The 66,762-nt window shown below is 45.4% G+C and overlaps 3 protein-coding genes across 3 annotated transcripts; all 3 read left to right on the forward strand.

The window, feature by feature from the left end:
* The first annotated feature begins 6,966 nt into the window (after window positions 1-6,966).
* On the forward strand, window positions 6,967-18,698 carry LOC136647421 (sulfotransferase 6B1-like). Its single transcript, XM_066622951.1, has 7 exons — window positions 6,967-7,168; window positions 11,509-11,645; window positions 13,911-14,000; window positions 15,460-15,586; window positions 17,108-17,202; window positions 17,601-17,760; window positions 18,568-18,698. Exons 1-7 carry the CDS (start codon window positions 6,967-6,969, stop codon window positions 18,696-18,698), a joined length of 942 nt encoding a protein of 313 aa, XP_066479048.1.
* Window positions 18,699-28,546: 9,848 nt separating this feature from the next.
* Window positions 28,547-42,304, forward strand: LOC136636359 (sulfotransferase 6B1-like). Its single transcript, XM_066611377.1, has 7 exons — window positions 28,547-28,742; window positions 33,354-33,499; window positions 37,520-37,609; window positions 38,930-39,056; window positions 39,980-40,074; window positions 41,193-41,349; window positions 42,174-42,304. The coding sequence occupies exons 1-7, from the start codon at window positions 28,547-28,549 to the stop codon at window positions 42,302-42,304; spliced, it is 942 nt and encodes a 313-aa protein (XP_066467474.1).
* A 6,387-nt stretch (window positions 42,305-48,691) lies between these two features.
* LOC136647432 (sulfotransferase 6B1-like) lies at window positions 48,692-60,057 on the forward strand. Its single transcript, XM_066622962.1, has 7 exons — window positions 48,692-48,893; window positions 52,252-52,397; window positions 54,394-54,483; window positions 56,120-56,243; window positions 57,301-57,395; window positions 58,962-59,118; window positions 59,927-60,057. Exons 1-7 carry the CDS (start codon window positions 48,692-48,694, stop codon window positions 60,055-60,057), a joined length of 945 nt encoding a protein of 314 aa, XP_066479059.1.
* The last annotated feature ends 6,705 nt before the right edge of the window (window positions 60,058-66,762 follow it).

Consider the following 66,762-nt stretch of genomic DNA (forward strand, 5'->3'; position numbering starts at 1 on the left):
ATAATAATAATAATAATAATAATAATAATAATAATAATAATAAACTTTATTTGTATCCTCCCCTTCTCCCTAAAAGGGACCCAGGGCGGCTCACAACATATAAAAACAGTTTTAAAAAGCATGATTTAACAAGATAAAAACATATTAAAAACACATTAACAGAGGCCATAAAAACAGTAGTCAGAATAAAGTCAGAATAAAAAGAGCATAAAACAGCAAGTCATAAATGAATCCAGCCTGTAGAAAGAAACTAAAAGATGTATAAAAAAGTTAAGAAGGCCATGGAATCAGAAGGCTTGTTTAAAGAACAGGGTCTTCAGGCCTCGCCGAAAAAACTCAAGAGAGGGAGCCATTCTCAAGTCAAGGGGAAGGGAGTTCCACAACGTTGGTGCCACTACTGAGAAGGCCCTATTTCTTGCCACCGCCCCACGAACCTCCTTGGGCGGCGGCACTTGTAAAAAGGCCTTCTCTGATGACCTGAGAGAATGAGCCGGATTGTACGGGAGTAGGCGATCTCTAAGATAGCCTGGGCCAGAGCAGTAGAGGGCTTTAAAGGTCAAAACCAGAGCAGTAAAGGGCTTTAAAGGTCAAAACCAGCACCTTGAATTGGTCCTGGAAACGGGCAGCCAGTGTAGTCCCCGGAGAAGTGGACTGACTGAGTCAAACCGCCTAGCTCCAGTGACCACATGGGCCGCCACATTCTGCACTAATTGCAGTTTCCGAACCGTCTTCAGGGGCAGCCCCACATAGAGCGCGTTACAATAATCTAACCTCGATGTCACCGTAGCATGGATCATCGTGGCCAGGTCTGCACGATCCAAGTACGGCCGCAGCTGGCGCACCAGCCGAAGCTGAGCGAAGGCCCCCCTAGCCACAGCCGCCACCTGGGAATCCGGGAGCAGCTGCGAGTCCAGGTTGACCCCCAAGCTGCGGACCTGCTCCTTCAGAGAGAGTGCCACCCCATTCAGAGCAAGCTGATAATCCAGCACCTGCATCGAAGATTTCCAAACCAGGAGAGCCTCTGTCTTATCCGGATTTAATTTCAGCTTGTTAGCCCCCATCCAGATCCTCACTGCTTCCAGACAGCGCTCCAGGCCCTCAACCACCACCCTGGAGTCTGGGGGAAAGGAGAGATAGAGCTGGGTGTCATCAGCATATTGATGGCACCGCACTCCAAACCCCCGGATGACCTCTCCCAGCGGTTTCATGTAGATGTTAAATAGCATGGAGGACAGAATTGAGCCCTGTGGCACCCCGCACCTCAAGGGCCAGGGTGTCGAACAGGCATCCCCCAGCACCACCATCTGGGACCGACCCTCCAAGTAGGAGAGGAACCACCGCAAAACAGTGCCTCCAACTCCCAACACGGCCAATCGGCCCAGAAAGATACCATGGTCGATGGTATTGAAAGCCGCCGAGAGGTCCAGCAGGACCAACAGGGATGCACTCCCCCTGTCCAGTCCCCGGCGTAGGTCATCCACCAAGGCGACCAAGGCAGTTTCCGTCCCAAAGCCTGGCCTGAAACCAGATTGAAAAGGATCCAGATAATCCGCTTCATCCAAGACCCTCTGGAGTTGGGCCGCCACCACTCGCTCAATTACCTTGCCCAGAAACGGGATGTTGGAGACTGGCCGGTAATTATCCAACACAGTGGAATCCAGGGAGGGCTTCTTCAGGAGGGGGCGAACCACTGCCCGCTTCAAAGCGAGCGGCAATGTCCCCTCCCCCAAGGAAGAGTTGAACACCCTCCCCATCCATTCAGCCAGTCCACCCCGGGCAGCTCTTATCAGCCAAGCTAGGCAAGGGTCAAACAGGCAGGCAGACGGCCTCACACTCCAAAGGAGCCTGTCCACATCCTCAGGCTGTACAAGCTGAAAAGAATCCCACAACACTGGACAAGCAGTTGCCCAGGGGACATCATGAGACATTGTCAATGTGGCATCCAAGTCACGACGAATACGATCGATTTTATCTGCAAAATGTTGCGCAAACACGTCACAGCGGCTGACCGTGTATTCCTCCTGGTCTACCGGAGGGGCCAGATGAAGGAGGCCCCGCACCACACAGAACAGCTCTTCCGGACGGCTATCAGCAGATGCAATGGTAGCAGAGAAGAACGATCTCTTCACTGCTACCACCGCCACGGAGTAGGCTCTATAATGAACTCTACTCCGTGTCCGATCGGATTCATCGCGAGTTTTCTGCCACCGTCACTCTAGACGCCTGCCCTGCCGCTTCATCATTCGCAGCTCCTCAGTGAACCAAGGAGCCGCTCCGAGTCTGCGACGTGGCAGAGGTTGCTCCGGAGCAATCTCATCCACTGCCCTGGACATTTCCCCATTCCAGAGGTCAACCAGGGCCTCAGATGAGGCACCAGTCTTGGCAGTGGGAAAATCCCCCAGAGCCCTCAGGAAACCTTCAGGATCCATTAGCCTCCGGGGGCGAACCATAGAAAACGGTCCCCCGCCTCTGCGGAGGCAGGAAGTCGCAATAAGCCTAAAACTTACCAGGAAGTGATCTGTCCATGACAACGGAGTGATCTTGATCTCCTCTACATCCAGATCACTGGCCCCATGCCCAGCTGTGAACGCCAGGTCCAACACGTGTCCTGCAGTATGTGTCGGGACCCAGATCTTCTGGGACAGGCCCATGGTTGTCATGGAGGCCATGAAATCCTGAGCTGCACCTGCTACAGGGGCCTCGGCATGAACATTGAAGTCCCCCAGCACTAACAGGCGGGGGGCCTCCAATGCCACCCCCGAGATCACCCCAGTCAGCTCAGGCAGGGAGACTGTTGGGCAGCAGGGCGGGCGGTACACCAACAGAACCCCAATCCTGTCCGGCCCACTCAACACAACATGCATGCACTCAAACCCAGCAGACTGCTGGACAGGGCACCTGGTAAGGGAGATGGACTCACGATAGACCATTGCAACTCCCCCTCCCCGTCCCTGCAATCTTGGCTGCTACAACACCTGGAAGCCTGGTGGACAAAGTTCAGAGAGACTAACGCCTCCCTCCATGTCCAACCAGGTCTCTGTAATGCATACCAGGTCGGCTTTCTCATCCAGGATTAAATCCCGGATGATACAGGTCTTGTTATTCACCGACCTGGTGTTCAGAAGTAGCAGCTTCAGATCCAGGGACTCACCGCCAGGACCACCAGGCATCCGAGAATTGGGGGAAGGACCAGAAGGGGAGATGATCTGCCTATGATGAACTCTCCTTCTCCTGTAACGGCCTGTCCGACCGCCACCGCCATATCTCCCCTGTTCCGTCACTCTCTTGATAGTTGCACCCTTCCCTTCCCCTGAGCTCCCTCCTGAGAACACACACATGTGGCGAGGCCCACCTTCTGAGACTGGCCTGCAGGTGGATTCTCTGCTGTAAAAACAACTGTTGCTCCTCTCTCCCCTGCCTCCACAGACAGGGAGGATATCTGACCGCTGCTATTTGGTCCACTGTCCGAGAGGGCACCTGATCTTCCGGGCACGAGCCCCAGGCTAAGAGCCACGGGCCAAGAGCCCTTTGGCTCTTGCCCTTTGGCTCTTGCCAAAGGCTTGCGCCTCTGGCAAGCCCAGCAAGCTGTAAAATACCTGGGGAGAGAGGAGGAGGAGGAGAGCAATTAGGCAGGCTGGCTTGCAGATCGCTCCACTTTCATTTTTGAAGCATCGGGGAACCCTGCGGACGGTCGCACAGGGCTCCCCGCATGCCCGGCAGACTGCAGGAGGCTCTGGTAAGTGTACCCAAGCCCCTACAGCCCCCCTGAGTGGCACAATCATGGGGATAGCGCTGCTGCCTTCCCCCCACTCCCGCTGCCTCCCCCCTGCCCCTGCAAGAACTTACTGATGCTTTCAAACTCCCTGGGAGTTTGAAAACCGCAGCTATACATTGTAAAGGGTGGCAGATTTTTCTGAGGATTCCTTGGCTCCCCTGCCTGTTTTCTTTGGCTTCCCAGGGAGCCGTGGCTCACAGGTTGAAAACCACTGTGTTATATCCTTGTCTTTGAAAAAGAGCTGCTGGTTATCAAAGTGTATTGGTAGTTTATAACACTGTTTTATGAACGAAAGAGGCTTGCATCTTTTGTAGGTACCCATTGAGACTGTTTAGCTTGCAAGTGGAGTCGTGTTATTTTGGATAATTTTGGAAAGAATTTTGGATTTTTCAAACTATCTTTTCCCCTATGGCTCAGAAAAGATCATTGTTCAAATTCAGTTTGCACAAAGAGCACTGGAAAATCCAGTTCTTAAGTAAGACATTCAGTCTAGCGAAATAGCTGACAACTGATAACCCACAATTTGAATGAAAGAGATTTAGCCAATATTACAAAACATGTCAGAATCTGGGGATTAAGACTGCATACTTTTGTTGGCTTGTCTTATTTTTTAAAAAACAAGTATGAGCTAAGTTTTGAATTTTGTTTACTGCACTAGTCAGCGAAGAGTATTTCTTTAGACTTTTGCTTATTGATAGTTTTCCAGTGGGCACTGATTGCTCCTCTTGTATGTTGAACGTCTGCTCTCTTCTGGTGAACTTCTGTGGGTGATGTAGGAGACATTAATTCCTTGCCACTGAAGGTAAAAGGACCCCACCTTCTTGCACAGGTTAGTTGGGAATGCCAGATTGCCTCCCATACATAGCACTACTTGCCCGGTTCCATCTCCACCTTATCTGTTCCTATATGCACATTTTTTCTCTTTTTCTTCTTTTAATTAAAAAATGGAAACTGGGAACCATAGGAAGCTGGCTTCTTCTGTCCTGAGGTGTTCATGTGTTCCGCTGACAAATAAACTCCTGGCTGGACTGATTGTCTTTTGAATGGCAACTCTAGTTGCCCGTTATCCAAAGTTATCCATTTGTCCATGTTTGCATCCCTTTGTAAAGGAGCACTCTTAATATGACTTAAAGGAGCTAGTGGGTTGGCAGTGTTTAGAGTCCAATCCTGGGCTCAGTGTGCCAGTTCACTACTGACGTGCACTGTCTAGCACCAGACAAGTGCCAGTGGTAGCCCAGAGTTGGCCGGTTCCGGGCTACCGCCAGAAAGGCACCCAACCTCTGCTGATCGGCGATCTCGCAGACCGCAGAGCAGCGGAGAGGTAGGTGGGGGCATGGGGGGAGGCAGGGAGGAGGCGTTCTGGGGAGGTGGGGAGAGGGCGGGAGGGAGGTGTGCGGGAGGGAGGATTAAAATCTGTGGGGGCTGGTCATAGGAAAGGAAAAGAACTGCAGCTTGAGTGCCGCTATCCAAAAGGCAAACTTGGGAAATAAAAGGAGGAGGCAAAGAAAATAAGAAAAACTGTATGCAAGGGCAACAGGACCACTACATCCAGGAGGCCAACTGAATCAGTTGTCTCAGGCAGCAGATTGGTGGGGGGCACCAATCTCTGTCCACTGACTTGCCTGCATGGCTTCTCTTTTGTGCAGCCTTGGATTCGAGAGGTGCATAGGGTCATCACCTCACTGCTAGCCACCAGCAGAAGGAAACGCTACTATACTAAGGTCAAGTATTTTAGGGAGAGATGTGGGCTTGATGGCACCTGGCCCATCCCACTAGCACACTTGATGAACTTTGAAGGATTCAGGTAGGACAGGAAGAATCCTTAGAAGGATTCAGGTAGAACAGCATCCTGTTCTGGGCTCATAAGAACACATGTAACAGCAGTAGTGGCACCCAACTGGCTTTGGATTAAATTGCTTGTTTCCACTGTGTGGGGAAAAGATGGCTATTGTAGGGCTGGTTGTTGCCAATGTGTATATTGGTATATCTGGAGAAGGGTCCTCCTCCCCAAGTGCATTTTGGGAAGAATGATCTGGGGCAGAAGACATATAATTCCTTGAGCTACCAAGCCAGTGGTGATCTAGATACAATTAGAGACTGGTTGCTTACGGTGGTCTAACTTACTCCAGTGTGGGGTTTGGAGGGGGTTGAGGGATCCCAATAAGTTAGATAAGAACAAGATGTCAATCTCAGACAGTATTTGGAGAGGACACTGGAGGTGGCAGGTGGGACATATGTGTCCCACCCAGCCCTAATTCACTCACAGTCAGTATTGTTTTGGAGTTCTTCACTGCTGGGAGCAGATCTGGGAGCAGACTCGGGAGTGGGTCTACAATAAGAAATGTTTGACTTTAGAGTCAGCAGGTGGAGTGGGGGGGGGGGAAGCTTTAGCTCTGCTAGCCTTCCATGGCAGGTTTATTGTGGAAAAGGGGGTTAAAATTAGGAAAGTACTGCACACCCTGAACAAGTGAACTTGTTCAAAGCACTGCCAAGGTCACTCTTCAGAGGCTGCTCAGCTCGGAATTGCTGGTTGGGACCTTATGGAGCAATGAATACAAAGTCAGCCTCAAAGGCTTAGTTTCAGGTTAGGCAATGCATCAAAGGCTAAGCACTTCCTAGAAAACTTTTAGGCAGTCAGCAATGATATATTGGGATCTCCAAAAGACAATCCGCTCCTTAGAGACCATCTATGAAGGGTGAATTTATGACAGGAGCATTCAGTTGACTTCTCTGAGATAGGAGCCTACAGAGAAGGGAGGGTATAGTGTAAGGTGAGTTATTCCTCATTGCAGCTTCCTGATATTTGAATAAAGTTGTGGATCATTTAATTCCAAATACCCTTTTCCCTTTGCATTGCTGGTATTTGGGAAAACCTCTTCTGCATTCAGTATTTGGCAGAAAGTTTTCTGTCATTCTGAACAAAGGTACACCCAAGCAAAAGAAGTGCGCTGCAAGATGTATGGCTGTTATGAACAATGCACAAATGCAGGGATAGGAGGACCATCCAAGGGGCAGGGAAGGGGGGGCAGTCTACAGGCTGAATGGGATTGGAGGAAAATATTTGTTATAAGTCTGTAAAAGGATCTGTGTCTCTGCCTAATAGGAAATAATCAGCTGCAGGACAGTTGCACCTTTCTTCCCAGAATCACTCAACCACAGAACAGAGAAGAGCCAACAGAGAAGGTAAAAGAATGTTGTACGTTCGGCAGAAGTTTATTGATGTGCTGGAAAAGGCAATGGAAGATGGCAAAAAGATGAGTCCAGAAGAGAAGCTCTTTACTTATGATGGAGTTGTGTACCCTACTACTCTTTGTAGCCCCAAGGTCTTCAAAGCTATGGAGTCCTTTGAAGCCAGAAGTGATGATGTGCTTCTTTCAGGATACTGCAAATCTGGTGAGTATCATTTCCTGGCTATGAAAAATACAGCACCCTTTCAATCATTTGGCTGGAGTTGAAATGGTGTTATGATGATTTAAACATGGCAGGATAGAATCAATGTGCAACGATGGTGATAATAATGATGATCATGATAACAATAGCAGGGGAAAAATGCTTCTTCAGTAGATCCGAATAGTGATCACGTGTTTGCAATTAGTAACACATTCCTCCAAAGCAAGCATGTGATCAGCTTTCAGCCAAAATATTCTAATTTATTTTAATAATAATAATAATAATAATAATAATAATAATAATAATAATAATAATAATAATACAGGTATTTCTATACCACCTTTCTAGGTCCTCAGATTTCTCCTTTACTTTATTCAAGGCGGTTTACATGGGCAGGCAATTTAAATCCCCGTAGGGATTTTTACAATTTGAAAGGTTCTATCTTTCAAGAAACCACAACATTCAGATGTTACTGTCTAGATCTGGCCGCACATTCTGGCCTCCATCCTCCCACGCTCAGAGCAGATGGAATAACTCAGCTCAGCTTGTCAGCTGCTTCAAGGTCGCACGGTGCCGGTTGCCTTGAACTGGCGACCTTTGGATGTTATCTTCAGGCAAATGGAGGCTCAACCCTCTAGACCAGACCTCCTGCCCTCTGGTTCAATTTGTGTACCTCTGGTTCAATTTTTGTTTGCAGAGGCATGACACCACAGAGTCACATAGCAAGTCATTAATGAGGGTTCCCAGGAAACAAGTTGTTTTGACCAGTTACTTTTCTTTATGTCAGGGGTGTCCAAAGTTTTTGGCAGGAGGGCCACATCAGCTCTCTGACACTGTGTTGGGGGCCGGGGGGGGGTAATAATTAATTTACATTTAAAATTTGAATAAATTTACATAAGCTTACATAGATGACTATATTAAAGATGAAGTTATATGAATGAATGAAGGTCTTGCACAAAAAGCCTATAAAAGGCCTTGCACAAAGCAAGGCCAACCTTTCCTTCACTGCCACTGCTGCATCACAGATGTGTAAGAGCAAGCAGTGGAGGGAGCTCTCATCCCACAGCTCACATGAGAGGTCAAACAGTCGCCCTCACACTGAGAGAAGTTGTGTTGGACCAGTGCGGGCTTCAACAAATCTCTGGAGGGCCAGAGGCTCATTGGAGACTGGGGACTCCCTGAGGGCCGCATTGAGAGGCCTCGAGGGCCGCAAGTGGCCCCCGGGCCGGGGTTTGGGCACCCCTGCTTTATGTGATACGTTATATGAGTTGGTGAGGTATATTCTATTTGCCTAGTGAGAACGTTTTGTCCGGGCTCTCTTCTTCAGTTCAGGAATGCCTGAGGCAAAGCTCTTGGAGAGATGCAGCTAGTGTGAGGGTGCCTCTGCTTCCCCCAGGCGCCAGTCTGTTGAGGGTGTCCTAATTGATTCACAATTCTATACATGCTTACTTAGAAGCAAGCCCCACTGAGTTTAGTAGAACTTATCCCTAGGTTCATGTGTACAGGATCCCAGCCTTAGGTGGTGAAAGAGATTAGTCATAAAAACCCATTCAAATGTGTGTGGGGGTGGGTGGGACATCATTCAGAATGATTTCTGTTGATTTCTGTGGATTTCTAATTTTGCTGAAGGGTTAGCACTTTATCTCGGATGGACTTTGCCACAGTGACTGAAGTCCTACTGTCATAACAACTCTCAGTTTCTAAAAGTCCCTGTTGGAAGGGCTTCTAACAGTTTGTCCTCAGCATTTGTTTAAATTGTGGAGGAATAGTAACTGCTTGGACTAGGTTGAATTTCTGTGTCCAAATTGCTCCCATCCTTCTTTAAGAGCAGAGCAAGCTGCCTTTGACTTTTGGTCTACATGGCAGCAGCTCTCCAGGTTTGCAGAAGGGTTTTTGAAGATGAAGATGCCAGGAATTGAACCCAGAACCTTCAGTATAAAAAGCAAAGGCTCTGCTACAGGGCTATGGCTCCTCCATGCATTCTTTACACTGTTTGCCTGTAGAGTGACAATTTTGCTCTTATGACTTAATTGTGCTAGGTTGACCTTGCCCTAGTGACCCATGTCCTGTGCTTTGGGTTTATGAAGTGTTCAGTTTAATGAAAAGCAGCTGTAGAAGAATGAATCCAGATTGGGATCACAGCATGGCAGAGGGGAAGGAGATTAACCCTGTCCTCCATGCAATTTTTCTACTGAAAACACACACACACACACACACACCCTCTGCTGCTTGCAGAAAATAGCAGCTGTAGGGGAATTTTCAGAGGACAATCTGCAGGGAGAAAGGGTTAAGCCCTTCTTTCTATGCCACAGTCTAAATTGGAATCTGTCCCTTTGGCTGTCTGTGGTTAAACTCAATGTGCTGCAAACTCAAGCACTGAATTCAAGGGTATATGTCAGTGATGTATAGTTTGCCCCTTCTCAACTATTAAAACCTTTACTTTTTCAGTGTAGCCACATGCCACCACTTGTTCCTGTTGCACCCCTTACCCTTTAACTATACAAGTATGTGGAGTGTGACATTAGAGCCCTGAAGTGTTCTGGACTATTGGAAAGGGTTGAAGAAGACGAAAAGTCTGTGAATTTTAGGTTCTTAGGCATCACATTGAAACACTCACAAGGGAAAAAGTTTGGCAAAATGCTGGTTCAGCACACTGGTTTCAAAGAAGTCACATTTTAACAGAGACTTCTACAGCTCCAAAATTCAGAGGGGAGAACTTGAGGACACTGGATAACTGTTGACCTATTGCAAAGTTTACCTTTTGCAAATTATGCTCAGACTTTGATGCAAAGTCTACAATTAGAAATGAGTTTGGAAAATTGTGACGATTGACCTTTGGACAAAAATAAAAAGAAGTCTCGTGCATTTTGAACCCAACTTTCTGCTGAATCAGGCTAATAATCCATGTGTCCCAGAATGAAGATAAGAAGGCATTTAGCAGGCACCCACCAAAGGATTGAGTGGACTCCGCAGACACTGATCTGACCTTCCTAACCCAGAAGCAGATAGGCTGGTCTCTCTGCTACCTCTATCACTCCTTGCCTAGAGCAGGTTGGGGAGCCTCTGCTTTTACCCAGGACCATCAAGTGAAGTTGTTGTTCTCAGGGTAATGAAACCTTTCCAACAGGGTGAACAGAACCCTGGCTTGTATTTCAACTGCCTGGGGGGGGGGGTGAGACTTTTCATTAAGCATCAGCCTACACCTTGTTGCCAGCATGTCCTTCAGCAACTTCTTAGGTTACAGAGGTGCCTCACTTGGGGGGATGAAGAGATCCCTATGATCACACCTTCCACATGGCAGCTTACCTGACATCTATGCCTATGTGATTTTGATGCTGGGGAAACATCTATTTATATATTTTCCCAGTTCTTTTAAAACTCTGGTTCATTAATAATTAATAAAAGTGCCTCTTAGATGAGACTTTAGGAAATGGTTGTCTCTTGCTGCCTCTCCGTTTGGTTAACACCACCCTGGCTCAAACCAGCATCACATTCTGTGCTTCAGTTTTCATAGATTGCATACACTCAAGGTGTACCCAAGAGATATTGTCTTTACCACAGGTCCCCAAAGCAGTGAGCTTTATGGGCTTGTAGAGCATCCAGGTCCCAAGACCAAGAGGGGCAAACCTTAAAGGGCTGGTTTCAGTCAGCCTCCTTTTTACCATTCTGATGCCTCATGGCACACTCCTGTATTTTCTAGAATTTGTTTTCAACTATTTGCCAGGGTGGTGTAGTGGTTTGGGAGGTGGACTTAGATGTGGAAGATCCAGGTTCAAATCCCCCCTCAGCCATGAAGCTTCCTTGGGCCAGTCACTTTCTCTCAGCCTCACCTACCTCACAGGGTTGATGTGAGGGCAAAAGGGGAGGAGCAGCTGTGTGCACTGCCTTGAGCTCTTTGGAGGAAGGGCAGTATAAAAATGTGGAAAATAAATAAAAATAAATTTTAAGCTGTCTTTTGAGTTTTTGAACTTTGGGGCAGAGTATCAATGTTTTTAAATAAATACACAAGTAAAGAAATTGATTTTAAAATTTCATAACATCACAGAAGTCCAGCCTGTACAATTCCAAGTGTAGAAGGTTATATTATTGTGAAGCTGCAATGAAGATCTGAGTGATTGGTGAAAGTTAATTTTCTTCCACTTTCTTTGTTTAGCAGCCAAATGATTCTGCCCCGGGTTGGGGAGGGGGAACTATTTACGAAGAGAAAATGGGTGGAGCAGAATTTCCATAGACAATTCTTCAGATTCACTCGCTACCTTGTCATCTAGTCAGTAAGTTCTCCAAATATTCTGTGTAGGTTACCACCTGAACAATAATGTAAATCTACTTCTGTATGTTTTCAGGTACCAACTGGGTCGGCCAGGTAGTTACTGATTTAGTCGTAACATCTACAAAGAAACATGAACCGCACAAGCTGAACGAAAAGCTACTCCTGGCAGAATTTCCTTATTTTGAAATTGGAGATACGAAAAAATATGAGGTTTGCATTAAATATTATAGACCTGTTTTTTTCCAGCACGATGGTTAATGAATGATTGTCCACCCCCTTGTACTCCGCTCAGCTCTTTACTCTCTCTTCCCCCTCTCTTCATTACTTCCTTCATTTTGGAGCGCCTCACTCCAGTAGAGTGGATCTCCCAACTCTGAAGTGGACCTTGTGGGGTGAGGATCTGGAGTGGAAGTATTTGTATTTCTTGACCAATTCCATGCAGTGTTTGCTCATTGTGCTGAAGCCAGTGCTGGAAGTCAGTCAGGGAAGCCTTTCATTTATGCATGCTTTTTATTTCACAATAGTGTGCACTAGCTGATTGCTGTGCCTGTCAGCTGTCATGGGTTCAGGTTTTTGAACCAGTAATAAGTAGTGACCAGCATCTAGTGAACTCATAAAGAATTTGCATCTTAGAAATGGGAGACCAGTCATTATCACCTGCTTCTTCCAGTTGTGACTGTTGTTTCACAAGTCCTTGCGCAGCCCAATCCTCTCCCTGCTTGACAATGCAGCAGTGGCAACACAGCTATGGCTGTATCTTGCAGGGAAGTTTTGGCCTCTGGAGGCCCCCTCAGGGTGAAGTAACATTTGTTCTCTTGTCCCTTAGTAAGCCCCAGGAGCTGCCATAGGTTAACTTGGACCTGCACCAGCTTAATAGCTGGTGCACATCCATGTTGAGCTGTGCAGATGGATCAGGCCCCAAAAGGGGGCTAGGATTCGGTGGGCCCGATCTGCCCCCCTCCTCAACACTGTTATCTCCCCACTGCACCACCAACTGCCCCATTCCACCTCCACACTGTCTCACTCCTGACCCCTGCATGGGTTTGCCTTCTCCAGCCAGTGCATGCTGTCTGCCATCACACTCGTTCCGGCAGTGTAAAGGCCCTTCAGGATTGGGCCATACGGCTGCAGTTCTATGCACCCTTTCTTGGAAGTAAGTCCCATTGAATTCAGTGAACTGAGTAGACATGCATTGGATTGGGCTGTAAGTTTCTAATAGGACAGCACTGAGTGAGGGAGAAAAGGAAAAGAAATGGGACTTCTGGAAAGGAAAGGAAATGAGTTGTACTATCTACAGAAATCTAGCCCATGTCATGGCCATAGCTCTGTGCCAGATATGCTTCCTGTTTAATCTGGGGGCTGAACATAATGATTGCTGGGAGCGATGCTTAGATATTGCTTGTTTTCTAAATCCTTTAATTGTGATAATTTTTTTCCCTGCTTGATGCCACTGTTTTCAAGGTCGATTAACAACTTGGCATCATTGTTTCTTTTAGTTACAGTTTCTTTTTCCTTGTTCAATCAGGTGGGCAATTGTAGCCAATCAGGGATGACATACAACATCTGTTGTGTGGCATCACAACACTACGTAGCCAGATAGGTTTGGCCACCAGCAAGAAGAAGGTCAATTGAGAGTGAGGGCAAAATAGGACATTGGTAAAAAATTGTCAAAAGGGGGACTTGCTCTGCTATAAAATAGTGAATTGTTTTGTCTTAGCCTTAGAGCGCAATCCTAACTTGCAGTGGAAACAGGCAAGCCAGCGGGCCTATGCTGCATCCAGTGCAAGTTTGGGCCAAAAGTGGTGCAGCCCGACGCAAGGGGAAACATTTCCCCTTACCCCGTGTCACACTGCAGTGGCCCCAATGAGTCCACTTGGATCTGTGCCACCTGGCGAGGTGGCGTAAATCCAAGTAGCCTGGGACTACTGTGGGCTGGTTGGGAATGGGGTCAGGATTCAGCATAACTGCTGAATCCTGGCCCTGCCTCCTGCTCCCGCCCATCTGCCCATGGTCTCGCCTGCCACCCGCCCTCCCCCACCCCGAAATGCTTCCCTCCTGCCTCCTCCCTGCCCTCCTCATGCCCCCCCACACCCCTGCTTTGCTTGAGCTTGGCCAATGCAACTCACCCTTTCCCTGTGGCCCACGTCAGCATGGCAAGGCCGGCACCATATTTCCCCAACAAGTGGTGCTTTACAGCACTTTTGCGACACTCCTGGGCCAGCACAAGGGACTTGCGTCAGTCCAGGTGCCTTGTAGGATTGCGCCCTTAGTTCCTCATCACTGAATAGCAGAAAACAAAGGACTGTATAAAACCGAAACAGTAATTTAGCTACCCCATTTCTTGTTTCTGTAGAAGCAACCATTTTTGCCCCTGATTTAAGGAGATGGTAGCAAATGGAATGGCAAAGTTCTGCACCTTTTGTTTAATGAATTGTTTGCTTTTTGTTTTGTGCCTATTTATTTCCACTTGGAAAGAGGATGAACACCTATCCTCCCAGGAGAGTTATGTTTACTCACCTCCGCCCTGATAAGTTTCCAGAAACTTTCTTCAAGAATAAAGCAAAGGTGAGTAACCATGTCAATGACTGTCATCCTACTTTCCTTTGCCAGTATTTCTAGTTGTGCATTCACTTCTCCAAAGCCATCCCAACAGTCACCAGAAGCAAGTAAAAGAAACAAAATCAGAACTGATATAATAATCATGAAATGAAAATTGATGATTATGATTCACAGGGTGAATTGATTTTTGTACCACAATTATTTATTCTTATTTATTTCTTTATTACCACTTATTCTTTGAGACCCATGTTGAGGCTGGTTGCGCATGGTGACTTCAAGAAAGCTTGTACGCCTGATCTTTTCACTTGATGCCTCCTCATATCTAACCAACTGTGATGTAAATCCCTGGATGCCTTTAAAAGGGGATTGGACAAATTGCTGGAGGAAAAGTTCATCACAGTTACAAGCTATGATGCAACCTTCTGGTTTTAGAAGTAGGCTACCTCAGAATGACAGGTGCAAGGGAGGCACCAGGATGCAGGTTTCTTGTCTTGTGTGCTTCCTGAGGCACCTGGTGGCTCACTGTGAGATATAGGAAGCTGGACTAGATGGGCATATGGCTCTTCTTATGGGACCACATAGGCTGAGTAGTAGTCCTAGCAGGATTCATATTTCTGATTCAGAGAGAAGTCCCTACAGTTTCCAGTTTCTCTTGCCTTCTGATGCTATGCAGGTTAATCTTAAGACTCCTTGCTGCAGCTTTCCACCCTGGGAAAAGTGACAACAGCAAAAGTGCAAGTCACATACATAAGCCTTATTTGTGTTTTATGTGTACCTTGCAAAAGGGGCACATCACCAGCCTATTCAACTCTCAGTGAGATGCATGAAATCCGCATCTCACCAGAAGTACTAACCTAGAATGTGAAAATCATCTGCAATTACTCTATAAATGCTTCTTGAAAGAAGTCGTCTTAGGGTCAGTCTTTTTCTCCGTGATAGAGGCCCAAAGATTTCAGAAAAAGGGGACCCACTGGTATAAAGGGATGCTTTAGCTTTTAACCAAGGTGCTGAGACCACTCTGTCCCTCGGGAAGGTCTAGTAGCAACCCTGCATAGAATACACCTATTATCTCGCAAGGTATGGTCATGTGGGATTTAGTGGATTTGGAAATGAAGTTTCTGACAGTCCCTTGGGTAGCTGGATGATCGTACTATCCAATGTGCTTGGCACATGAAATCCTTTAAGCTGTAACAGCACATGTTTGTACTTGTAAATCAGTAGCAGAAAGGGCAGGGCAGAATCCAACTTTTCCTCTAGGCATGTGTTATGCAGCACCAAGTCTGTGCTTATTGACTTGGATGCAAGTCACAATGAATTCAATGGAATTTGCTCCCAGGGAAGTGTACAGAGGTTTGCAATGATGACATATGGTACTTGGGATAATGTTCATAGAATGTGGCACATTATATAGAAACTATGTTTCCATCCTCTCTCACATTGCATTCTGATTTTTATTCTTTTTTAGATACTGCTGCTGATTCGGAATCCAAAAGATGTAGCCACATCTTTTTTCCATTTTTCAAACACCTTCACGGCATATCCCCCTTACGATACCTTCGGCGAATTCTTCTCAGCTTTAATGATAGGAAAAAGTAGCACTTCCTTTTTCCTATCCATTATAATTGTTGTATGCACAGATATTTAATAATCAGAGTTCCCTATAATGGGCTGGGAAGCCTTTGGGACTTCCTCATTATGAACTTGAAGAAAGAAGAAAAATGCAGCCCAAAAAACGTACCACTTGATGGGCAAGGAAAGTAGCTTCTCTAGAGGGGAAGGTGGTTACCAAAACAGGATCCTCTCCATGTAGGAAAAAATCTCATGTACATAGACAGAGTGGAAGTCTCTGTTGGAGGGAGAGACTACCAAAATGGACAGCATGGATGCCTTTAATGGGGAAGAAAAATATTCTGCTTCCAAAGCAGAGGTAGTGACAGGACTTTGAATAAAGACATTCCTGGGTGAATAGTGGTATCTGGAACAAACCCTGGGTGTGCATCCAGGAGTTTCCTGAATTTCATTGTATTTCAGGAGTTTCCTGAATTTCATTGTATTTCATTGTATTCCTGTTCTTCCAGGAGGGCACAATGGCTTAATTGTACCCTCACTGGAGAGGTTTCTGAAGGGACTAAAGGAATGACAGAATGTGAGCTGCACCCATGCTTAAGTCGTTGGTGGCAGTGACCCCTGGAGAATGAGACTGAAAAGACTGTCCTGGTGGCCTGGCTACTGTGCAGTTGACCTTAATTTTTAGGAAGACTTGTGGTGCTTGCACATGAAATTATAGTGAGGTGCCCAAATTTGCAAGATCTCACACAGATGCCCCGCAGTATTACAACTTTTTGATAGATCCCTTTATTAGCATGACCTTGGTTAGAGGGAGCTGTGTCTCACCCCTTAAGGGCAACACCTTGGCTGATTTTCAGGAATGTCAGCTTAGGAATCAAGATGGAGTTAGTAGAGACTGTGCATGTTTTTGAAAGTGAGGTCATTGGCAAAAACAGATGTCATTAGTTTCATTCGGGACCATCATCTATTTTTGTAGCAAATGGATTACCTGAAGTACAGCAGAATGCTAGGGTTCCCCCCTTCTTCTTAACCATTTAAAGTGCAAAAGGAGTCACTGAGTCACTTTCAGAGGTTGCCTCCCAAGGGTCATTTCCCCCCACAATGCCTGTCTGGTACACAGTGCTGCACACTAAGCAACTCAAGGGTAGATGCATCTGTTTGTGGAGCTAAAGCTTAGGAATCACTGGTCTATTCAATCCAGTAATGTATATTCAGTATCATGTCCCCCAAGCAGTTATTTTGCTTGCCTATTAGTATGGCAGACTGGACCTATTGTTGTAGCTAAGTTGGACCACAACTCATGTGCTTTTGGTTGTATCCAAAAAAAGTCAGTCATGACCACTGAAACCAATGAGACAAGCTTCCATCAATACAAAAATTGAGATTTGAATTGAGCTGCTTATGAGCAGAAGTCCTAATGATTTTGTAAGGTTTTTTCTAAGAAGTTTGGGGGATGGTTTGATGCAAAAATATAGTGTGGAAACAAGATTTTTAAAAGGCTAACAAGTTGTTTTTCTAATGACTGCATTTCTGATTTCCACTAGTGCCCTGGGGATCCTATATTGAGTTTCTTTGCACATGGAACAAGTACATTGACAAAGAAAATGTCCTGCCAGTAACATATGAAGAGATGAAAGAGGTAATGTTAGCACTGTTTAAAGATGTGCTGCATTTTAGGGATCGTTTGCCACTGAAATAATTGCAGTGGCGTCGCTAGGGGGTGCGGGGGGTGCGGCCACACCAGGTGACGCACACAGGTGGGTGAAGTGCACTGGGGGGGGGTGACACGCTAAAATCGTGTTGGTAAGGAGTAACCCCATCATATTATATACCGTTGGATGTGGAATTTTGAGCAGAATGCAATACAAGCCCTTTTTCGGCTATACAATTGCATGTAAGCCAAAGTTTCCTTCACCTGATGCATGTGTAGATCATACATCTTGCTTCATTTATTTGATTGATATTCAAATAAATGGATAACATTTATTTCCCTCCAAATAAATGGACTGCTCAATTGCTTGTGTATTCCCTTTACAGGACACAGTTACAGGAGCCAAAAAGATAGCTGAATTCCTTGAATTGAACCTAAATGAAGAAGATATTCATGGGGTTGCAGAAAGAAGCACTTTCAAGTCCATGAAAGAGAATGCCAAAACAACCCATGGAGAAATGTTTGGCAAAATTCTTTTCCGTAAAGGTAAGTTTTTCTGGAAGTGCTATAAAGTACCAGTCTACATAGCACTAACAGTGGCAACACAGATCAGCCTCTCATGCTTATTTTAGTGCATCATTTTCGTGTAGGATTGTATTCAGATTTTTTTGCCAGCTTTGGGGCTGAACTTCACATTCATGGCAAAATTTGGCCTTGCACATTTGGTTTTTGGGTGTATAAATAAGAGCAGCCAGAATGACGAGGGAGGGAGAGGGACACACAACCAGGATTGGGACAGCAGCAGGTGAGGGGAAAGACATTTAACCCTTTCCTCTCCTACTGCAATCCTGATGAAAATTGAACCTGTGTTTGCTTTTTTTAAGATAGCTAGGGATGGACCAACTCTTCAAACTAGAACTACAGTGCCGGGGGGGGGGGGGGAGGCCCAAGAGATAAGGAAATTTCAGCTCCATCTCCAGCAGGATCCTGATTTGTACTGGAATCCCCCCCAGACCTGTGCATGCTGTTTGCTAAAAGAAAAGTGCCCTCATTAGCACTGAATGAAGTTCTCTGTATGATTGCACTTACCATCTGTAGCAGCTCCAGATGCAGCAGCTATTTAACACTAATAAAAGCAAACAAACAAAAATTAACCCTTATCTGCAGTTTGACCTTTATCCACAAGAGCAAGATCTAGAGGATTTGCAGCACCTTAACACAATTTGTGCATTCAGTTTCTGTTTTTCCACCACAGATCCAGTGATAGTACTGCAAATTTATTTGCCACAGGCCTTTATCCACAACTGCCAACACGTGGCTTTCAAACAACACATTGTTTTCTTTTCTTTTCAGGAGGTGTAAGTGATTGGAAATCACTTTTTAGTGAAGAAAACAATCAGGAAATGGACGCAATATTTCAAAAGCGCTTAGCAGGAACAAAGGTGGGAGAAAAGATAAAGTATGATGTCTACTGCAAGACATGAAGATAGAGGATGGATGGCAGCTTCATGGAGAGAATCCATAAATGATCCTATTCATCTCACAGAATCACAAGAGATTCAGCTTCCTGGAATTAATTAAAAAGCTTTGCATATAGATGAAAGATTTGTAGAAATTATGCCAGATTTTTCCTGAGGCAATTTCTAGCATTGGCCAAGCTACATACACGTCCTCATACACATACTGAGATTGTCATTATCCTTTTCTTATAAATGTCAAATTATTATTTCAGAAATATAATCTTTGTAGTCTAATATTCTTATCTGCAGGGCTGGCTCAAGAATTCTGCTACCTAAGGCACGGGGTAAGACTGCACACACACCCCACTACACCAAGCCAATATCATAAAAGCCAACTTTTTTTTTAGACACAGGAATAACTCAGAAGCTTTTATTTCCTCCCAGTTCAGAAGCACAAACACAATTGCTAATAAGTTTTTTTTTAATGACAAGTCTAAGGTTTTTATTTCATTAGAAGGAAGAGAAGCACAGGTCATTAATAGACAGAACTGAAATCAGCAATAATATTCTCAATTGTCATTTGGATGTTCTTGGTAGCCTCTTTCACAGGGTTAGCCTTAGGCTCTGTGGGGCCAATACAAAACATTTTTGCGGGAGGCCCTCTGTGAGCCCCCCTACTCACCAGAATGAGTGGCAGTGGCAAGGCACCCAGCAGCAATTTCAAGCCAATCACACCAAGGTCAAGAGGGAGGGAAGGCCGTCCAGTGGCAATGCTCTACTCACCGCACTCTCCCTACGATGCCTCGGCATGGACGATTGCATGCTGGAGCATCAGCAGAGCGATCCACCAGCTGCGGGTGCTCTGCTTGCCACCCCAGTGCAGAGCCCCTCCAGGTGTGACAGGGTGACCTTTGACCCCAGACTGTGACTTCGGGTAAAGGCCACCATAATCACAGAAGCAAAAATCATAGGTTAAAAGAGAAGCATAGAAATCAAGGCAGCTTAAGCTTAGTAAAAGACAGAAAAGCCTTGCCTTTGCAAAAAGGGGCCCCAATGTGCTTATGCCAGTGGAATGCAGTAGAGATAACGGTATCAGGCAATGGTACAAGGGTGCATTGGCGAGATGCACCTGGGATGGTGAGATGTGCCAAGAGGAGACGTGCCTTATCACTTATGTTATGCTGTTCTCTACCTGTCTTCAGAAAACTTGTATTTTTCCAGGTTTTAAGGGCAAACTCCACGTTAGATGCAATGTGTAACCTATCAAACCTCTGCGGCAAATTGTAACCAATCAAATATACAAATCTCTAGACAAAGAGACTCAAAAAGTATAAAAGTTGCATACCCCAAGGGTGGGTGCGCCCATTTGCTTTGAACATGAGTCCCGTGGCTGCCCATTGCATGCGATTGAATAAAGAAGCCTGCATACTTTCACTCCTGGTATCGAGTCTTCTTGAGTTGCTTCCTTCAACGTTGCAACACAGGTGTGGGGCACAAATTGGTCAAATTGCCCTAAGATCAGCCCTGCTCTTCCACATTCATAGGCATTGACTTTGACTTAACTGAAAACAGAAGAATTTTGGAAATAAAAATGGTGGCATGTTTACGTAGGATTGTGATACCCAACATCAATATTTCATGACCATTTGGTTCCCCCATTCCAAACTGACAAAAATATCCTCCATCCACTGAATGCCACGTAGTCTGCTAAAATGGTAACAGATGCTTGGAAAACAGATTTACAGCACAAGCATATGCATGTCTATTGTCTACTCAAAAGTAAGTCCCATTGTGTTCAATGGGACATACAGGTGGAGCCTGTTTATCTGCAGATCTATATCCATAGATCTGGCTCAACATGGGCCCAACCTGAATCCTCCGAAGGTGACCAGAGCCTTTCTGAAGCCCACAGAGGCTGCGCGCATCCACCCGTGGCCTCTGCAGGCTTCAGAATGACCCTTACGGCAAAGGTAAAATAAAACTCTACTTCCAGTTTCTCTCGGGAAACCGGAAGTGATGGTTTCATGCCCTTTAAGGCATTCTCCAGGCCTCAGAATGCCTTAAAAGGTATAAAAAAGTCATGTCTAGTTTCAAGAGAGAAACCGGAAGCTTCGTCTTTTTTGCCATAAGGGCCATTCTGAAGTCCAAAAAGGCCGCAGGCAGACGCACATAGCTTCTGCGGGCTTCAGAAAGTTTTCCAGAGGTGACTGGAGTGCCGCTCCGGTCACCATCAGAGGGTTTAAGGGACTGAAACCACAGATTTCATTATCTATGGTTTTTGGTATCTGCAGGGGATCGAAGAACTACCAAGAATACTGAGGCCCCACCTATACTACTATTAAAGTGTATATAGGATTGCAGCCTTATATTCTAAATCAGAGTCTGTTACCAGAAATTCCAGCCCTACCTGGGCATGCCAAGGATAGAAGCTGGGAGTGGGACTTTATCCTTTCCAAACTTCCTTAAGATATTGTACCTTTCTGGGTACTACGAATAATGATATTACTATGTTGTGACTTTTTGAGGTTCTCTTTTACGGCTTTCCAGTCCAAAACACGTCTGATTTCATAAACTTACACATTCTCCTTGTCCCCTTTTTCCCAAGCTTAAAAGCCCCTGATTATTTTGGTAATCTTCTTTGCACCTCTGTACATGATTCAGGGTTCTTTGCACTTTTTCCAACAATATTATTTTGGAGATAGGACAAAGAGAAGGATGCTTCTGTCTCCATAGCACACATGCCTGCATCACTTCTAGCAGTGATCTGCACACGTTGTCTGGCTTAGAAAACAATAGATAGAGATAAGAGCTGATAAGAGCCGAAATTTCTTTTAGTGTTTCTTCTGCAACTTCTTTCAGCATTAGCATTACAACTTTGCAGCTCATCATTGGGAGAGCAGATAATCTCCCATAAGACCAGATAAGGACCTTCCCTGGGCCTGATGAGCCCAGTGGGCCTTATGTTTGACACCACTGTGCTAAAGAATTTGTTATGTTACTTATACATATTATTACTTGAAGTGGTACATGCCTGGCTTTATTCCCGATATGCAGAGATGTTAAAGCAGGCAGTTTAACATAAGACCTTTAGCCAGGATAGTTAAATTATATAGCAGACACAACTATCAGAACCTTTTTTTGTTGCTTTGATAACCCTGAAGGGTTTAGCCTCTCACACACATCTACAATGTACACATCTACAAAAACACATCTACAGTTGCACATGGGTCATACAGTTTTAAGGGGAAGGAGGAATGATTAAACTTCCTTGTGAAAGTCCCATTACACAGGCCTATAAAACTGAGGGTCAGAAAAGTTTATCCCAAACTTTATGATCGTTTGATATGAATTTGGGATGCTGATTCCAAAAATGGCATCCATTTTGCTCTACCATGTCTAGTTTTGGAGATATATAGTATAGCCTCATTAGTGAACGGTTCAAGCTGCTTCCTCATGAGGAAGCCATGGTGTAGGCTGCCTCATGAGGAAGCTGCTTGAACCATTCACTAAAGAGGCTATTCTGTGTCTCCAGAACTAGATGTGATCGGGCAAAACAGATGCCATTTTTGGAATGGCACCCCAAATGGAATTGGTGTAACGTTTAAGGAAGCAAAATGTGTGTTGGCCTGTGTTATTAAAAGGAAAACATAAACAGAGAGAGAGAGAGAGAGAGGGAGGGAGGGAGGGAGGGAGGGAGAGAGGTGGGCACAAAAATTGAAAACAAAGATTCTAGTTCATATCCCACCCATCCTTTCCCCAAGGAATGTTCTGAAAAACAAAACAAACTCTGGAAAGGCTGTCTCTGAGAGGAGAAGAGGGGAAGGGTGGGGCAGCACAAAAAGTGGGAAAGAAAGCACAGTGGCAACAAGTCCACAAGCATACACAACATGGGATTTTTGTTCTCCAGGAAACTGCTGCCAGCTGAGGAGAGAGAAGAACCAAAGGAAGAAAGGAAAGAAAATGAATGCAGCATGATTGGATTTTTGCCCTCAAACCAGAAGCTCTAGGAAAGGAGGGCCACACTCACCTGCTACAAGAATTTAAGACCCAGGGCCTAGGAGAGGGGGGTAAATTTGTACCTGGGCCCAGGGTCAAAAGGGGGCCCCAGGAGCCAAGTAGGGGGCCCAGAAATTTCCTGGGATCTGACATTTTCCTATCTACTCAGACTTGTTGCCCGTACGGGTTGCTGGGGACACTACTGATGCCACATGGGTGGGTAGACTTGGGCTCCAAAGACTTTTCCAGCTGTCTCTACCTTGCCCTCACCCTGCTTCGCCCCTCTCTGCCCCTATTCTGCTTGCCCGTCACCCGCTCTGTTTTACCCCTCCCCCTTTGCAAAGAGGCCCAAAAGAAACTTTTTACCCCCTGATAAAATTCCTCTCAGAGGCCCTGTTTAAGACTCTTGGAGCAACTACTCAGGCTAGCATGGAGGGGAGACAGGGAGGAAGACTTGATGAATGTGGGGAGGGAGGGAAGATGCTTACTAGTATGAGATGAGTATCTTGTGTCTATCCAGCTGCCCTCCTGGGGGAGATGGAAGCCACCACCACTCCTGCCACCAGTGGTTGGGCATGCCCTACAGTCACAAGAATATACTTCTCCAGCAGACACTCTCCTGCTCTTCTGCTTGCCCCACTGCTGTTCAGCCAAGTTGGTCAGAGATATACAGTGCTCTAGCATAGCAGGCTGGCTCTGTGAGCAGTGAAGACAGGGGGCGCTACAGCATTTGCATTTCTGCTGCAGAGAAGCTTGCTGGTTGAGAGGAAAGGTGATGGCAAGATCCAACTGCACTTCCAAGGCAGATTTTGCCACCTGGTGTTGCTCAGGGTGCTAGCTTTGACTCATCTCATCATAAGGGTGGTCTTGTGTGCTCCCTGAAACATTTGGTGGGCCACTGTGAGATACAGGAAGATGGGCTAGATGGACCTTTGACCTGATCCAGAGGGGTTATTCTGTTCTTATGTTACCAACAATAAAACAATATGATGTAATATGCTTTATATTGCCAGCTCAGGGACCAACTGAGGCATCACTGGAGCAATTTCTGGGAAATGTTTTCCTCTTGCCTCTTTCTTGGGTCAGTTTTCTTCTAAAGAGCAAACATTTCTCAGAAATGTTCTGGCTCAGCACAAATTGCCGCTACTCCTTTGCAGAGTGAATGAAGACAGCCTGCACAGAGTGAAAGAAAAGCTTAGGGCACAATCCTTACCTCTGGTGGAACAGGCAGGCTGACTGGTCTGCACTGTATCCAGCGTGTTTGGTGCAGGCTGGGTTGCAACTCAGAATAAGGGGATTTCCTTCCCGTTACCCTGAGAAATGCCCCAGGCAATTTTGCGAGTGCAAATCCAAGCAGCCCGAGTAACGCTGCTCCGGACGGGGGTTGGGATCTGGCCTAGGCTGCGGCAGCCAGTTCCACCCCCCTCCCAGGCCCGATCTGCCCCTGGGATACCCTCCCCCTGCCTAAGAACGCCCTCTCCCCACCTCTGTACCTCCCTCCCTCTGCTCTCTCCCACCCACTGTGCCAGTTTGCCCAAGTTGGCACAAACCTACCACCTCCTGGCGCTGGGCCAGCTCCGTAAGGCAAGCACACATTTGTGCGCTGGCCTAATCTACTCCTGAGTCATCGGAAATATGCTTTATGGCATGTTCATGAAGGGACGGGGTGGGGGTTTGGATTGCGCTGTCCGTGTCACTTCTTTCTAACTCATTTATTTTGAGTTATTTATTTTTCACATTTTTATATCACCCTTCCTCCAAGCAGCTCAGGCTGGTATACATAGTTCCTCTCTCCTTTTGTCCTGTGAGGTAGGTGAGACTGAGAAAGAGTGACTGACTCAAAGACATTCAGGAAACTTCATGGCTGAGTGGGGATTTGGACCTGGATCTAAATCCAACTCCTGAACCTCGACACCATCCTGACTCTCTTTTTCAGTAATAAAAATTCAGTAATATATTAATCAGTTAATCAGTAATATACTACAAATTCTTGGGTAGCTTATTGGTTTGCTATTTTATTATATAATTTCTCTGTAATTACATTTGCTTGTTTCACTAAGCAAGCCGAGGGGCAAGTCTGCCTGTAGGCTTTTTCAGATTAATCAGAAAATCATCTGATTAATCAGATGATTCCAAAAATCAGATTAATCATTCATCAAATTTGGCAGTTGTCATTTCTATATCCATATTTATCCTATTCCAATATTACAGTGCAACAAGTAAGAAGTAGTTAAACAAGGTTCAGGGATGTGTGGAAACGATAACAACAGAATGAAATAATTTTAAAAAAAATTTAAAGAATTTAAAAAAAAACACAAAAAAACCCTGGCATCCAGGGTTAGAGAGTAAAAATCCTGATCTTCAGTAATTAAGAAAGAAAAAGAATATTCTGAAGTATGATGAGTTTCTTGCTGTGGCAAAACAGGTTTATGTCAGTTAAGCTCACACAACTCCTACCCTACTAGATTTTATATACAGGCATTTATATTTGTTCATGTTTTAAAGGTATAGTTTTGTTCCAGAGTCCAAAGGACAATGCTATATCTCACATTTTTGCAAAAGTCTGAAGTTGATTCCTAGCCAGAAATCTTGGAGATAAATCCTGGAGACTTCATGGACTGGATCAGTGGAAAAGGTGTGTATTCCTTGCTTCGTTACTACAGGTAGATAACCCCTTATCTGGACATCCAAAATCCAGACTATTCTGAAATCCAGACGTCTTTGCCCAATCCCCCCCCTTTTTTTTTTAAACTGTCGGTATCAGTGGTGTCAAATGCATTTCATATGGAGGGCCACATAGCATTCTTGATGGCTGCTGAGGGCCGGAAGTGATGTCATTAGGCAAGAAGCGATGTCATTAAACAGGTCATAACCAACAATAAACACTTTTTTCTCACTTAGGAACTCATTAGCTGCAAATGACAAAAGAGAAAATATACAAATCTTGATCATATTTCAAGATATGGGAGAGCCCAATTTTTATGTGGGCTGCCCTTTCAGCAGTAACACCTCAGCACTACACAGCAGCTGAAAGCCTGAGGGCCATATAAAAAGCTTCTGCAGGCCGCATCTGGCCCCCAGGCCTTATGTTTGACACCCCTGGTCTGTATTGTGAACACTAGAAGGTCTTGTGCTCATTCCCACAAACAGTGCAGGTACAGACTGAAAGTTATGTTCTCTGTTCTGTGGTGCATACCTGTACAGACATTGTTGAAAAATGTCTAAGAGACCAGCAGGCACCCATATGGGTACACTGAAAAGAGCAAGAGAAAACATTTCTTATTATATTTATGCAATTATTCCAAAATCCAAACACTTTCCCATCCCAAGCAGTCCAGATAAGGCATACTCAAGCTGTATAGTGTGTTGGCAACCTTCAGTCTCGAAAGACTATGGTATCGCACTCTGGATGGTGGTTCTGGAACAGCATCTAATGTGGCTGAAAAGGGGTTTGTGGGAGTGACAATCCCTTCCACACTGGGAGCAAATGTAGTCTGTCCCTGGTGTGTCTCCCTGGCTGTGGGCCTTCCTTCTTTGCCTCAGTCTGTTGGCCAAGTGTCTCTTCAAACTGGGAAAGGCCATGCTGCACAGCCTGCCTCCAAGTGGGCCGCTCAGAGGCCAGGGTTTCCCACTTGTTGAGGTCCACTCCTAAGGCCTTCAGATCCCTCTTGCAGATGTCCTTGTATCGCAGCTGTGGTCTACCTGTAGGGCGCTTTCCTTGCACGAGTTCTCCATAGAGGAGATCCTTTGGGATCCGGCCATCATCCATTCTCACGACATGACCGAGCCAACGCAGGCGTCTCTGTTTCAGCAGTGCATACATGCTAGGGATTCCAGTTCATTCCAGGACTGTGTTGTTTGGAACTTTGCCCTGCCAGGTGATGCCGAGGATGCGTTGGAGGCAGTGCATGTGGAAAGCGTTCAGTTTCCTCTCCTGTTGTGAGCGAAGAGTCCATGATTCGCTGCAGTACAGAAGTGTACTCAGGACTCAGGAGCTGTACAGTAAAGTATAGACTATGCATAACAAGACAGGATCCAGATCAGATCAGAACTGGCAGAGTGGAGGGTTATAATTGCACTTCCAGACACCAGAGTCTGATCTTCAGAAGACATTATCTTGCTGCTGTTTACTGCTTGAGTGTGCATCATGATGCCCCAGGGTGCTAAGGTATGCTCACAGGGGCGCCGTGCGGACGCTTCTTCCAGGCTCATGCAATCTCAGCCCAACGAGCCTGGAAGAAGAGGCCATGGAGCATGCCTGTGAGTGTGAAAGGCACACCAGCAGCTGTAAGTTTGGGAACCACAGGTTTACTGTATAAAGAGCAAGCATGCTAGCTTCAGTTGGGTGCTTATAGCGACATCTAGTTTGTTTGACCCTTGTCAAGTTGACACCTTGTGCTGTATTTACAGCCAACATATCTGCTTACAACAGAAAACAGTTTTTTGTAAAGGTTATTTTCATAACATTGCAAGGTGAGGTCATGCAAGCCCTTTTGCTTTAGCTTAAGAGCCTGGTTTTTGTAAAGCTGGTTTTGGAAGATCTAAGATGTATCAAGCAGGTCTTTGTTCTAAAAGAGACAGTGATATTACTGTCGCTGAACAGCATTGTCAAATTTCTGCTGAAATAGGTGGAGGGCTTTTGCAGGAAAGATTTGGTGCACAGGAGGGGTGCTTATTACTTAACCCAAACACACATACAGAGAGAGAGAGAGAGAGAGAGAGAGAGAGAGAGAGAGAGAGAGAGAGCTATTTACATGGTAGAATTTTGGAGTGGGGAGACACAGTCCACTGAGTTACTGATTCTTCTCTGCAAGTGGACCCAAGCCCTGCAGTAGCATCAGAAAGAAACAGGGTTCATGTCCCTCATAAAATCTAGTGTTCATAGAATCTTAGAGTTGGAAGGGACCCCTGAGGTCATCTAACCCTACCCCCTGCCAGTAGCAGGGAATCTTCCTAGAGCATCTCCATCAGGTGCCTGTTGAGACTCTGCTTGAAGATCTCCAGTGAGGGAGAATCCACCACCTCCCTTGGCAATCTGTTCCACCACCCTGACCATTAAGAATTATTCCTGTTGTCCAACCAGAGTCTCCTGTCTTGCAGTTTGAACCCCTTTGATCTAGTTTTCCTCTCAGAGGAAGTTGAGAACAAATTTGTATACCCTAAATTTATTGTTATTCTGTTTCCTCTTACCTTAGTGTTGAAGTCTTGAAGCATGTTTTGCTCACCCAGGAAATTCATTTAAACTGAATCAGCAACCAGCAGTGACCAGGTTTATGGGGAACATTTTACCTATTATGGCACCATGTGTAGGACCAACCAAAAGGGACTGGGAATCCCAAATCTTAAATGAATGAATCTTAAAACTCTTAATGTACACCCCCCTCTCTCAATGGCTTGGGTTTTCTGAAAAATATTGCATCCTTAGCATTGTGAAGGCTTCTTTGTGATCTGGAGTTCTAAATGTCAGAAAACGAAATCTGCAGACATTTTAGCAATCTTCCTGAGGGGGACTGAAGCAAGACTGGCCTCCTTTGTTCTTGTGTTTGATTGATGCAAGAACTCTGACCTTGTTTCCCGGGAAAGCTTCCTCTGCCTCTGGCCTCTTCTCCTCAAGAACAAACATTTCCCTGACACGCCCTGGCTGAGCAAAAATTGGTCACAAGTCTACTGGAGATCAAGTGCTGACAGTCTGAGCAGAGGAAAAGAAGAAAGTTTGCTCCACTTCTTCCACATCTAAGTTAATCAGTAACAGAAACTCTGTTCTTTGAGTTGGGCCAATAATTATTTTGTTCCACAATCATATTGGCCTTTTTCAGCACACTGGTCTGGATTCCACTCTACCCGTACACTAGTTTCATATTTGGATCAGAAAAGTCATGGCTCAGAAAGGGCTCGTTGAACTTTTTGATAAAACACTGGCAGAAGGCAAAAAAATTGCTCCTGCAGAGCGTCTCTTTTTGTTTAATGGGGGTTTGTATCCTGCTATGGTCTGTCGCCCAGAAACACTGAAAATTCTTGACACTTTCGAAGCCAGGAGTGACGATGTGGTCCTAGTAGGATATCCTAAAACTGGTGAGTCTCTCAGCAAGGAATATTTGCTGGCTTTTTTTCCAGTTGGAATTTTCCTTTCCCTTTTATTTTCTTTTAATGGTATTTTAACCTGTTTTTTATTGTCTGTTTTTTTACATATTATTTGTAAAGAGTGCTGTTTTTATGTGAGTTTAAAAAAAAAGTGTTGTAAGGTGACCTGATAGTCCTTTCTGGCATGGAAAGGTCAGATACAATTATTTGAAATAAATACATTTGATTGTAACCACTGGATCCTATATGACTGGGTTCAGACCACACACCCCACAGGAAAATTCAGCCCACAAGCCCACCAGGAACTTAATGAAGCTTTTGTTTTTAATCATCTGTACAGCAGCAGTGGAGAAAAGGGCTCTCAGGTTGCTGGTGGCTGAGTTTGGATTTATGGGTCACAGTTGCACAGCTCAGTTTTGTTTTCTTGCAGAATTAAGGAGAGAAACAAAAAAAAAATATTGTGTGGTTTTTCACACTTAATATTTGCATCACTATTTGCATTTTGTGGATAAGATTATATATGAGATCCTTGAATCTGAACCTTTTAGGAAAAGAACTATGAAAGGGTTCGTGTTCCACTTCTCGTCTAGACAGGCTGGTAGACAGTGCTGGGGGAGAGGTAGCGGCTGTGGTGCATGTCGGCACCAACGACGTGGGTAAGTGTAGCTGGGAGGTCCTGGAGGCCAAATTTAGGCTTTTAGGCAGGAAGCTGAAAGCCAGGACCTCAAAGGTAGCGTTCTCTGAAGTGCTACCTGTTCCACGCGCAGGGCCAGCTAGGCAGGCGGAGATCAGGGGTCTCAATGCGTGGATGAGACAGTGGTGTAGGGAGGAGGGGTTTAGATTCGTTAGGCACTGGGGAACGTTTTGGGACAAGCGGGGCCTGTACAAGAGGGACGGGCTCCATTTGAACCAGAATGGAACCAGACTGCTGGCGCATAACATTAAAAAGGTGGCAGAGCAGCTTTTAAACTGATCCCTGGGGGAAGGCCGACAGGAGCCGAGGGGCATCCGGTTCGGGACTCCTCATCCCTATGGGATGAGGATGGGGAGGTTAGAGAACAACAAGACAAAGGCAGGGTAGGAGAAGAAATTGGGAAAGGTAGGGTGAAGGGATGTGATAGACGGTTTGGCACAATGAGAGGATGCGGGGACAAAGGAGCAAATAAGCAGCCCATCCTGGGGCATTCCGTGTATAAATGCTTTTATGCGAATGCCCGAAGTCTACGAGCAAAGGTGGGAGAACTGGAATGTCTGGTGACAAGGGAAAATATTGACATAGTGGGCATAACGGAAACCTGGTGGAATGCGGAGAATCAGTGGGATACCGCAATCCCGGGCTATAAACTCTACAGGAGGGACAGGCAGGGGCGTGTTGGAGGTGGGGTGGCCCTTTATGTTAAGGAAGGGATAGAATCCAGCAAAGTAGAGATTGAAGGTGGGTCCGACTCCACCGTAGAATCTCTGTGGGTTAAATTACCAGGCTTGTGCAGCAATGTAATACTGGGGGCGTGCTATCGTCCTCCAGACCAGAAATCTGATGGGGACCTTGAAATGAGGAAACAGATCAGGGAGGTGACAAGGAAGGACAGGGTTGTAATCATGGGGGACTTCAATTATCCTCATATTGACTGGGTCAATTTGTGTTCTGGTCACGATAAGGAAACCGGATTTCTTGACGTGCTAAATGACTGTGGCTTAGATCAGCTAGTCAAGGAGCCCACCAGAGGACAGGTGACTCTGGATTTAATTTTGTGTGGTACGCAGGACCTGGTTAGAGATGTAAACGTTACTGAGCCATTGGGGAACAGTGATCATGCTGCGATCCGTTTTGATGTGCACGTTGGGGGAAGAATACCAGGCAAATCTCTAACAAAAACCCTTGACTTCCGACGGGCGGACTTCCCTCAAATGAGGAGGCTGGTTAGAAGGAGGTTGAAAGGGAGGGTAAAAAGAGTCCAGTCTCTCCAGAGTGCATGGAGGCTGCTTAAAACAACAGTAATAGAGGCCCAGCAGAGGTGTATACCGCAAAGAAAGAAGGGTTCCACTAAATCCAGGAGAGTGCCCGCATGGCTAACCAGCCAAGTTAGAGAGGCTGTGAAGGGCAAGGAAGCTTTCTTCCGTAAATGGAAGTCTTGCCCTAATGAAGAGAATAAAAAGGAACATAAACTGTGGCAAAAGAAATGTAAGAAGGTGATAGGGGAGGCCAAGCGAGACTATGAGGAACGCATGGCCAGCAACATTAAGGGGAATAATAAAAGCTTCTTCAAATATGTTAGAAGCAGGAAACCCGCCAGAGAAGCGGTTGGCCCTCTGGATGGTGAGGGAGGGAAAGGGGAGATAAAAGGAGACTTAGAGATGGCAGAGAAATTAAATGAGTTCTTTGCATCTGTCTTCACGGCAGAAGACCTCGGGCAGATACCGCTGCCCGAACGGCCCCTCCTAACCGAGGAGTTAAGTCAGATAGAGGTTAAAAGAGAAGATGTTTCAGACCTCATTGATAAATTAAAGATCAATAAGTCACCGGGCCCTGATGGCATACACCCAAGGGTTATTAAGGAATTGAAGAATGAAGTTGCAGATCTCTTGACTAAGGTATGCAACTTGTCCCTCAAAACAGCCATGGTACCAGAAGATTGGAGGATAGCAAATGTCACGCCTATTTTTAAAAAGGGAAAGAGGGGGGACCCGGGAAACTATAGGCCGGTCAGCCTAACATCCATACCGGGTAAGATGGTGGAATGCCTCATCAAAGATAGGATCTCAAAACACATAGACGAACAGGCCTTGCTGAGGGAGAGTCAGCATGGCTTCTGTAAGGGTAAGTCTTGCCTCACAAACCTTATAGAATTCTTTGAAAAGGTCAACAGGCATGTGGATGCGGGAGAACCCGTGGACATTATATATCTGGACTTTCAGAAGGCATTTGACACGGTCCCTCACCAAAGGCTACTGAAAAAACTCCACAGTCAGGGAATTAGAGGACAGGTCCTCTCGTGGATTGAGAACTGGTTGGAGGCCAGGAAGCAGAGAGTGGGTGTCAATGGGCAATTTTCACAATGGAGAGAGGTGAAAAGCGGTGTGCCCCAAGGATCTGTCCTGGGACCGGTGCTTTTCAACCTCTTCATAAATGACCTGGAGACAGGGTTGAGCAGTGAAGTGGCTAAGTTTGCAGACGACAGCAAACTTTTCCGAGTGGTAAAGACCAGAAGTGATTGTGAGGAGCTCCAGAAGGATCTCTCCAGACTGGCAGAATGGGCAGCAAAATGGCAGATGCGCTTCAATGTCAGTAAGTGTAAAGTCATGCACATTGGGGCAAAAAATCAAAACTTTAGATATAGGCTGATGGGTTCTGAGCTGTCTGTGACAGATCAGGAGAGAGATCTTGGGGTGGTGGTGGACAGGTCGATGAAAGTGTCGACCCAATGTGCGGCGGCAGTGAAGAAGGCCAATTCTATGCTTGGGATCATTAGGAAGGGTATTGAGAACAAAACGGCTAATATTATAATGCCGTTGTACAAATCGATGGTAAGGCCACACCTGGAGTATTGTGTCCAGTTCTGGTCGCCGCATCTCAAAAAAGACATAGTGGAAATGGAAAAGGTGCAAAAGAGAGCGACTAAGATGATTACGGGGCTGGGGCACCTTCCTTATGAGGAAAGGCTACGGCGTTTGGGCCTCTTCAGCCTAGAAAAGAGACGCTTGAGGGGGGACATGATTGAGACATACAAAATTATGCAGGGGATGGACAGAGTGGATAGGGAGATGCTCTTTACACTCTCACATAATACCAGAACCAGGGGACATCCACTAAAATTGAGTGTTGGGGGGGTTAGGACAGACAAAAGAAAATATTTCTTTACTCAGCGCGTGGTCGGTCTGTGGAACTCCTTGCCACAGGATGTGGTGCTGGCGTCTAGCCTAGACGCCTTTAAAAGGGGATTGGACGAGTTTCTGGAGGAAAAATCCATTATGGGGTACAAGCCATGATGTGTATGCGCAACCTCCTGATTTTAGGAATGGGTTAAGTCAGAATGCCAGATGTAGGGGAGAGCACCAGGACGAGGTCTCTTGTTATCTGGTGTGCTCCCTGGGGCATTTGGTGGGCCGCTGTGAGATACAGGAAGCTGGACTAGATGGGCCTATGGCCTGATCCAGTGGGGCTGTTCTTATGTTCTTATGTTCTCTCCTAAGATGCCCCAGACCCCCATATTGAGGGCAATGGGAGAAGGTTGTGGCAGCAGGTCTCTTGACCGACAGACTCATGATGTCACTGCTTGTCTCCCCCAGTAGGCAAATCAGGATTGTCCAATCAGGAATGGGGAAGAAAGAAAAGCACCAGCGACTGTATCACTTTCTTATTCTCACTTGTGAGAGATGAAGAATTGTCACTGGTCATGCTGAGTCCCAGCAATGGCAGTGACTCCTCTCTCTTCCCATAAATGAATGGGAAGGGGATGTGGCTCAACAGGTCAGAGAAGGAGCTATGTGTGCTTCTAATTCACAATAAAGATGGGGACCCAGAGGATGATTTTCAGAAAGGCCTGTGTGACTGCATGCATGAAGAGTTCTGCCCTGTCTTTTCTAATTTCTGAATTGCTTCAGGTACTAATTGGGTTGGTCAGATTTTAACTGAATTGGAAACTGCATCTGGAAAATATGATGAAGAAGAAAGAAAGCGGAGACAGCAGAAAGAAAAAGACTTATCAGTATTTCCATACCTTGAATTTGGAGATTCGGACAAGTTTGAGGTCAGCACTTACAGGCACACCATATAACTTCATTCATCTTAATGGCATAAGGGCCATCCAACACAATTGGATATACAGAAGCTTGTATAATCAGCAGGGGTGGATGAGTCAGGTGTGGCTTGACTCAAGTCAAGTATCATGTCTCTGCCCTCCGTGACTCGACTCAAAAGTGAGTTGTAACAGGAGCACTTTCCAAGTCGCCCAGAGTGTTTTTGTGACTCTAAAAGACTCGAGTCGTTCCCTTTAAAAACACAGCCATGGGAAAAAACCGGGCTGCTACTGTGGTTGGTGTGTGTGTGAGAAAGAGTTCTCTTTAAACACTCCCCTGCTGTCCCCATCCCATCTGTAAACAAGGTGGGAGGGTAGGATGAACTGCATGAGAGTGGGGACAGAAGCAGCAAGAGGGAGGAGGATCATGCGCAGCAGCTGCAAGGCTTACCAGAATGACCCAATTGCCTTTGCAGCTCTACTCAAAAGTATTCCTATGTATGCCAGTTGTTTAATGAGACATCCTTCTCCCAAGTAACAATGGAGCCAAAAGGTGCCATGCATTTATAAAGTATAATCGCTACAAACTGCCTCCCCCCTGCTTCCCTATCTCCTCCCCCTCCCTGGGCTTCTCCAGCCAATTCAAAGGCAAGAACCTCCTTGGGATCCTCCTTCTACCCTACCTCAGCCAAAGAAAAAAATCAAACCGCCCATCCTTCCACCAATGATCATTGAAGGAAAAGAAAGCCCGTTTCTGCTTCCTTCTCTATGAAACAAAAAGTAAAACATTAACTCTTTCCTGCCTCCTGGCTGGAACTTCCCTGCTGCTTGCCTGGTCTGAATGATGGCCCCATGAGGTCTTTCATGCCATGAAAAAGTATGCAAGCATAGCCAGACACAGACAGATTCAAGTCTGCATGCATGGGGACTGAGTGCCAAGTCAGTGGCCTTAGACTTAATACCAGAGTCATTGATGCAGGTGACTCAAGTCTCCACAAGTCAGTGTAAAGCGCTGATTTTAACGACTCAGACTTGAGTCATCTTACTTGAGTTCTCATCCCTGGTAATCAGGAGTGCTATTTAAATAGGACAGTGAGAGTTTGAATAAAGGTGGGACATAAACAAGTGATAGGTCACCTTGGGGCTAGTTCAAGTGGCTATACATGAATTAAATGAAAGTAGATTGATTTTTTTTTCTCTCTTGGGCAAACAGAGAAGGAATCATGTGGTTTGTTCATATTAACATCTTCCAAAAACTCACCATGTGATCACATTTTACCATGCTATTTTCCCACCACATCCTAAAACATTGCAATGAGTTTCCAGTGACAAATTGTAACCTAGGTTAGCAGGAACCCTCACAGTTCATGTTTTCCAAGGAGTGAAAACATAGTCTCTTGATCCCTATGAAACCATCTGAAAAGGGTTTTAACAAATGGGGCCCTTATTTTGTGTCAGACAAGGCCAAATAATGACTTCAGCTGGACTAGTTTTTTCCAGAAATTATTAATTTACCCTGCATACTTTAATGGCCCAGTCCTAAGAACCTGATACACTGGCATACCACCAGGTAAGCCAGTGCAATTAGGGGCCCACTGGCACTGCAGCCTCTCTGCCAGTGTGCGCAGTGCTGCTGCTGGTGCAACCGCTGGAAAGCTGCATGTCACCAGCAGCACGGTGCAGGCTGGCCACTGGGGAGTTTCTGCCAATGGAGGAATGGGGATCAGGACAGTTTGAGGTGGGACTGGGTGGATTATGGCAGTGTCTGCCACATCCCGAGTCCCTAGCCAGGCCTGAAAATACCTCAGGCAGGCTCCTCAGAGCTATACCAGCAAAAGAACTGGCTAAGATATGAGGAGTCCCATGCAGCAACTGACAGCCAATCCTATTCTTCCCTAGTGCCCAGGGCTACAGTCACACCAAAATGGCTACTGCTGTGGGGCCAGAGAAGCAGCACCAGGTTTCCTCAAGGCAATGGAACAAACACTTCCTTACCCCATGTAACAACCAGGTAGCCCCTGAGTCTCCTCGGATCTGTGCCTGATATTGAGTGGGTGCAGACCTGAGGAGACCCATGTCAGGTTTTCCAGCCCAGAAGGGGGGTTAGGATACGGTCACAGAGCCTGCCAGTGTCTCCACCTCCTCCCTGGTCCATTCCTCTTCCACCTTCCCCTCACCTAGTTCTGCCCCCTTCCCTCCTTGCCCCACCCCAAAAAGCCCTGCCACTGGCTGACGGCAGTCTTTACAGCGCGTAGTAAGCATAGGCACAAAAGTGCCTTACAACACTTTTGCAACAACCCAGGTGAGTGCGCCAGTGGAGAGCCATGCCATGACTGATAGGACAGGGCTCTCACACAAAGGTCAATCTTGCCTTCCTACCTTTCCCTATCAGCCTCACCCCCAGATGGTGCATTGGATGCAGCAGCCAGCATGCCTGGCACCATTGCACAATAGGATTGGGCCATAAAAGATTTCCCATTACTCTGTAGCCTACCACAAACTCTTGATTTGACACAAGACCCAAATCCAGAGGTAAAGTACTGAATTCTACTACAGGTTGAGTCTCATTATCCGCGAGGGTTTCATTCCCAGAACTCACGTGGATGGCAAAAATCGCACTATAGCAAATCAATTTAAAAAACAAAGTGCCTTTGCTGAGGTGATTTAAAAATAGCCTTGCTGACCTTTGTGATGTTAAGATAGAGTCATTAAGAGCCCGATCCTGAGGTCTGTGGTGCGGTTCCACGCAGCAGACCTCAGTCGCAAATGTACCATAAGGCATGTTTGCAGGGCTTACTGTTGGGCTCCCGCTGGAGCTAGCCCAGCGCCAGCTGGAGCTGGGCTGGCGCATGGCAGGAGCCCGGGTTCCGCGGCTTGGTGGTCCCCCGGACTGCTGGGCTGCAGAATGGGAGGTGGGGGTGTGGCCGGGGGCATGGGGGTATGGGGGAACCGTTCCGGGGAGGGGGGAGGCCGGCGGGAGGCATGGCTGGGGGCAGGTGGGAGGTGTATTGGGGGGGGAGAGGCAGATCTGCTGAGCCGAGCTCTGCAGGATCCAAGGCGCTCAGGTAGGGCTGCTCACCCTACATGAGCACCTTACTTTAGCGCCAACCTTTTGGTCGTCACTAAAGTGTGTACCCCACTGCGGGGCTGCTTACCTTACTCGGAGGAAGGGGACGAATGTCCCATTGTCCCGAGGAGCTTCCCGCGGTAGCACGGGAGGCAGAGGATCTGGTGGCAGCCCTCCGTGGAGCCGCCAGGTCTGGGAGCTCCAGGCAGCTCAGGATTGGGCTGTAAGACCACAATCCAACAATCAGTCTCTCTCCAGACCCTTAGAAAGGATTATCTTTCTTTCAGGGGGAAGGGAGGGGGTCGCTTGGAGAGAGAATTATTGCTGGATTGTCAGCTGGCTGCCTTCTCTCCAACTATTGTAAAGTACTATTTTCCATTAATTTAAAGGGCTCTTCTCATCATGTTGAGATAAAAATCTCTGCAACAGTAAGAAAAGCATTTTAAAGGGGTTCATTTTTCCCCTTTTCAGGGATCGGCACATTCCTTCTCATTTGCAGTGGCCATTCGTGTTGAGTCAAATCCGTGTATAAAAAAATCCATGTATAACAAGGCTGGACCTGTATTTGAAGGCAGATATTTACACAGTGGGTTCAAAGTGTGGATAGGGATGCCATTCATTTTAAACAAAAAGTAATCCAAGCAGTTTACATAGTAAGTTCTTGCATGAGGCAGAAAGGACTGCCCATACTTCAACCTTTTTGATGAAATTTAATGAAATGGCTTTTTCAGTATGCCCTTAATTTCTGCTTATTCAAAAAGAATAAGTGCTCAGATATGTACGAAGCATCCCTTATAGTGTAATCCCTTACTTGCTTATTCAGAAGCAAGTCCCATTGTGTGCAATATGGCTCGCTCCCAGGTTAATGTGCATGCTCTGAACCATACCCCTAATGCAATTGCATCTAGGTGTGATTTTTTACATAAAGGGATGTTCACTTTCCTATTTTTACCATGTTATTAAAGAGGATGAAGAAATTACCTTCCAGAAGAGTTATAAAAACACATCTGGCCCCTGGAAAGATGCCAAAATCAATTTTTCAGAAAAAGGCAAAGGTAAGTGTTCTGGTTAAGGTTTTCTTTAAGATAACTGTTTCTTAATGGCACGTTTTAATCTCAATTCTGATATCCACTTATGGGTGCAAAAGTGACTATGCTAGAATGATCTGGCCTGAATCAGGGTGCTGATCTAGATGTTTATTTGACACATCCCAACTTTACGATTCCGGCGCTATGAAAAATCAAATGTGACATGTCAAACTTTTCTTCATTGTCGAGACTTTCCAGGAAGCCAGGGAGTGTTTTGTGCTTTGCGTGTTTGCCTGACCTACAGAAGCTCCATTTAAGTGGTAATCAACTTTTTACCAAACAGAATTGTCTTGCACCTGTTAAAGTGTATGAGATCACTTGTGCCTTGCCCAGCTTCTGATTGGCTTGTCACTAGCCTTACCTTTTATGGTCTAGTACAGCCATTTTCAACCACTGTGCCGTGGCACACTGGTGTGCTGCGAGTGGTTCACAGGTTTGCCACAGGAATTTGGTGGAAGGTTATTTCTTAATAGGGCCAATAGGAGATGTGAGCCCCCACTATCAGCATGGTGTACCTTGTCAATTGTTAAAAACCTGGTGGTGTGTCTTGGCCATTTTAATGTCAGTGTGCCGTAAAAACATTTAAAGACAAACCACAATAAAAAGTAAAAGAAGATAAGATAAAATGCAACAGAAAGCAGACTAAGAACAGAACAAATATCAAAGTGCAACAGAAATAAAACAATTCAGAGAAAGACTAAATGAAACAGAGGTTCATACTGTGTGTTGAAAAACAGGTTGACCATTTTAAAATAATGTTTTCAAAAGGGACTGTTTTGAGACCAGTCCTGGGAAGGGAATTCCACAAGCAGAGGGTTACCTCTGAAAAGACCCTGTTCTGAATCACCATCAGTGGAATCTGAGAAGATTGTGGGACATGGAGGCATGAAGGAGGGCCTCAAAGCACAGGAGGATGGTCTTTCAAGTATTCCAGTTCCAGATTGTGTAGGTCTTTAACAACCAGCACTTAAAATTGTGTAACACACTGATAACCAGTGCAACTCACAGGGCACTGGTGCATTGTGCTCAAACCAGTAGGTACCCAGTACTGCCCTAGACACTGCAAAGCTTGTAATTTCTGCTCTGCATTCAGTGGCAGTCCCATGTAGAGTGAATTTCAGTAGTCCAAATGACTGATTCCTGTTTCCTGTTTAATAATTGCTTTTTTTGTTTTATTGTTTTTATTGTTTCTTAGCAATAATTCTCCATTTTATTTTATGTTTCTATTTCTGGTTTTGAATATCTACATTTTGCATCAATCTATTTCTGTCTGCTTGTGTTTTAAAGATACTGGTTTTGTTTCGGAACCCAAAGGACACCGCGGTGTCATACTTCCATTTTACCAAAGGAATTAATCTACGTCCCAGTGAGGAAACTTGGGATGAGTTCTTCCCAGACTATATCACTGGAAAAGGTGTGTTTGCCTCTTCCAGCTTCTCTACTAAATTCTAGACTAGGCACAACAGAAACAACTCTTTGCAAGAAGAAGGGTCAACTTCTTAAATATGTGACTCTATGTGACATTTCCATAAACTGCCATAGAATGAAGCCAGATCTGCCTGATTTTACAAACAGAGGCAGCAGTGGACCTACTATAGACTGAGACAGTGCAAAAGCCCCAGGCACCGGTCGCTAGGACCCCACAGAAGCCTCTCTGAGGCTCAAGAGGGGGGGCGGAAACTGTGCTTCCGGTTTTCCGGAAACACAGTTTAAAGCATCGGGGAACCTCACAGAGGTTTTCCGACGCAGGTGGATGTCGTGTGAGTCTCAGTGAGATTCAGGTGACGTTTTGAGCGGAGGGGGGGGTGGTGACAGCCTGCGGAGGGTGGGACACCATAGTGGACCTTTGCCCCGGGTGTGGGGCTGGGGAGGTCCACTGCTGAACATAGGAATTTTTTAAGTGCCCCAAATCTCTTCAAAGCAATGGCTTTCTTCTCTTTGGTGGGATGGCAGTACATTGAACTGGCTGCTGTCCTAAATATGAAGTCCCTTTTTGGCTCTCTGTATCTTTTTGTGGCAGACTGAGCACACATCACTGTAATCTGAGTTTCTTTCTTCCCATCTCACATAATTAATAATGAAATGGGAGTTTTGGTATCTGGAACATTGATGTGCACATGAGTTGGGAAAGAGCTAAAATTCCCCTAGAGTTTCTTATAATCCAGCCTCTTAGAGAGTTCAAGCAGTGGGATTTATCTTGGAACAAGATGCATGGAAAATACCTTGATGAAACAGTTTCACATGGTGTTATCTAGATTTTTCTTTTTTCTAACAAATAACCTGTTTATTTATACAGGAGATGTGTTAACATGAATATAAATTTCTGCTTTCTTCTAGTCCCCTATGGTTTGTACTTAGACCATATTATTGAATGGAACAACTACCTGGATGACAAAAATGTCATGTTTATTACCTATGAGGAAGTAAAAGGGGTGAGCTTAAAAAACCACAATTGTTTAAATTTCTGTCCGTGTGTGCTAATGAAATAGAGTCTAGGAAGTTCAATTTTTTAAAAAAATTAGTCTAGTCATATAGGGTTTAAATAATGACTTCTTGTGCTCTCTGATGTTCTGACTCAGCACTCTCCTCCTCATTTCCTCTTCCTGTCCATTCCCATGCTCCTTCTCAACCCAAGGACTGGAAGGAGATAGAAAAGCAGTAAAGGCAAATAGGCAAAGGGTACCCTCCCCATCAATCTGCTGCTTCAGGTGGCTGCTTCAGTTCACCTCATGGATGGGCCAGTCTTGGTTCTGCTAGACCTTTCAGGAGCCTTTGACACCATGGTGTCCTTCTGGGGTGGTTGGCCAAGTTGAATCCCAACTACTGGGACATGGAGGCACAGTTCTGTCATGATTCAGTTGGTCTCATGGATGTAGCTATCAGTCCAGTCCTGATCTCATTTAATTAATGTATTCGGGACAAGCAGACATGATTGGTCAATCATAAAACTCACACAATTCTAGCCTGTATGCTATCCTGTGTGGTTTCTTATTAGTTTCCACATCTGGAAGCAGGGCCTTGGAGAGGAATTTTATCAGGGGCTACAAAGTTTCTTTTGGGCCCCTTTGCAAACAGAACGGAGAAGGGAGGTGATGGGTTAGCAGAATAGGGGCAGGGAGGGGTGGAACAGGGTAGGGGGAGGGTTGAGACAGCTGGAAAAGTCTCTGGAGCCCAGGTCTACCAACCCATGTGGCATCAGTAGTGTCCCCAGCATCCCTAGTCATAGTAGTGTCCCTAGCATCCCATGTGGGCAACAAGTCTGAGTAGATAGGAAAACGTAAGATCTCAGGAAATTTCTGGGCCCCCTCCTTTGGCTCCTGGGCCCCCCTTTAGACCTTGGGCCTGGGTACAAAATACCCCCTTTATTCCCTTCTCCTAGGCCCTGTCTGGAAGAAAAAAGACTAAGCTTTTCCTGAAACAACTTATTTGACTTCTGAAGTAAGCAGTACCCCTGGATATTAAGTGTTGGTTAAAATGCTTGAACAGTGAAGTGTCACAAGGGCTTTGCACTGTTCAATTGTGAATTTATGCACTCATTTTCTCTTTCCAGAATGGGGTTTTGGCATTGAAAAGAATAGCTGAATTCTTTAATTTTTCGGTGAGCGAACAAGAGATTGAATCCATTGTGGAGAAAACTAGTTTCAAAACCATGAAGGATAATGCCCCAGTTACCCATGGAGAAATGGGCAAGAGCCTTTTCCGTAAAGGTGATGTTTTGTGTTTAATATATCATATATTTAATACGTTTGATTTTCAACTTGATCAGCAGCATATACCTTTCAGGAGACTATCCTAGGTAGATCTTGCAGAGTAAGGGAGAGTCTGATCCAACCTCTCCCTGCATATGCAGCTGTGCCAACAGGGTGCATGCTGCATCTCATAGGGGTGTCTCCTTGCCTGGGGCAAGCCTCTGCTGCCCTGATAGGTCTATTTGGATCCCACCAGCTACTTTGCTAGTGCAAGCCCAAGTGGGCCCAGGTAGGTGAGTTGAGGCTGGGAAAGGGGAATAAGATACTGGCAGAGCTGCTGCCACTGACACCACCTCTTCTGAGCCTTGACATATCCCCTCCCCACCCTGGTCTCCATCTCATTCATCCCCCTCTCTGCCTTATTCTTCATCCTGCCCACCACCCACCCACCCTGCCAATTTACTGGCACGAGGGTTTCTCTTGAGGCTGCTGGCATGCAGCCATGGCTGCTCATTGCTTTCCGTGGTGGCCAGGCCACGTAGAATAGCGGGTTCTGCTTTGCGACTTTGGTAAGGACTAAAGCCCCCTCCCTCTCTGCAGTTATGCCACATTTCATTTTCCCTGCCCAGTGTTATTTAGAAAAGAAACGAAAAAACCAGTGGGGCCGTGTTATGCATTTAGCGTAACATGTTGTTTGCCCTATAACCTTTAATCTGCCACAAGACCTTTGCTGTTTTCAGATGGGAACAAGGGAAACATTGCAGTTGCCATAGAAAAATGATTTAAGGAAGAGGCATTTCTCTATCTTGCACTCAAACAGCTGTTGAACATTATGTTTGCAGGCATAGTGGGTGACTGGAAAAACACCTTCTCTGAAAGCCAGAATGAAGAAATGGACAGAAAATTTGAGGAGAAAGTAGCAAGAACAAAACTTGGCATGATGTTAAAGTATGAGGAATACTGTAAGGACTGAGCAGGGCAAGAGTGCTCCCAACTCCTCTCTCTCTCTCTCTCTCTCTCTCTGGAATACTGGAAAATATATTTGCATGAGCCATTTTTTCCTCATATAAACTGTTATATCATGTCCTTAAACTTATTTTTTGTTTGTTTTAAAGAAGAAATTTCCAAGAGCTAATGAAAATCTGTACTTATGCACAGGACGAAACTCATTCATAGGGAAAGACAATCCCCCCCCCCCCAATTACATAACATGAATTTGAGGTTTGATTTTGAATACTGAGATTTAAATCCTGCTTTCTTTGGATGATGCACAAATATTGGTGGAGCAGATCAGAAGCTAAAAAGCTTACCCAGAAGTCTGAAAGCAAATGTCATTTGTCAAAGTCTAGATTTCAAATTAAAAATGTTGAGCAACATAAGCCGTCTTATCACGAATCTGCGTCTGAGAATGTGAATGGGAAGGTAGTAAGGCCCCATAAACATTTTATGCAAGGTTGCTCAGTTGCATACCTTCCAATGTTTCACAGAAGGTACCCAGAGACAGTCCTGCTCACGAGTGGGTGGGACTGGTGGAAAGTCCAGCAGCCAAGCAGCATAGAATGGCAGACAAAGGCACAGCCATACGCAACTGCGTGCTGCAAGCAGTCCTTTTTGTGCTTGCTACAGCGAGAACCTGCAGTTTGGTGATCAACAACCATGATCCTTAGCATCACTGTAAAGAAAATCAAGCATACAACTTTCTCATTGTCTTCCCAAGACATATACTTTAACAAACCAAGGCATGAATATGCAAATAATAAAGGAGAGGAAATATAGCTGGTTGTTTGGGCTGGGAAGGTTATGTTTTTCCAAGGACAGTGGTCCAAAAACTAACTAAATAGAAACAGTTGAGGACAAAGAGGTTTGTGCCATCCTGGTTGTTATAATTCGGATTCATTGCTGCCTGTCAGACTCTGCAGGGCAGTGTAATGTGCAGACACCCAAGACCCTTTACCTGCTCTCCATGACCTTTCAGGAAGTTTGGCTCTTAATGCTACTCTACTTCCTTCCTTAACTTTCTCTGCATGCTCTCTTTCCCAGACCATGGACAGCCATTACGAGTAGTGTGCATACTCATGTACACGTACACAAAGAGGCATACCGTCCTCTGTTCCACAAGTAGTAGAAAACTGACAATTTCAGAAGACATATATATTCTTGGAAACTCTGCTTGCTAGAACTCCCCCTTTTTCCAACACTGGTAACAAATAGCCCTTCCACTTAGGGGAATATATTCATTTAGGTACACGGGGTTTAAATAATGAATAGAAACTATATTCAAACTGGGTGTATTTCACCCATCAGGAAACAAATGCAGATTGGGCGCATCCTGCCCTTTCCATTTGTTCAGGCCTTCTTCGTTTTCATAGCAAAGAGGAGGAAGAGCTAACTTGTACCTTGGCAAAGTGACAATTTGGGGTTTTCTTTTGGTTTTTAAGCAGTTCCTGGAATGTTAAAGAAGTGACACTTAAAGGGATGAGGAATGAACAAAATGACTCATATGGCATCTTGTTCATTTGACCATAGGCATTTATTTCCTAACAAGTGAAAACTAAACTGAATGCAACCATAGTGGCAGAAGTTACACACATTACTAGGACACTTTGTGAGCTGCCACAAGAATGTGGCAACTACCCCATTGCAGGTTCTGTATGAAGTGAGTGTATACTATTACCCCAAGACAAGAGTACTTTACTGGCCCTACTGCATTATATCATATATTGTCTCCCAATGAAGCCTGGAATGGGAAGTATATGAAGAAGGGGAAGACTGGAGCAAAATGCAACAAGTGGTAAACTCACCGGAAAACAAATCAGTGACAACATGACTGGCAGGAAGGCAAACAACTTGGTGCTTGGTGCAGACTGAGAAGGGTCAGATTTTCAATCCTTTTCATCTTGTGGCACACTGACAAGGCACTAAATTTGTCAAGGCACACCATCAGGTTTTTGACAGTTGATAAGGCACACCACGCTGCCAGTGAGGGGCTCACATCCCATTGGTCCTACTAATAAAAGATCTTCACCCAAATTCCTGTGGCTCACCTGTGGGCCACTCGTGGCACACTAGTGTGCCAAGGCACAGTGGTTGAAAATGGCTGGGCTAGAGGAAGGGAACCCATGAGGTGGGTCTTGGGTCCTCAGACCTCGTGTTCCAAATTTAAAACATTAAAACAGTGCCTTCAAGCAAGGGTGTGATTGCAGCAGTCTATGAGCTTTGGTTTACAACTGTTTAAGCAGGCACAACTAGGCAAACTGGATTGTTCCCTTACTGCAGAACAAGATGCAAATATATGGAGTAAAGTTCGCAAATTGCCTTCTCATTGTGTGCTTGTGAAACCTCTTGTAAAATACTGTTAAGAGGAAATGCTTCAGTATGCTGAACTCCCAGTAGCAACTTCACCAGAGTCTATAGAAGAAAATTTTATGTCAGAAGCTGTGACTAATCAGGTTACTGCTGTCTCCTATTAGCCTGAAGAGTAAAGAAGTGGAATGCGCTGCTTCTGAAAAATGCAATCGAGTTAATAATTTCAACCCCAGAAGTCAGATAGCTACAATTTACCCCAGGAACACACACATAAGCCCCATTCAGATGAGTGTTGCGCTCCACTCTCTGTGCATTCCTCACCACAGCTTCAGTGTACCTATGCGTGTACAAACAGAAGCATCTAGGCACACTACAGGTATTCAGAACAACATGTGTAGGTTAAGGGGCCAAGCCTGCCCTGCAGATGTAGGTTCCCAGATGCACAGGACTGTGTTCTCTCCTGCATCCCAGAGGAAATAGCAATGAAATGCAGTAACCCAAATCTTCGGCTGGCCAAGAGCAAGCTGCATTGTGGAAGGTGTACGTTTTGCTGGTGGACACAGAAAATGAATGTGAAGCAGGTCTTTTCTCTTGACTGTGTGTAGCTCTAACAGAGTTAACAAAATGGCTGCTTCAGGTTTCTTCTTTCCTGTACAGCATACTTGAGATCAGGCACAACAAACATAAGGGACATGTGACTGAGGACTCACCATTGGTCCTGCCCCCAACCTGGGACTCTACCTGTCCACTCCCTGCCTCCATCACCACCTACTCCCTGCCCCTGTTCCATCCTCCTAGCACTGTTCACCATAACCAAGTATTCTTAATAGAGAGAGCATGAAGCCTGGTACTAGGGAAAGCTATTTTAGTACAATGTACAATGTACTTAGTGCAATGGCTAAGAACCTGAGCAGGACTGGGACACAATACCCTTGTGTCTGAAGGGGTGTACCAGATGCCTCCCACTTTACCTGTTGGTGCTCTAGTCCAGGGGTCTTCAACCTTTATCATTCCTGTAAGCTGCTGCAACCCCACAACTGAGGCTTAGTGACTCCATTGGGGTCCCGGTCCCAAGGTTGAAGAAGAGTACTCTCGATAGAATCATTCCTCTCAACACAACCCTGCACGCAACACTTTGATTTTTATTTTACGTCAGTAGCTAGGTGACATATCATGATCAAATGCCAAATACCATCTTTCTCCATCCTCCTACAGACGTTGAAAAGGATGGGGATAAGAGGTGCCTGCTAGCTGCTTCCTTGTCTCATGTCCCCTTCTGAATTTGCAAAGCTCCAATCTCCTGGTTCCTCTCTCTTCCTTCTGGAAAAGTAAATGAAGGAGAGTGGGGGCAATACACCTTATCCCACCACTCTTCTTTTTTTTTCCTCAGGAGCACTAGCAGTGACTGAGTTTCACAAAGGAATGAGAGAGAGAGAGAGAGAGGGAGAGAGAGAGAGAGAGAGAGAGGTTATATGGAAGTGGAAGTGACCAAGAGGAGTGGTGCAGCCAGTCAGATCCATTACGTCTATGAGGCTAGTTGAAGCAGTCACCACAGGCAGCAGATTGGTGAGGGTCACCCTCCTCTGTTCACCTGCCTTTACCTTTCCTCCTTCTTCCACTCCTTGGATCAGAAAGGAAGAAGGGAACAGGAAGGAAGAGGAAATGTGGAAGGGAAGGGAGTGCTGAGTTAGAATGTTGGAGAGCAGGAGGAGCAGAGGCTGGCACGTATTTGGGTAAGGGGGTTAACATTTGCAATGCCAGGTGTCAGGAGTGGCAGGATGGAGCAATGGCATCAGCTGCCTTTCCATGCTTGCCACCTGAGAGAATCATCTTCACCTGGCCTCATGAAAGGACCACCCTCAACTATGACTACAGTGAGGACATCCAGCTAGGCATGGATTACTCAGATAGCTTAGTGTAATAGCAAGTTCCAGTAGCAGTGAAGTGGTGGTGATCTAAAGCTCTTGGATAACCTTAGAAGAAGATTAAGGGCGCAATCCAGAAGGCGCCCTCGACCAGTGCAAGTCTCTTGCACCAGCCGAACAGTGTTGCAAAAGTGCCGTAAGGCACTTCTGTGACGACTCTGGAAGAGTGAGGCTGGCACATGGACATGCACTGGCCTCCATGAGGACAGCCCAGGCCCTGTTGGGCTAGCAGGAAGGTAAGGCCTCACCAGCTGAATCAGGCTAGCATGGGAGCATAGGAGACTGGGGTGGGGAGGAAGGGGGTGTTTCGGGGCGGGGGAGGGCAGGTGGGGTGGACTAGTGGGTGGCCCAGGGGTGAGCGGGGGGTGGGGTGGGGCCTGAAGTCAACACAATTGCCGACCTTAACCCCAGTCCTGGGTAGCCCAGAGCAACACTGGGTTGCTTGGATCTGCGCCACCTCTTTAGATGATGCAGATCCAAGTAACCCCATTGGGGCTGCTGCAGAGTTACCCAGGATAAGGCAACTACGTTCCCCTTGCCCTGGGCTGAGCCACATTTGGCCCCAACTCTACATTAGATATGGGGCAGGCCAGCTGGCCTCCCCATTCCAGAGCAGGTTAAAATTGGGCTGCCCCCCATTTAAACATGGCTACTCTTAATGATGGCTATTTGACAGCTCCAGGGTTCATGTCTCTAAGCCAGGGGTCTCTAAACTTTTTGGCCAAAGGGCCGCATCAAATATCTGGCATGGTGTCAAGTGCTGGAAAAAAAATTAAACATACAATTTAAATAAATGAGATGGAACTTAGATGATTGACTGAAATGAATGAAGGAATGAATGAATGGGCTCAAATGTCCAGGATTTCTCCAAGCACCAACACAGCCCAAGAAATAAAGCACACACACTTAAATGGGCCGCTATTCCCCCACCCCACAAGCACAATCGGGCTGGGTTTGGAAACCCCTGCTCTAAGCCATTGAGGAACAAGAGTGGAATGAGGCTGAATTGCCTTCAAGTCTTGCTTGTGGGTTTCTCAGTTGGTGAACCACTATAGGAAAGAATATGCTGGACTTAATGGAACTTTGGGCCTGATCCAGTAGGTCTCTTCTTATGTTCTTATATTGCTGGCAAACTGCCTGATCATCAAAGGTGCAGTTTAGCCCAGTTTAACGCCTGTTTCATAACTTGTCCTTTTACCTGAGGTTACTCTCCAAGCTGCAGCTTACAGACAAGGTACACATCTCCATGCCATATCTAGTACATTCTGCAGGTGGAAAAGAAATGTGAACATATACAGGTACTCTAAGAAAGCATGCATCGATGTACAGTCAGAGAAGAAGCTCCCTCCACCTACTCACAGGCACTTTGTTCTTATCTTTCCATTTGAAAACAAAAAACAAGAAAAGTGAAGAAGCCCATTTGGCGCATTGCAAGCCCTTTGCATGCTGCCATGTATTTTTCAGTCAAAACTGGCAGTGCTGCAGTTATCACACACAATACTTGGACACCATCTCACTGGGCTATGCAGCAATGTACATGAAACAGAATCCTAAACATGGCAGGGGTGGGTATGAATGGATTGCCATCTGCAAGTCCGTGCTACGAGTCAAAATGAAGAGAGAGGACTTTCTTCTATGCCAGAGCCCCATTTCCACTATTCTTGCTGCTGCTAGCTCCTGTTAGAGATCTCACAAAATTCCTAATCTTACCTTTATTTCCATTCAGCCAACACTGCATTTCAATTTTCTTTACCACACTCTTGGATAATTTCTCTTTCCCTTTTTTTCCCCTTAACTCCTTTTTTTCCCCTTAACTATTTAGGCGAGTTTTACTTCCTGGGAAAAGAAAATCAGCTTGACATAATGCTGTCAATGTTTGCCTCCAAATGCTACTTCACAGTGAATCTGCCATGAGGAAAGCAAAGACAACACTTACTCTCTAGCTGTGGTCTCAGTTAAACAGTAACTTTTCCCCTCAGTTTGGCTCTGCCCATCCCCCCAAATAAAAGCAATGACCTTTACTGTATCACGTCCTTTAAACTGCCTGTATAAAAATAGATCTGCTCAAGAATCACGGTTCACACCTTTGCCTCGGTTGATATCAGGTTCACATTGCTGAAGACATAAAAATGGCTAAGAACCGGCAACATGTTGCTGAATTTATGGACAAGGTAATGGTTGATGGTGCCAATATGCGCAAAGAAGATACGTACTTTTCCTATAAAGGGGTTTTGTATCCTACCGCTCTTTGCAATCCAGAAACATTACAAGCTCTTGAGTCCTTTGAAGCCAGGATGGATGATGTGGTCTTGGCAGGCTATCCAAAAACTGGTGAGTTGCTCTCTTTTGCCATCTTACCTGCTCTGATGTGGCCTAAGTGAGCCATTGGTACACACACAGGGCCTCTGGCCAGTAGTCTTCTGGTGCATGACAGTTGCCTGTTTTTTACGGAGCCACACTGGGATTTATGGTAGACGATCTCACAATTGGTGGCCGTTAAGTTCTCAGTAAGCTTGGGGCATTATTGGTGTGTACTAGTCTGAAAAGGTGGGCTTTGAGGCGCATTCATTCTCACTTTGTAAGAATTAGATGAAAGTATTCCCTGAAATCATTTCCCCACCTTTTCCATGCACTTTTAAAGGGTGGATGAGGTGTGGTGACCCTCAACCATGATAGAGCCATGATAGAAATATATTTTTTATCCAATGTGTAATAAAACCTGGATTTGCTTGTGCTAGATGTGCCATCCAGACTGGGGTAGAGGAATAATTTGTTAGAGAGGGGAGTGTCCTATTCCTTACTTTTTTTGGAAAAAAAATATTCAAGAACTACAAACATCATTAATAACAAATCCTAACCAGCTTCCTAGCACTGGCATAGCTCTTGCCAGTGGGGCATGTGCTGCATCCTGCAGTTGGGAGGGGGGGAAGTCAAGGAGGTCTCCTCATGGTAAGGCCATGTTTGTTCCCTTACCCATAAGTTGCATTGCCCTTATATTGGTGCTGGAAAGTGGGTTAGGATTGTGCCCAAAGTTTACTAAGTGGTGGAGCCCTTGGGGCTGGGGCAGTAACATTCAATCGGGGCAGGCAGAGCCTCACCATATCCAACAAGTAAAAAGAAAAAGTTCCCTGCCTTTCTGTGTTGCTCCTTTCTTCTCCAGCACAGTGAATAAGTTGAGCAGAGCACACACGCAGACATAACAATATGCAGGGAAGCAGCCAGCAGCCGATTTGCTGCCATCACAGCTGGCTTCCAATGAAATTAGGCAGGGTGCCAGTGTCATCAATATCCGGGGAGGCAGTAAGCAGAGTTGCCTCCAGCATATTAGGTGGTTATCATGGCTGGCTTCTAATTTTAAAAAAGGCAGGTGAGATTTCCAATTTTCCATGCTTGAATGCTATTAAAAAAAGGTGTATGAAAACTTCCACATTGTTGTACAGGCATGGAAAGAAGGGAAGCCCATCGCATGATGTCACAGACACCAACTAGTATCACACTAACATCCCCAGCAAATTCCAGGCATTTGGGGATCCAGAGGTGCAGGGGCTGTTGCTATGCCCATTTTAGCAATGCTGCAGTGGCTGGGAGGAGCTCCATAAACCAGGATCTGCTGCTCCCACAATGCCCTATTCCACGGCTTTTGTCATGACATTCAGTCAGGAAGGAAGGTGTTCTGGTAGCAGGTTCAATGATGCAGTTCTGCAATCTCATACTTACTTGAAAGTTTCTGGAGCACAGCCACCGGGCAGCCCAATCCTGAGCTGCCTGGGGCGCCCAGCCTTGGCGGCACCGAGAACGGTTTCTGCCAGATCCTGCACACCCTAGGCTACCACGGGAGGCTCCTTGAGGGAAGGGGACTTCCATCCCCTTCCCCCCGGGTAAGGAAAGCAGCCCTGCAATGGGGCTACTCACTTTATCGCCAACCAGAAGGTTGGTGGTAAAGTAAAGGTGCTCGTGTAGGGCACCGAATCCTCCACAAGCGCCTTGGATCCTGTGGTGCAGAGCGGAGCTCCGCGGACCCATCTCCCTCCCTCCCCCAGCACGCCTCCAGCCTGCCCCTTTCCCCGCATCACGCCTCCACTTCATGCCTCCCCCCACCCTCTCCCCACGCCCCACTGGCCTCCCCCTGGAATGCCTCCTCCCCAGCCAGTGCTGGGCTAGCATGGGCGGGAGCCCAGCAGTGAGGCTAGCAAACATGCCTTACGGCATGTTTGTGACAGTCCGCTGTGGCACGGAGCTGCAGCATGGAGTTCAGGATTGGGCTCTGAGTCATCACTGAAGGTGACATCAGTGGAAGGGGCACCAAGTGTGTTACCAAAAAGGCTGTTTTGTTTAGGGGAATTATTTATATTAGCCTTCTGGAAACTTTTGGGACCATAGGCTGGATACAAGACAGCGTAGAGCAAAGAAATCCCTTGTTTAGCTTAATGAGGAGACTGGGAGGAAGGTAACTTTCAATCAAAGGATTATATTTTTATTGCAAAAACACACAAAGGTAACATAGTACACATGGAGAATCGATAAGTATAGATTTCTAGTACTTGTCTGGTGTACCTAACTCTTGGTGGTTGCATGTGGTATGTATTTGGGTGCATCCGAAAAGGAAACAGAAATGGTTAGGGTGTAGGAAGGTATTTTAGGGGTTCCTTAATCTGCTAAACCCAGTTGCTGACTAAAGATGGGGGGAGAAGGGAGGAATAGGTAGGGAAGAAGGGGGGGGGGAAGTTTAGATGCACGATATATTTACCTGTGTGGGGGAGCAGTTGGATGAAGAGAGTCCTGTGTATGGCCCCTCTAGCAGGTGGGCAGTCAGAGAGAGAGAGAGAGAGAGAGAGAGAGAGAGAGCTGAGCTCTGCGTTCTCTCTTATAAGAGTTGCCTGACCTGGAAGTCAATCTAAACTGACCGGAGGTATCCCAGAGCTGTGGGCATGCTCAGTAACACACAATGGTACACGTGGAGTATGTGATGAAAAGGTGGAAGGGTCCAGAACTCAGTTATCAGCAAAGCTTGACTCTGGGGGAGGGGGAGTAGCTTATTTCCTGTTGCTACTGGATTTGAGTCTGGAGGTGGCTTAATGGTTGTGATTTAATTAACCATAGGTAGTAGACTTTGCTGCCAAAGTCTTTGCTGCCAAAGTCAACACCTTTAAGGTGTTTGCATATTCAGTGATTGACTTAAACAATAAAGACATTTCCAGTGTCTCTAGAGGAAATGAGTCTCCCCAGACTGACAAACAACATGAGAAATGAGTGAGTTTAAGATCTGACTCCTTTTGTGGCCTGAAAGAGAAGTTTTAGGCCTGCATTTTAGTAAAAATCACAACTTAGAAGGGAAAAGGGGGATTTTCATGTAACAAGTGTGTACACCAATCAGTGTACAAAGTTGGGTTGCCATCTCTTCAGGACTGGCCTGAAATTTCCAGAATCAACATCAATCTCCAGGTGACCACTGCAGATTTTAACAGGGCCTCCAAGTATTTTCAGTGGTACATCCTGTTGGGGAAAAGAATCTCCTGCAATAGCTTTAGTAAGAGTTAGCAACCTACTACCAGGAGAAGCAGTGGACTGCACCTGAAGGAAACAGGCAACTTTTTTTCTTTGTTAAAAAAAGCAGCATGATGAAAGAATGGCTTTGCTTGCCAGCCCCAAGTCCTACTCCATTTTTTTAAAAATTTTCCATTTCTTCCAGGCACTAACTGGCTCGATCACATCTTAAGCAGCTTGGAAAGTGCAGCTACAAAATATACGGAAGAAGAAATGAAACAGCGAATTGCTATTGAAAAAGAATTGGCATTGGTGCCACGCCTAGAATTTGGCGATCCAGAGATGTGCAAGGTTAGCCAGGGAAATGACAGTCCAGCATGGCCAACTTGAATTGAATGAAGTCGTTTCCCCCTGCGACTCAACTCGAAAATGGGTCATAACAGGGGCACTTTCTGAGTCGCCGAGTCACTCGTTTGCGACTTGATAGGATTTGAGTCGTCCCCATTAAAAAACCCGCCGTGGAAAAAATGGGGCTGCTGCCAAGGGGTGTGTGTGTGTGTGTTGGAATACTTCTTTAATATTCCCCTGATATCCTGTCCCATCTGTAAACAAGGCAGGAGGGGGTGGGAGGGACTCTGTGAGAGCCGGGGCAGAAGCAGCAAGAGAGAGGAGAGTCATATGCAGCAGCTGTGAGGCTTACCAGGACGAACCAGTTCTTGACCGCTCTACTCATAAGTAGTCCCACTGCAGCTAGTCATTCAGTAATAATAATAATAATAATAATAATAATAATAATAATAATAAACTTTATTTCTATCTCACCCTTCTCCCCAAAGGGACCCAGGGCAGCTAACAACATATAAAAACAGATTAAAACATAATTTCACAAACAGATAAAAACATATTAAAAACACATTAGCAGAACCCATAAAAACAGTAGTCAGATAAAAGTCAGAATAAAAAAGAGCATAAAACAGCAGTTCTTAGAGGAATCAGGCCCGTAAAAAAGCAACTAAAAGATGTATAAAAGATGTTAAAAAGGCCATGAAGTCAGAAGGCTTGGTTAAACAGCAAGGTCTTCAGGCCTCGCCAAAAAGTCTCAAGAGAGGGAGCCATTCTCAAGTCAAGGGGAAGGGAGTTCCATAATGTTGGTGCCACTACTGAGAAGGCCCTGTTTCTTGCTGCCACCCCACGTACCTCCTTAGGGTAAGGGTTCCTCCCCCCAAGTAACAATGGAGCCATGCAGTGGAAAGCATGATCACTATGAATTGCCTCCCCCCTTCCCTGTCTCCTCCCCCTCCCTTGGCTACTTCAGCCAATTGTAAGACAAGAACCCCCTTGGGCTCCTCCTCCTCCCCTACCTCACCCAAAGAAAGTATCAAACCATTCATCCTGCAATCAGTGATCATCGGTTCTTTCAGAGATGGGCAAAAGAGCTTCTCCTGTCTCTCTTTCCCTCCATGGGCTTCTCCAGCCAAATAAGAACCCCCTTGGGATCCTCCTCCTGCTGTACCTCCCCCCCCCCCCCAAAAAAAAATCAGAACGTCCATCCTTTTTCCAATTATCATTGGTTTCATTCCTTCCTAACAGAGGTGGGCAAAAGACCTTGCTCCTGCCTCCCATCCTCCTGCCTGATGCAAAAAACAAAAACAAACAAAACACTTCCTTGGTTCCTGGCTTCCCTGTTGCTCTCTAGGTCTGAATGATGGCCCCCTGAGTTTTTTTCACACCGCAACACCCATAAGTAACACACTCAGACACAGGCAGACTCGAGTCTGCATGCTTAGGAATGAGTGCCGAATCAGGAGATGACGCAAGTGTTTTTTCAAGTCTTCCATGCACGTGACTCACGAGTTCACAAGTTAGCAAAGTGGGGGAAGATGTCACACCCTGATATAAGAAATGAATATTCTTGAAATTTTGCAGGATGCAAGATTGATCACTCTCTCAGAGTGTTCTGGCAATCCTGACATAATAAAAGAGAGAGGGGAAAAAAGACTAAAGTGCAAAGGATAGATGGAAGTTGTATAAGTGTGGAAATCTGCATATCACCCAGGAGACACTTTCTCAGTAAAGAGCAGCCAAAGTACCAGTCACAGGGATACTCCTCAAATGCAACTGTTCTCCATACCTGACGTGGACCTGTTTGCGCTTGTCACTTATGTGTAAACAATTCTATGTCAGGATTCTTCTTGAGCTCCCAAGGGGTCAGTGATTAGGAGTGGACTTTTAGTACTATTGAAAGATTGCCATCAGCTGGAACAAAGGCCTAATGCAGTGCCATTTAAAAAGATAGGATTTTGTAATGCTTGATACTGACTTGGTGTTTATTTTCTATTTTTTCAAGAGGTTGAATAAATATCCTTACAGAAGGATCCTCCTAACACACCTCCATCCGCATGCCCTCCCCACATCCATTTTCAAAAATAAAGCCAAGGTGAGTCGGCTTTACCTCTCAGCCTGTCATCATTTCAACTCATTCTAGACTATGCGTAGCTTTGCGGTTCCATAATTTGGCATGTGGCACAATTAGCACCATAGCACTTGTGTGTGCGTGTTGGTTAAACCACACTTTGGTACGTCAATTTCAGTAAGTTCAATGCCGGCATGTATGAAGGTATGTGTGTTTGCGTCACCAAAAATGGCTCTTTGCTGTGTTGGGGTAAAGGAGGGAAATGAATTATTCCTATAGAAAACTGCTATCTCATTGTGAGCCAGACCATTGGTTTATCTAGTTCAGTTTTCTACACTGAATGGTACAACTACCGAGAGTTTCAGTCAGGACCTGTTCCAAGTCCTAGAGATGCAGGAGATGCAGGAGACTGAAGCTGAGACCTTCTACTTGCCAAGCATGTGCTCGATCTCTTCTCCCCTTCTCTGTCATGCCATCATAGTGTTTCCATCTCTACCCACCTAAGGGCTTTGTGAATCAGACTTGCAGGTGCACCAGCGAAGATTACTAGCTGGTTGCCCACAGTATGTTTTTTTTAGTCATTTGCAACCCAAAAAAAGAAGGGGGGCAAAAACCAATTATTGTCAAGATTCCCTGATGTATCACTGGGAACAAGCCTGCCATAATGCTGCACCTGATGATGCTGGCTATTTGATGCACAACAAAACTGACTCACCTTGCTGCACCCTCACAACCTCTGAGAATTTTGTGGGTAGGGCAAGTTTAAAAAGAATAAATATAGCAAGCAGCAAGCTGCCAGCACTGACACAAAGCAACAGACCGTTTTGCCAAGAATTGCATGCAGGCACCTCTATGTAAAATGAATCTCTATAAAAGGAATTCTGAATTTCTTGCAGAGATATCCATTTTCAATGGGAACTTGCACCACCCAGCCAGTTTGCTGCTGTCAATAAACACACATGAGCAGAAGCATTTAATGTTTTGAAAGAAGTCCTTTACCTACAATTTCTACATCTTCAGTTTGTTTACATCTTCTGAAGTGTCAGAGGCTTCTACTACTTAGGAAACAGGGAATCCTATAGCTGTTCTCTTTGTATTGGTGTGAAGGAAGTCTGCAAGGTGTTCCTTTGTTGGCTAGAACCAGGTTCCCAAACTTTCTCTGCTCATGATCCCCCTAAGGTTTTCCGTTCTTTCTTTCACAGCAACCCTACTGTTCTATTGAAAATTCAAAATATCCCATGTCAGGCCTGTGAGTTTGCTGTAACACCCCATGGCATTGTGATGCACAGTTTGGGAACTACAGGGTTGGGGAGGGGGAGAGGCAGAAGGGCAAATATGTAGAAGGAAGGAAGTTTCTTAATGGACACACCTGCTACAGGTATCATAGAAGGCAGAACAGGTAAAGAATATCAGGTGTGAATCCTGTAGGTGGCATTGCACCCATATTCCAACAATTTGATGGTCTAGTAGGCCACAGAACTAAGCACGATCAATTCCTAGAACATTACACTACTCACTTTAACCATAACTGGAATGTATTTAAATGAAATGAGGTTGTGATTAATACTAAATTCCCCCTCAGTGACTTATATAGACGCTGTGAAATAGCAAGCTACTATCAAACAAAGCTTTAATTATTGTTTATTTCTTCATGTTTCAGGTACTAGTGCTGATTCGAAATCCGAAAGACACAGCAGTTTCGTATTTTCATTTTTCAAATAACCTGTTTTTTCTTCCTACTTCAACATGGGATCAATTTTTCACTGATTTTATGAATGGAAAAGGTACGCTTCCTGTCTCACAGCAATGTTTCCTAAATGGTGATGAAAGAGATGGTGCTCAGTTTGGGAGGACTCCTGGCCTCAGCACCACCTTTAGATGTCCAGGTGGCAGCTGTAACCAGCAATGTGCTATGTCAGTTTCATTGGATATGCAGTGACACCCTTACCTTAGGACTTGTGAATAGGAAACCAGTTTTTTTATTTGTCTATCCTGTGCATCAGGCACAATGAAGTGGTTGCCCCATATGGCGAGTGAGGTGTGGTGAAGACTGAAGCTAGGGAGTGAGTACCATGCCCATCTGTGAGGTTAATTGAAACAGCGGGTGGGGGGGTAGCGACTGTGATTGTGTGAGCACCGATCTGCTGGGAGGAGCACCAACTGCCATACATTCTAGGTGGAGTGAAGCAATCCTCTAGATAGGGCAGTGCACTCACTGCACCCAGCCTGACTACACTTCTGTCTTGAATGCTACAATTATCTCTTAGCTTCACTTTGGTAATGTGTATTATGTGGACCTGTCCTTGAAGACAGTCCAGAATCATCAGCTGGATCTAAAACTGGCAGCCCATTGCTAGCCTTTGGGAGTCTGTGACATTGGCCCTTTGCCTGTTTCCTCTCATCCTTCTCTTTCAAAGTTCTGTTTTGGCCTTTAGAAACTCATATGGCCTATGTGTACAGTATAACCATACGCTTTTATCCTGTACCATCATCTGGGACTGCTCATTCCATTAGAATTCTCAAAGGTATGTTCAAACATGTAAAACATCAACAGTGTGTGTGCTTGCTGTGGGGAACACCTGTAACACCAATATTTCCTCCAACCAACCTAATGTACAGAGCTGCTTTAAGTTTACTCATCTGATAAATGTGAAGAAAGGTTTGAGGGATATGGATGAAAACATTTAAGGTAACATGAGCAGCAATTTTATGCATGTTTACCTGGGCGTAAGACCCACTCACCTCAGTGGCACTTGCTTCTGAGTAGACTGTAGGAAGTCTCATGCTTTCAAGCTCTAACTGTTCTAACATGCAACTTGCTTCCCTGTTTTTTTTCTCTAGTGGGTTGCGGCTCCTACTTTGACTACGTAGCTGAATGGGACAAGTATGTCAATGATGCAAACATTATGGCCATATGCTATGAAGAACTGAAGGAGGTGAGGTTCACACTGGCTTCTGGGATATTTAAGTCAGGTTATTTTCTTACTCAGCTACTGCCCAAGAAATGTGAAGTTCATTTGAGTAATGGAGGAATATAGACGTGCCACTCCCTATTTTCCTGTCCTAATTATGCAAACCAACAGCATCTGCTTTTGGCACTCACATAATACTTTGTTGCATAGATGCTCAGAAACTATTGAGTGAGGTAGATGACAGTGGACAGAGTTATGAAAATACAAGGAACCCCTGCAGTCCAGCAGTTAAAAAGGAATATAAAGGCAACTCTACAGGAAGACTGTAGATGTTATAAACCCAAGAGAACTGGGTCTGACACCACAAATGAACAACCTATGCAGACTTTTCCCTTATTACCTTTGTCCTTATTTCAAACATAAAATTATTTTAACAGAATTGTTGGGGTCCCAAAGACGTTACCAAAAAGGGCTGTTATGATTTAAGGGGAATTATTATATTACCCTTTTGGAAACTTCAGGATTGCAGGCTAGATAACAAGACAGCGTAATGCAAAGAAATTCCTTTTTAGCTTGAAAAGAGACTGGGAGAAAGATAACTTTCAATAGGATTATATTTTATTGCAAAAACACACAGGTAAACATAATGCACATGGAAACTGGTAAGTATATGTTTCTTGGTTCCTAGTACTTGCATCTGGTGTACCTAGCCTTACGGTGGTTGCATGTGAAGGGTATTTGGTGCATCCGAGGAAATCAGGAAAAGGGAAAGATTTTAGGGAAGGATTTTAGGGATCACTGATCTGCCAACCCAGTTGCTGACCAAATGTGGGTAGAGAAGGGGAGAAAAAGGGGGGGGGGAGAAGGGAAAAGGTTCCAGACGCAAGATATAGTTACCTGTCCTGAGAAGCAGTTGGGTGGAGAGTCCTATGGAGACCCTCTGCCTTGGAAGGGCAGCCAGAGAGAGAGAGGGAGCACATGGCAGCCTTTCTCTTTTAAGGGTTTTTGCTGACCTGAATGACCCGGATGTGGCCTCCTGGATGTGCATGCTCACTACACACAGTGGGACATGTGGAGCATGCAAGAAAAACAGGATAATCGGAAGTCAGCTATCAGCCATGCTGGCCTCCTGAGGGGTGGGGGAACTGAAACATTCAATAGACCAGGACCATTTCAAATCTGCATAGGGTACTTAGGCGTGATTAAGCTACAACAATACAGTGATTGATACTCTTCCTTGACTGGGGGATGGGGATGTGGTCACCATGAGCTTGACTTGGCTTGATTGTCCTGTGTGTTGAGGTTTAATGGGTTTGCATAACAGTGATTGGATCAGGAGGCACTTTTGCATTGCTAGAGGTTGTGTAGACTTGTGACTTTTACCTGGGTTTTGGAAAAGTGTGCTGGGGGAAGTGTGTCCTGTGTTTTGAGGTTTGGCCTACATGAGTTTTCGTCCATAATACATAACCAGATATAAAATCACAACTTAAAAGGAAACAGGGGATTTTCACGTAACAAAGATGCAATATCAATATAACGTTTCTCAGATATTCAGTACAGGTATCCAATCTTTTGTTTCTGAAAATAAAGGATCTGAACTTGGGACTGAAAAAAATAGCGAAATTCCTTGGCTTTTCTCTCACTGAAGAAGAGATTAAAAGCGTGGCAGAAAAGAGCAGTTTTAAAGCTATGAAAGAGAAATCCTCAGAAACCCATGGGTCATTTGGAGACACTTTCTTCCGTAAAGGTAAATTTCCAGGCAGGTGTGTGGTGGGAGGGAGAGCAGGTGGTCACAATTTCACAAATGTACTTTGCAGGCCAATATGGTGTTTCCGCAAGAGCTATGGTAGGGACGCCCCAAAGGAAAGTGAGATGAAGCTCAGCAGAGACAACTGATAAGTCCTGCATGTAGTGCTAAAGTTCTCAGTGTCTTGGTGGACAACAGTTTGAACATGAGCCAGCAGCATGGTGCAGCAGAAAAAAGTAAATGCAGTGCAGAAGCTTATGTTTCCATTCACTCTGTGATTTCATGGCACTCAAGTTCCAGTCATTATCTTGTTCAAAATGCATTTCAATAAAGTCAGTTCAGAAACTGCCAAAGGCCATGGTGGACAAAAGCTCTAATCTTATCTCTGCTGCTCCTTTGTCTGCTTTCAACAAAGGATGAACAGAATATTATTTTAAACATAGAGCCAAAGTGTGAAACCTTTCAAAAACCCCTTAAAAGTATCTTCCCAATAGTTAGGAAGAGGATCACAATGTGTGATCCTCTTCTTCGAATGAATTATGACTTTGTTGCTAATCAAGGGCATGTGTTTCTTTTGGTGAGTGGGGGATCACTAGCATGTCATTTCATGACTCTAGAATAGATGGAGTGAAATATCTCCAGAACGCTCCAATGGGGAAACAGCCCATGAAGATTCTCGCCTGGAATGCTCAATTGTCTCCCTTAACCATCATAACCCAAAGCAAAATCAAATGGGGAAACATCCCTTCTTCACTGAATATTCTCTCAATGTATGCTCTTACTTGGCACTCTAAAAATATGTCTGCAGGAACTGTTGGTGACTGGAAAAGCCTGTTCTCCGAGGCCCAGAACCAAGAAATGGATAGAAGATTTGAAGAGTGTTTGGCTGGAACTAAATTAGGAGTGAAGATAAAGTATGACACTTACTGCAAAGTCTGAGGGGACGAGCAACCCTCATGAAGGACTGTCTGCCTCTTGAATTGTACCCTAAATTACAATTTGCTTCACCTCTTAAAGTGACCCAGTTACAGTACCGCAATAGAGAGGTGTTGTCTCTTCTTGCAAACCGTCTCATTCTCTCTCAACATGCAGTTGCATCAAGTTATGGGTGGTTCAACTTTAATCCCCTGTGCAACGTCAGGGGATTTCATAAAAGGGCGTGCTGCTTAAAATAAGGGCTGGCAAGGAGTGAGGAAAGCCAGGAAAGCTTACTAAGATTACAGTTCGAAAAGAGACCTGGGGCCTGACTGCGCTGCATCTGTTTTTGTCTTTCTCACTACTACTACTACTACTACTACTACTACTACTACTACTACTACTACTACTAAATATTATTATTATTGTTGTTGTTGTTGTTGTTGTTGTTGTTGTTGGCAACCTTCAGTCTTGAGAGACTATGGTATCGTGCTCTGAAAGGTGGTTTTGGAACAGCGTCTAGTGTGGCTGAAAAGGCCAATCCGGGAGTGACAATCCCTTCCACACTGGGAGCAAGTGCAGTCTGTCCCTGGTCTGTCTCCCTGGCTATGGGCCTTCCTTCTTTGCCTCTTAGCCTCAGACTGTTGGCCATGTGTCTCTTCAAACTGGGAAAGGCCATGCTGCACAGCCTGCCTCTATACCGCCTTTCTTGGTCCTCAAATTTCTCCTTAGACTTTATTCAAGGCGGTTTACATAGGCAGGCAAATTAAATCCCCATAGGGATTTTTACAATTTGAAAGAAGGTTCTATCTTACAAGAACCACAACATTCAGATGTTTCTTTCTTGATCTGGTCGCACATTCTGGCCTCCATCCTCCCATACTCAGAGCAGATGGAAATAGCTTGGCTCAGCTTGTCAGCTGCTTCAAGGTCGCACGGTGCCGGTGGCCTTGAACTGGCAACCTTCGGATGTTATCTTCAGGCAAATGGAGGCTCAACCCTCTAGACCAGACCTCCTGCCCTGCCCAGTAGTATAATTATTTGTCAAATGTTCTTTACATTTGTTGTGAGAGGAAGCTAGGAACCTAGAAGGTTGAGGATTCTGCCCAGTGTGCAGAAAGAAATAAACAAAAATACCAGCACAGGGTTAAAAAATCTTATATTGCAATACAAGGACGCAAGTCAGCGAGTGCCTAAAAAGCTTGTGTCCAACCCATCTTTTTCATCAGATTTTTATACATTCAAATGTCCATGCAGCACATTCTTAATGTGTTGTTTGTACATAGTTGCTTATGGGCACGATGCTACCCTGCGCTGGAATACGCAAGCCAAGAGGCTTGCGCTGTATCCAATGCAGGATAGGGGCCTAAAGCGGCTCAGCCAGAGACAAGAGGAAAGGCGCCCTTGCCACTATTGGTCTCCTCGGACTTCCTGAGGTGGTGCAAGTCTGAGGAGAGCAGAGTGGCTTCAAGCTGCTCCAAATTCCCTGGGAACAGGGCCCACTACCTGCCCTGTTCCCTCCCGCCTCCTCCCCACCCACTCCAGAACCTTGCATCGGCCCAGCCGGGCCAACTCAATGCTCGCCAAGAAAGTCGCCACAGAAGCTTGATTCAACCTCCATGTGCAGGCACACCTCTGTGTGTTGGTGTGCCTTACTTCTGACGAGGCACAAATGTGCTTTTTGGCATGTTTGCAACCCTCCTGGGCCGATGCAAGGGACTTGTGCTGGTCCAAGTGAAGGGCAGGATTGCGCCCTATCAGAGGCATAGCAAGGTCATTTGACACGCGGAGCCCATAAATTTTTGTCACCCCATATGACTTAGGGCGCAATCCTAACCCCTTATGTCAGTGCAGCAGTGCCAATGGGATGTGTGCTGCATCCTGCAGATGGGTGTCACTCACAGAGGCCTCCTCAAAGTAAAGGAATGTATGTTCCCTTACCTCAGAGCTGCACTGCCCTTAAGTCAGTGCTGGAAAGCTCTGACATAAGGGGTTAGGATTGTGCCCTTGATTGATTGATTGAAGGTATTGATTGTATTGATTAATTAATTCACTTTTTATACTAATCAGCTCAGGGTGGTGTACATGGTTCTTCCCCTTATTTTGTCCTCACAACAACCCTGTGAGGTAGGTGAGACAGAGATAGTAATAGTCATGACATGGAATGAATAATAATAATGGCCAGAAAAATAAATGCAGTGAATATTTCCCCACAAGCAATGGATGAAATCTGCATCAAATGGTATATAATATGATGGTATTATTCCTAAAAGCTACGATTTCCAGAATTTTGGTCACTAGGGCCCCCGTCCCGATGTCTCATTCGCCTGTTTTGAGTTAAGGCAGTGGTTCTCAAACACTTAACACTGGGACCCACTTTTTAGAATGACAGTCTGTCCAGGACCCACCGGAAGTGATGTCATGGCTGGAAGTGACATCATCAAGCAAAATAAAATAATTATAAATAATTAAATTAAAGAAAAACAGATAAATAAGGGGAAGCCAGCCCTGTTTCACCAAGTGAATTTTCTCTGTAGCCTGCCAGCAATAACACCCCCCCCCCACAAATAAATCAGTGAGATTTTCAGCCCTCCCCAGTGCCCACCTTACCAACTCAAGCCTCTATTTCATTCTTGGGGGGGGGGTGGTTGCTGCCTGCAATTATCCCCCCCCCGCACACACACACAGGTAAATCAGTGAGATTTTCAGCCCTCTCCAGTGCCCACCTTACCAGCTCAAGCCTCTGGTTTATTCTTGGGGGGGGGGGACTGCCTTCTGGAGCATTTATTGAGCTCCACCTTATTCAGATGGGGACCATGCAGCTAGCCTTGCATTCCTATTTGCCTGACTTGACCTGGGGCTGACTGCCCCACCCCCCGCTAGCTACGCCACTGCGCCCTACTATTAGTAAATATATCATTAACTATTATAAGTCCTTTCAGAAAGAGGGATTATAGGTTATCCTTTGTTCTTTTCCCTGGTAGGTTAATATTATCTCCATATCTCATTTACCTGGGGTTTTCCAGGAACAATACCTAAAATCAGTCAATGCCCCCACTTAACTTTTTGATGGACTTAGCATGTCCCTTTTTGCAGCCCCTTATATTCTTGCAACACAAAGCTCTTCCGTAAATTTTCCATTGCCTATTCACTGTTTGTGTTTGCCCCAAGGCAGCAGGATTCATTCCTCAATTTACTTATTTACCCTTCTCTGGAAAACAAAGGAGGAACAAAGAATTATCCTGCTTCCCAGGCCTTTGCCCTTTGGGTAAAGTTTCAACACATACTGCAGATCATGATGGGGTCTTTAAAATGTCTAATGACAGAACACATTTAATTCAATTTGTTTTATAATATACTCTCATTTCTCATTTTATAATTCTCATTCTCATTTTATAATATACTCTCACTTATAATATACTCACATTTCCTCTGAGCGGCCTGCTTGGAGGTAGGCTGTGCAGCATGGCCTTTCCCAGTTTGAAGAGACACTTGGCCAACAGACTGAGGCAAAGAGGCAAAGAAGGAAGGCCCATAGCCAGGGAGACAGACCAGGGACAGACTGCACTTCCTCCTAGTGTGGAAGGGATTGTCACTCCTGAATCGGCCATTTCAGCCACACTAGACGCTGTTCCAGAACCACCATTCAGAGCGCGATACCAGAGTCTTTCGAGACTGAAGGTTGCCAACTATTATACTCTCATTTCACATTCTTTGTAAAATCAGTGAACTTCAAATAAAATAATAATGATACACAAAATTCAGTTATTGACAAATAGGGACCCCAATCAACCAAAGAACTCCTAATTATATATTCAGTAATTGTTCTTTACAGTTTTATTACTGTTATTATTGTTGTTTTAATGTTGTAAGTCACTTTGATTGCACTCTCTGGGGGAAAAGCAGGATATAAATCCTGTGGAAGTTGTATGTTCTGCTGGTGGACCCAGGAGATGAATGTGAAGTTCTTTTTTGACGGTGTGTAGCTGTAACTGGCTCTTTGTAGCTGTAACAGAGTAACAAAATGGCTGCTTCAGGTTTCTCCTTTCCTATAAGCATCCTCTAGATCAGGGTGTCAAATATAAGGGCAGTGGGCCAAATGCGGCCCCTAGAAGCAATTTATCCAGCCCCTGTTATAACTGGACTCTCTCAGCTTGATAATTGAGCTCTTTCATATCTTGAAAATATGAATAAGATTCGCACATTTTCTCTTCTGTCATTTCCAGCTATTGAGTTTCTGTGTGAGAACAAAGTGCTTATTTTTGACCATCATCTACTGAATAATGTCACTTCCTGCTTAATGAGGTCACTTCGAACTTCACTTCTGGCCCTCAGCAGGTGCCATGAGTGCTAACTTTGGCCTGCGTATGAAATGAATTTGACATTCCTGTTCTCGATAGAACCATTTCTCTCAACATCACCCTGCACATAATAGAACTTTGGTTTCTATTTTATGTCACTAGCTAAGTGACATTTCACTATTGCTGCCTTAGGTGAGATGCCAAGTGCCATCTTTCTCCATCCTCCTACAGATGTTGAAAAGGCTGGCATCTTCCCTTCCTTGTCTCATACTCCCTTCTAAAATTGCAAGGCTCAGGTGTCCTGGTTCATCTCATTTCCTTCTGGAAAAGTAAATGAAGGAGAGTGGGGACAATATGCCCTATCCTACTATTTTCATTTTTTTCTCAGAAGCAGTAGCTGGCTTACACAAGGGAATGATAGAAAGGGAGAGAAAGAGATGTGGAAGTGGTAGAAACCAAGAGGAGTGGTGCCAACAATCACTGCCATTCCATTTATGAGACCAGTTGAAGTAATTGCCACAGGCAGCAGATTGGTGGGGGCCCCCTGTCCATGTAACTCCCTCTACCTTTTCTCTGCCTTTCACTCCTTGGATGGGAAATGAAGAGGTGGACAGAAAGGAAAATATGGAGAATACTATGCTAGAATGTTGGAGAGTGGGAGAAGCTGAGGCTGGCACATCATTGGGTAAAGAGGGCAGCGTTTGGCATGTCACCAGGTGTCAGGAAGTCTTGGGGCCAGCCTGACCTACAGTGGCAGGATGGAGCTGCCTTTCCATGCTTGCCACCCAAGAGGATCAGCTTCACCTGACCTCGTGAAAGGATCACCCTTAAGCCATTTCTGCCCAACGTTGCATACATGCAACAAGGATCAAATGTGTACACCTGTGGGATGGGCAGAAATGGCTTAACAATAACTACAGTGAAGACACATCCAACTAGGCATGGATCACACCGTAAGAGGTATAAGAGCATGTTCCAGTAGCAGTGACGTGGTAGTTCATGGCTGTCTAGGCTATTGGGGAACAACAGTGGGACAGCGCTAAATTGCCTTCAAGTCTTGCTTATTATACGTTCCCCAGTTGGTGAGCCACTATAGGAAAGGCTATGCTGGATTTAATGGACCTTTGTCCATCAGGCCTCTTCTTACATTCTTATACTGCTAGCAAACTACCTGATCATCAAAGGTGCAATCTAGCCCAGTTTAACACCTGTTTCACCTGTTTCATAACCTGCCCTTTTACCTTTTCACTCTCCAAGCCAGGGCTGCTAAAAGTTTTTGGCAGGAGGGCCACAACATCTCTCTGACACTGTGTCAGGGGCTGGGGGGGAAAAAAGAATCAATTTACATTTCAAATTTGAATAAATTTACATAAATGAATATATTAGAGACAGAAAAAGAAAGAAAGAAAGAATTCAATCCAGTTTATGATTCCATTCACACTAATGGGGAGGGGGGAGATCTTCAAGCCAGTTTACGATTCCATTCTCCTTAATAAGGGGGGAGATCTTCATGCCAGTTTATGATCCCATTCACCCTAATAAGGGGGGGAAGATCTTCATGCCAGTTTATGATCCCATTCACCCTAATAAGGGGGGGAAGATCTTCATGCCAGTTTATGATCCCATTCACCCTAATAAGGGGGGAGATCTTCATGCCAGATCCCATTCACACACACAAATGGAGGGGGGCTTGTCTTTCCTTCGCTGCCACTGAGCTCAGCCGCAGCGAGGGAAAGCAAGGTGCAGAGCTTACGCGGCAGGCCAGCGTGGGCTGGGGTGAGGGCCGAGTGCCAATTGGAGATGGCGGGACCCCCTGGGGGCCAGATGGGGACCCACAGCAGGCAGCAAGTGGCCTGTGGACCGGGGTTTTTTTGCACCCCTGCTCCAAGCTGCCATTTACAGGCAAGGTTTACATCTCCATGCCATATCTAGTACAGTCTACAGGTAGAAAAGTATTGTGAACATATACAGGTGCTCTAAGAAAACATGCATTGATGTACAGTCAGAGTAGAAGCTCCCTCTATCTGCTCACTGGTACTTTGTTCTTACGTTTACTTTTGAAAACAAAAAACAAGAAAAGGCAAAGAAGCATTGCAGCCCTTTTGCCTGCCACCACATATTTTTCAGCCCAAATTGGCAGTGCTTCAGTCATCACACACAATACTTGGACACCATCTTTCTGGGATATGCAGCAATGTGCATGGAACAGAATACTGAACATGTCATGGGGGGATATGAATGGCTTGCCATCTGCAAGTCTGTGCTGCTAGTCAAAATGGAGAAATTTTTTCTTTTCCCCTGCCAGAGCCCTGATTCCATTGTTCTTGCTGCTGCTAGCTCCTGTTAGAGATCTCATGTAATTCCCAATCTCACCTTTATTTCATTCAAAGAAGCCTGCCTTTCATTTACCTTTAGCACACTGTTGGAG

Source organism: Tiliqua scincoides, chromosome 1, assembly GCF_035046505.1.
Source record: "Tiliqua scincoides isolate rTilSci1 chromosome 1, rTilSci1.hap2, whole genome shotgun sequence".
NCBI classification, from domain to species: Eukaryota; Metazoa; Chordata; class Lepidosauria; order Squamata; family Scincidae; genus Tiliqua; species Tiliqua scincoides.

Bases quoted from the DNA above. Each gene is read 5' to 3' on its own strand.
- LOC136636359 (XM_066611377.1), top strand. From the start codon at position 28,547: ATGGCTCAGAAAGGGCTCGTTGAACTTTTTGATAAAACACTGGCAGAA. The intron at 33,500-37,519 runs GTCAGCACTTAC...ATGTTATTAAAG, and splicing joins GAGATTCGGACAAGTTTGAG to AGGATGAAGAAATTACCTTC. The intron at 37,610-38,929 runs GTAAGTGTTCTG...TGTGTTTTAAAG, and splicing joins TTTTTCAGAAAAAGGCAAAG to ATACTGGTTTTGTTTCGGAA.
- LOC136647421 (XM_066622951.1), top strand. From the start codon at position 6,967: ATGTTGTACGTTCGGCAGAAGTTTATTGATGTGCTGGAAAAGGCAATG. The intron at 17,203-17,600 runs GTAATGTTAGCA...TTCCCTTTACAG, and splicing joins CATATGAAGAGATGAAAGAG to GACACAGTTACAGGAGCCAA. The intron at 17,761-18,567 runs GTAAGTTTTTCT...TTTTCTTTTCAG, and splicing joins CAAAATTCTTTTCCGTAAAG to GAGGTGTAAGTGATTGGAAA.
- LOC136647432 (XM_066622962.1), top strand. From the start codon at position 48,692: ATGGCTAAGAACCGGCAACATGTTGCTGAATTTATGGACAAGGTAATG. The intron at 56,244-57,300 runs GTACGCTTCCTG...TTTTTTCTCTAG, and splicing joins TGATTTTATGAATGGAAAAG to TGGGTTGCGGCTCCTACTTT. The intron at 57,396-58,961 runs GTGAGGTTCACA...CTGAAAATAAAG, and splicing joins GCTATGAAGAACTGAAGGAG to GATCTGAACTTGGGACTGAA.